General features: G+C 37.7%; 2 protein-coding genes and 2 long non-coding RNA genes across 4 annotated transcripts; 3 read left to right on the forward strand and 1 right to left on the reverse strand.

Moving 5' to 3' along the window:
• The first annotated feature begins 1,714 nt into the window (after positions 1 to 1,714).
• Positions 1,715 to 2,948, forward strand: LOC144997501 (uncharacterized). Its single transcript, XR_013659826.1, has 2 exons — positions 1,715 to 2,029; positions 2,679 to 2,948. It is a non-coding gene; the product is annotated as an uncharacterized LOC144997501 (long non-coding RNA).
• Positions 2,949 to 3,213: 265 nt separating this feature from the next.
• On the forward strand, positions 3,214 to 5,005 carry LOC145047092 (uncharacterized). Its single transcript, XM_078995336.1, has 2 exons — positions 3,214 to 4,071; positions 4,191 to 5,005. The coding sequence occupies exons 1-2, from the start codon at positions 3,463 to 3,465 to the stop codon at positions 4,953 to 4,955; spliced, it is 1,374 nt and encodes a 457-aa protein (XP_078851462.1). The 5' UTR covers positions 3,214 to 3,462; the 3' UTR covers positions 4,956 to 5,005.
• Positions 5,006 to 26,613: 21,608 nt separating this feature from the next.
• Positions 26,614 to 28,351, reverse strand: LOC144998431 (precondylocarpine acetate synthase 2-like). The gene has a single exon (XM_078958201.1). The coding sequence runs from the start codon at positions 28,347 to 28,349 to the stop codon at positions 26,709 to 26,711; it is 1,641 nt and encodes a 546-aa protein (XP_078814327.1). The 5' UTR covers positions 28,350 to 28,351; the 3' UTR covers positions 26,614 to 26,708.
• Positions 28,352 to 34,978: 6,627 nt separating this feature from the next.
• Positions 34,979 to 36,066, forward strand: LOC145048000 (uncharacterized). The gene is made up of 3 exons (XR_013682622.1): positions 34,979 to 35,113; positions 35,213 to 35,312; positions 35,959 to 36,066. It is a non-coding gene; the product is annotated as an uncharacterized LOC145048000 (long non-coding RNA).
• Positions 36,067 to 72,089: the final 36,023 nt, after the last annotated feature.

Consider the following 72,089-nt stretch of genomic DNA (forward strand, 5'->3'; position numbering starts at 1 on the left):
CGATGAAGGCAACCCAAAAGGACCATGCTACTATTGGGTCAAGTACATACCAATTATAGTTATGGGCTTAGACACCTAATCGAACAATATCCCACTTGGATAAGTATAATAACTATAACTGCTAATGTAACTTCAAAATTCGATTAGCAATCATAGCTATCAAAAGCCATTATCGAATTCTAATCTAGTCAATAATGAGCCCATTAGATAATGGATCATATAATCCTTTGTTCTTCAAGATATCATGTAGACAAAGACATGCAATAAAGTCATACTCATTGTCCAACAGTTTGTTTCCTGATTTCTGATTTTTTTTGACATATAACTTAATTGAACACATCAATTGAGTCCTGACTGGTCCTGACACCTAACTTAAAACAAAAGCATCGAGGGGCCCATGATGTCGCTTTTAATCCTTTTAGGATAAAAGGAACATATAAACTTCGACTTATATGTTTGTACTAATTATTAAATTATACACAACAACATGTTTTATAACATCAAGTTACTGATGTGCTTTTGTACTATCAGTGCACACCCAACTCGTAATCAACAACTCATATATCTTGGTTTGAATATTATACGATATTATCGTCTCACAATCACTCTTGATAAATTCCATGAAGTGATTCATGTGAGTATGGGTTTAATCCAATAGTCAAATCTTATTTCAGGAGCACTCATGAATGTTTTAGCAAACTTTTCCTATGTCTACAGGTCCGGATAGACTACAGACCTGGGAGGGCGTACTAGTCAGTCCAAAGGCCCGGCGAGCGGTCCAGATAGGCTATAGGCGCTGCGAGGCGGTCCAGACATGCTGAAGGCTCGAAGAGCGGTCCAAATAGGTTGAAGGCCGTATGAGGCGGTCTAGTCAGGCTGAAGGCTCATTATGCACGTTGTTTGTTTATATGATATGATTATGATTGTATGGCATTGATATCTTGGGGGAACTCACTATGCTTTGGGCTTACATTTGTTGATTTTGTTTTAGGTGCTTCTGATGATTGCGGGAAGGCGAAGGCGTGATCGTACACTTTCTTATGTTTTCATGATTTGATTCTGATATACTCTGACACTAAACTATTTTGAAAACAAGTTTTGTAATAATTGTTGGTTTTTGAATGTTAAAGTTTAAATTTGGCATGATTTTTATGGGTGTTACACATGCCCCCCCCCCCCCCCCCCCCTTAGACCCTCCTTGTTGCCCTTCCTAATTCCTAAGTGTGTTCTTTTCCCGATCAACAAACAGCTACACAGGTTCACGGTATACCATGGAGCCTTACCATGTATTACAAAGCAATAAATATATATATATATATATATATATATATATATATATATATATATATATATATATATATATATATATATATATATATATATATATATATATATATATATATATATATATATATATATATAGAAGTGGACCAAACCAAAAATGGTCGAATGTAAGACTAGATAGGCTACATTCAATGGGCTAAGGAATACTACATGCACATACAAAATTAAAAATGCTACATACAATGGGCTAAGGACACATAAATTTATTTACACTAATAAAAATTGTGTAAACTCAAAAAAAAAATGTTATAATATATGGCAGATTATATGTGATGGGAAGTAGGGTGCATGAATCATTTAAAAGTGGGTCCCACGAGGAATACATATTAAAAAATATTCAGTTTATGGTCCTTACTCAAAATAGATTGGTCCCTACTACCTACTCATCCACACTTCTCTCTCTGTTTTGATTTTCTCTCTCGACTTTTCAATCCTCTTCTTTCTTTTGGGTTTAAACCCAACATACCAAACACAATAACGAGATTTAACAGGCAATAGCCACCAGAATTTAGTACTCCACAGTTGACGACACCATCTACCATCATCGAAACTTATCACAACTGCACAACACCGCTGCAACGCTGAGAACACAGTGACAAACTTTTCTCACTACCAGCTAACCAACTCTATCTGCCGCCACACACATACGGACCACCATCGTCTAAATTTACTCACCAACATCGTTGTAATTTTATTCCCCTAATTTTGTTTGATCCTGTGTTCAATTTTCAGAAATGGGTTTGATATGATGAACTGATTTGAATGATTGTTGAATTCTGATTTGTAAACTGATTTTATTTTGATTTAATACTATCAAAAGATTAATTTTTCTTATGGGCCGATTTGTTAGTTTGGCTTGGTTTGCTTTTGATGGTTATCTAGGAAAGGGGAAACGAATTAAGCTTTAACAGAGAGGGATTTCATGTTAATCCAAGAAGCCAAGACAATAACCAAATATCTCCAATCATTATGATTACAAGGTTTTTTTTTACATGGTTTTGGATATGCAAATCCAAGAGTTCGGTGATCGTTTTAACGAAGTAAATTCCGAATTGCTTATTTGTATGACGGGTTCGAATACACATGATTCATTTTGTGACTTTAACCCATCAAAGTTATGAAAGTTGATCGATTTCTATCCACATGATTTTAGCTTTAAAGATAGGTTGGATATTCTACATGAACTTTCGGTTTACCCCACTCTTATGCAACAAGATGCAAGATTTGTTAATTTGAAGAGCATATACAATCTTGCTAAAGTGATGGTGGAAACCAATATGCATATTTCCTTTCCTTTGGTTTACCTATTTTTAAATTTGTAATTACTCTTGCAGGTTGCAACCGCAAGGATGGATATGTGTTTTTCCACAATGAAGCTTGTAAAGTCAGATTTGCAGAGTCGGATTTCAGATGAACTTTTAAATGATTGTTTAATTTGCGTGCTTCAAAGAGAAATTTTCCAAGGCTCTCAATGAAAACATTATCAAAATTTTATTAGCTATGTCTTCCGGTAGATTTCAACTCTACAATAACAATTAGCCAAAGGTTTTAATGTTATTATTATTATTATTATTATTATTATTATTAATTTAAATAGTCAACCATCAACTATGCACCCACTTAACTTTAGGGTTTGATCCACTACTAAATATATCTATCTCTTGGTATGCCTCTTATGTTGCATCTTGAATGATTATTGTGTTCCGTTTCAGATGTTAATATATATGAGTCTAATCGAAATATTATATAAAAAAAATCCACGAAGACCTAGTAATACGATTATTAGTTTAAGTGATTAATCAAATTATAATAATTTATTTTATACATTTTTAAGCTTCGGAGAAACTTTAATCAACAATCAATCAAATGCAAAATTCAACTTCGCATTTTAATATAATTTGTACAAAGTCGTACGTATAGTTAATTATAGGAGAGATGGGATACTCATGTTTAACGATCAATTTCTCCCTGACAAATCTTTATAATACTATCTTTTAAACAAACACGCAAAAGAATTCGTATACCAAACATCGATCACCATGGCATTAAGCAATTGGGGAGTTGACTTCAAAACTTTTGTTCAATGTTTGGTTATCACATATCGATATTTGTATATAAATGTCGTGTGACTTTCCCAAACATATACACAAGCAAACAATGTACAAAAACCTGTTTGAAGCATCCTTAACAGGAAATGTACAACTCCTTAATGCATTGCTCCAGGAAGACGAGCTCGTTCTTGACAGAATTCCACTTAGCTGCTTCAACGAAACACCCTTGCACATTTCAGCCTCAAGAGGCCACCTCGATTTCGTGAAGATTCTTGTGCGTAAAAAGCCGATACTCGCTATGTCTCTTGATTCGCAAAGAAGAACGGCTCTCCACTTGGCATCTGCTGAGGGCCACGTGGAGATTGTTCGTGAACTCTTGAACGTCATAAGTCCTGAAGGATGGCGTTTCCAAGACGAATATGGAAGAACACCGCTGCACATGGCTGCCATGAATGAACAATTAGAGGTGATAAAAGAACTCATTCAAACAAACCCTGATCTTGGTAAAGAACTACAAGAAAATGGGGAGAACATTTTACATACCTGCATCTCCTGTAATCGTTTTGAGGCCATGAAGTTTTTGTCTCAATTATGGAATGATGAAGAGCTAGCCACACAAACAGATCGCAACGGAAACACCCTCCTTCACCTAGCTGTGATTCAAAAACAGATTCAGGTTTAACTTTTACTTTCCCTTTGACTTAATCATGCCTAATCTTTTTCCTCTCTACTGTTACATTGCTCATGTTTCTGAATATTCAAGAGCTAAACATTCGTGGTTTGTTGTATGCGTAGATCATTAAATATCTTCTTGAGAAATCAAGCATTAGAGCAACTGGAATCATTGTTAATGGACATGGGTTCACAGCACTGGATGTTCTTGATCATTGTCCACAAGATATCAGGGCACTACAAATCCGTAGCTTACTTATGGAAGCGAACTTTCAGAGAGCTAAAGACAATAACCATCACTTTGGATCATTTCAAAGCACAACAGAATCAAAATCCTCACACACTTTTACCAATCTTGAGAACAAGCCAAAAGGATGGATGTCAGACTGGTTGGAGAAACAACGTGGGATTCTGATGCTGGCAGCAATTGTAATGGCAGCAACATCATTCAATTTGGGGCTACACCCTCGAGGAGGAACGTTTACTGGTTCTAATGATGGACCTTTTGGAAACGCAGTTCAAACGAAAGAAGAAATGGGTCATTTCAACTCGTTCTTGATACAAAATACGACAATTATGGTTTTTTCTCTAATGATTTCTCTCCTGTTGCTAAGTGGAATCCCTCTCGGAAACAGGGTCTGCTTATGGGTGCTCAACCTAGCAACTCTTTGCATCGTGTTTCTTACAATAGTTACGTATTTAACGGAGATAGCGTCGATGTCTCCTGATACTTGGGTGAATGCTACAACTCTTTTAATGTGTTTGGCATGGATGTCGTTGTGCTTGTTGTTTGGCTTCATCCACACTTTTTTCTTCGTAATATGGGTGATAAAGAAACTCTTGACAGCTAGATCAAAGATCAGGAGAAACGACTCTATTGTTGTATGATAATCTGTAATACATTGGTTGCGTTTTGATCAAATGTGTTTAATCTTTTATTGTGCCTTGTGTAGTACTTGTTAAGTACTTTTTTTTATCCGTTTATATCTATTAAGTATTTGGGATATATACAGTAAAGTCCCAATATTTTCATCGATTTAACAAGAAAGTCTTAAACTTTATTTTTTTAACAATAAAGTCCAAATTACCGGTAGTTTTTGACACTTTTATCCTTTTTTCCCGGTTAGCCGGTAATTAGGATTTTTTTGTCAAAAAAATAAATTTTAGGAGTTTCTTGTTAAATCGTCAATTAGGATTTTACTGTCAAAAAAATAAAGTTTAGGATTTTTTTGTCAAATCGTTGAAAATATTGGGACTTTAGTGTATATATAATTTTTTTTGTTAGAAATTTAATGGTATGATACTCTTTAAGCATAAGAGTTATTGAAACTTTTACTAATCTGCTAGATCCTATTGAAATCCTTAACGTTTGCTTCTTGTTAAATCGTTTTTTTAATCACAACAAACCGACATTGAAAAAAATTGAGATAATCAAAAAAAAAAAAAAAGAACTAGGGTTGTGTTGGCTTTTTGCAGCCCCAAAAAAGGAGTAATAAGAAACCGAAAAAAACGAAATTGCCCTTCTTTCCCTTCTCCACATTCACACCCTTTTTACTAAGCATGAGTTAAAGCCAGGGCAATTTTGTTTTTTTAGGTTTCTAATTTCTCCATTTTTGAGACTGAAAAAAGTCAACACAACTCTGGTTCTTTCTTTCTTTTTTTTATTATCTCAATTTTTTTCAATGTCGGTTTGTTTTTTATTATCTCAATTTTTTTCAATGTCGGTTTGTTTTTTATTATCTCAATTTTTTTCAATGTCGGTTTGTTGAGATTAAAAAAATGATTTAACAAGAAACAAACGTAAAAGATTTCAATAGGATCTAACTAATTAGAGAATGATTCAATAACTATTATGCTTAAAGAGTATAATACCATTAAATTTCTAACCAAAAAAAGTATACATACACTAAAGTCTCAATATTTTCAACGATTTGACAAAAAAGTCATAAACTTTATTTTTTTGACAGTAAAGTCCTAATTGACGATTTGACAAGAAACTCCTAAAATTTATTTTTTTGACAAAAAAATCCTAATTACCGGCTAACCGGGAAAAAATGGTAAAGGTGTCAAAAACTGCCGGTAATTTGGACTTTATTGTCAAAAAAATAAAGTTTAGGACTTTCGTGTCAAATCGATAAAAATATTGGGACTTTATTGTATATATCCCTATGTATTTTACAAAAGTTTGGGTTTGTTATTAGAATGATACACATGTCCTTTTGTGATAAGCTATCTAATAATGGATTTCGACACACATACAGATAAGCCTTTTGGGATGTTCCTTGATTCATTCCCCTCAATGAAAAGTTAAACACACATAGACACTCACATACTCACACATGGGGTACCTAAAGCAATTAGTATTAAATTTTATGTTCATAATTCTCGTTTTCATCTTTTATATTCTACTACTTTTAGCCATTGAATATTGGCTTTAACATATACGACGTTCTTAGATGAGAGGTACGATACCCGAAGAAAACGTTCCCTTAATTAAGAAAATATTGGGTTTTGTATATACGACGTTCTTGGATAAGATGTACGAAGCCTTAAGCAAATGGCTTAATTAAGAAAGTTAGGCGTTTTAGGCTTAAAGCGTATTTTTGGAAACATACCTTTTTCCGACATTTGTTTGGTAACAATTAAAATTCAGAAACTTCTAAACTCAATTGCTAACAATTAAAACTTTCAAAACAAAATTGATATGAGTAGATATAGATTGTGAATAAGATTTTTAAAAGTATTTTGGTTCCGTTTAGGTTCAATTCTCCCCTTTTCTATGATTGATTTATCAAATACTGCAATGAATTTAACTTTCCTATTTACCGATTCTTAAGTTGATTAGTTCTCCTAATTAGATTAGCGAATCCTTCAATTCTAAAAGATTCTTAAGTACAGTGATCAATTGTATTAATTACCTTTAAAATGGTGCTCAATTTGGAATATGGACTACAAGAAAAAGTCAATAACGCTAGGATAGAATCAGTTCCAAAAAGTTGAAATTCCGTTATAAAAGACAAATCGCTATTGCAACGGCCCATTCCTGTGCTTAAAATCCCTGTAGCAACGGTTTGCAACGGAAACTATAATTCCATTGCAAATGCGACAATAGAATGAAATATGTTGTAGATGGTATTCTGTCGTCTATTACGTAGTAGGATTCCGTTACAGATTCTGTTGTAGTTTGTCCGTTGCGAATTCCATAGTCCACTTTCTGTAGCTAAATCCATTGCGTTTATTTCTATCACAACTTCAGTTGTAGTGCATACATAACAAATTTCGTAGGCATTTTGTTAGCAACATCTATGGTGATGTCTCCCTAACTAAATCCGTGGTCTTGGTTCCATAGCTACATTTGTGGTCTAGATTCTATAGTATATTCCATAGCAAATTACATAAACATGATTTCGTAACAAAGTCCGTTGCCACGTTTACGTAGCAAGATCCATAGATTTTTTTTGTTGAAATATTTTGGTTGCAAAGTTAGATACGGATATAAAAACAAAAATAATCAAATAATCAAATAAGATTTATACACTTAACAAAACAACAAATATCTTTTACAAGGAAATAAAATGTAAACCTAATTTAAAATAATTACTTTGTCAAAAGCAAGCCAACACTTTATGATCCATAACTACTTTTGGAGTTCCTTATAAACATTAATAACCATCATTGTCGATTGTAATTGTCGTTCAAGTTGCTCGCATTTTGTTTTGTGTTGTTCATCTCTGGCCTTCATTACTTCTTTCAGTTCTTCGTTTTGCTTTTTTTGTTTCCTCATAAGCATCAATTCTTCTAATTCATTCTTTTTGTCGTAATTTAAAAGAAACATGCTATATCATATTTGAAGAGTTTAGGCTCATGCAGCTGTAACAAATCAATAATATTATGCACAATCACAAAAAAAAAAAAAAAAAAAAAAAAAAAAAAAAAAAAAAAACAGTATAATAACTCAATAACATTTTACAATGATTTAGTTAATGACCCAAAATGTCAAACTTCTATGTATAATGCTAATATTTAGTTATTTTTTGATGTTTCTAATGTTGTTTCTGATTTTTAAATGACATCATTTTTTATGATAGTATTTGTTGTTTTTTATAACTCGTGTATTTGATGCTGATATTTATTTATTTATTGATGATGTTGATTTGATTTTGAATATGTTACGTAAGGAAAGCAAAAGAAAGGCTCATGTTTTTCTCATGTATTGAAACCATAATCTGAAATTAATTAGACACGAATAGACGATTCTTTATGTATTTTTGTGTGATATTGTACCAAAATTTGGTAGATTTTATGTTAATTTCAGCATTACACGCTTTTTCCTATGGAATTCGACAATTTCATGTTACTTTTTGCTTTAGGAATGGTGTGAAAAACAATAGAAGTTCTTTCTTTTTGGTGGAAAGCCAAAAGCTAGTAAATCCATGAAAGCAAGCAGTGATTGTCATGCGTACTTGAAGAACAGGTACCTTTAGCATTTGAAAATGATTCATTTTATTTTATTTTGTATTTGTTATAATTATTGCTAGTTGTTTTTTTTTTTGCATTATATCATTGTGTTAGATGTTAATAGGTTACAAGAAGAGTGAAAGTTCTTATAAGACCAGTTGAAGAACGATGAACTTTGAAATTGATAAATTGTCATTTGTAGACTCTAAGCTAGATAAGAATGATGGGTTTTGAATGGGTATGATTGGAATATCAAGGATTAAATTGGGTACCATATATTGTTATGAAGACAGTTCCTATTCATAGAATGTGTATTGAAAAGCAAGTTCTTGGAAATGGGTTGAAATTAGAAGTTAAAAAAGATGGTATTCCTGACAGCGATGGTAGTTATGAGTATAGTACATCGAGCATCGAAGAAAAAGAGGAAGAAGAAAATATTGAGTAGCCATTGAATGAAGGTAAACATACCCGGTTTTGATTTTTCTTTGAGTATATTTGTTTGCACGTTTCTTTATTAAGTGAATGGTCTCTTACATGTTCATTTTGTTTATTTTTGCAGATTTGTAGCTAGGGCATTAGATCTGATGGTTTTTTTTGTTGATGGTTACATCGTCTAACTTTTAGTGTTTGCATGTGAATTGGTAAATCTGATATTATGTATTAGTGTCTTGGATAAAATTAAATGTCATTTCATTCCTTACCAATATTCATAATAACAGATCAACGATTAATTTACTCCACAACAAAACAACTACTGAATTGATTTCAATAGCAAATTTCCATAACAACATGACTATGAATTATAATTCCTTACCAACATTGCTACATAACCTATTTAATAACGAAATTCTTTACAAAATAGCAATGTGCATTTACTCCATAGGAAATCATCTACATAATTGATTTGTGTAGCCAATATCTATTCCTAACAAAATTCGTAACAAAACTTGCAACATATGCATAGTCAAACTTCCACGAGTTTTATTTTCATTGCAAATTTCCATAGTTGAATAGCTATAAATTTGAACTCCATAGCAAAATTTCAATGAAATTTAATTTTGTAACGAAATTCCTAACAACTAGAAATGATAAACACTATGCTAGACATGATTATAATAGAAAACCTAAATCAATGTGTTGCTTCACTTGATTGCTTCAGATCTCGCTCCGATGTTGATCTCTCTTTTCTAGGATAGTTTTTAGGTCTCTTTTGTCACAATTCTCCATATTAAATGTCTAGTTTCTTTAAAAAATGGAAGTATTTTTGTAATTATAAGGTTTCCATTTGTTAAGGATTTTCACCGCTAGGACATATTCTTTGTGTTACTGAACCTTATCTTATCATGTGTTCTCCAAGTTTAAATTGGCAAAGGTTATCACTCAGTCATCATTTTAGCAGCACTGAGTCGCCACGGAGTTGATACAATATGTGTGCAATTGGCTGCAGACCATGCAAAGTTGCAAGAAGAGCTATGCTGACTGGCGACATCCAAACGTCTAGTTCCATGTCGGAGATATTGTGCTTCTGAATGTGTCATCCGGTTTCCAAAACATGGAAAGTTGGGCCCAAGATACATTGGCCCCTTCAGGATTATCACCTGGGTGGGCAAGGTTACGCATTGATTAGACCTGCCTGATGAGCTTAATCAGATTCACAACACTTTCCATGTCTCTTACCTATGAAAGTGTTTGGCTGATGATTCTGCAGTGGTTCCTATGGACGACATTCAAGTTAATGAGCACCTGAATTATGTTGAGAGACCAATTATGATTCTTGACAAGAAGATGAAGACCTCATGAAAGAAGGTAGTAGGTTTGGTGAAGTTTCAATGGCGGTATTGGAAAGGTTTTAAGTAGACTTGAAAACCTAAGGAAGAGATGAGGGAGCATTATCCCGATTTTTTTGCGACAACGTACTTCAAGGACAAAATTCGATTCAAGTGGGGGAGATTTGTAACATCCGGATCCTTGAGGTATCAAAATGTGAAGTATAATATGAGTTTTAGGAGAGTCACGGCGTGAGGGAAGCACTGTCATGTCATAACATGGTTGCGTCAATCAGTATGGATCATTTGAGTGTCACGATGTGAAACCTAATCATATGAAAAACCCTAATTTCGAACTTAATCCCTATTTAAAGAAAGTGAGGGACTAGGGTTTCCTTCACCCTCAGCCTACATTGCCTCCACGTGCCCATTTGGCTAAAACCTAGTTCTCTTGAAACTTTTGAGCTCACTTTTGTAAATTTTTTGGTGGTTTTGATGGAAGAAGAAGAAGTTTTGGTGTTTAGTTCTTCTAAGAATACCTTCATCATCCTTGTATGCAGCTTCTAGACTTCTTGTAAGTCCTCAAAATCTCATTTTTTGCATACTTCTTAGATCTAGATGTTATGCCATATTTTACCCTATTTGTGAAGACGAAATGAGTATAAAAGAGATAAAGTTTGCAACATTATGATCTCTCTGGGTCCCCAGACCGTTATATATCATAGATCTACGATGTGGTTGTGATTTAGGGACTTTGAATGGTATTTAGGTTATATTGCATCTTTTGCCCTAGATTTAGGAAATGCCAAGCATGCGGTATGCATGTCCATAAAGTTTGCATTTTTAAGGATTGTTAAGGTCCTTAAAACCCTTTTGGAAGTTTCATATTGAAGACTTTAAGAATTAAGTTCTTAATGGTTGGTTCCATGCATTAAGTTGCAATTAAGGACCTAGGAATTAAGATCTTGGCTTAGTGAAATGTCTTAATGGAAAAAGTTGGAAACTTTATCCATCAAAGCCTTAGGATGAGTTAGATCTAAGATTTGGAGCTCATGAAGTGGACAAAAAATGTAAAACCCCATATTTTTTTCAAACAAAATTTAATGCTCTGTTTTAACCCAAAGGCAAGGTTTAACAAAAGAAAAAAAATATTTAACAAATCATCAGAGTTTAAACAGTTTCAAAAAAATTTCTTGGGTGTTACTAACATTGTATCAAATAAACCATAGTAAGCAAACCAAGATTTACAAGATCAAAGTCAAGTGTAACTTATGCTCCACTAAGTCTCCCATGGACTTCATTACTTCTAGATCACTTCACACCTTTAGCTATCACCTGAGATACATGGCATTTAAAAAGAGATACGTAAGATAAAATGTCTTCTGAGTTATGTGGGTTTTAGACATTAAAACATTTCAAGTATTTTCAAAGAAATTCATTTCTTACATAACATAAATTGTCTTTGATATCATAACATTTACTTCCTTTGTCATTCCCAATGCCAAGGTGGAAAGAACAAATCAATCCACCAAGGTATCATAATAGGACATCTACTTCGCGACGGGGAGGTACCACCCCAGTAGATTCCTCTAGTGCCTCTTATGAGGTATCATGGTCTGGACGGTTTTCATTGCATCGTTACATTCTTTCCTTTTCCATCAGCATATAATCATTAAACATATTCAAAAGAAACACTTAAATTTTCGAAACATTTTACCAGAAGATAGTTTAACATTTAGCCATGCGCCCCAAAGTGGGGAAAAAGTCCACACATACTCACCTAGTTCTCCAATCTAGGTTGCTACTCTCTTTCAAGCTTCTTTCCACAAGTAACACCCCCCTTAAGTACTACCTATTAAATACAAGTAAAGGTCAATTAAAATGACCAAAATACCTGTAACGACCGTAAAATTTAAGCCAAATTAAAACATTTTAATTCACTCAAAAACCATTAAATTCATACATCTTATTTTCAAAATAGTTTAAACATAAGAGCATCCCCCAGAACCATATCACATAAATCATAAAACATTAGGAGCGGTACGATCACGCTTTCTCCTTGTCACGATCTCCTGAAGTACCTGAAACAAAACACTGAACTGTAAGCCCAAAAGCTTAGTGAGTTACCCCCAAAATACCAACCACAGATAAACATACTCATAACATATCGCAAATAGAACAGCCATGCACATCAGTTCTACTGTGGGACTGGTCCACCGCACCGGGCCTTCAGTCCAGCTGGTCCACCCTCCGAGTCCAGCCATGTATATCGAGTCTACAGTGTGATTGGTTCGCCCGCACCAGGTCTTCAATCCACCTGGTCGACACTTTGAGTCTACAGTATGACTGGTCTACCCGTACCGGGCCTTCAGTCGGTCTGGTCCACTCTCCGAGCCACGGCATGTCTGGTCCGCCTTCTTGGGGCCTTCAGCCTATCCATACCACTCGCTGGGCATTCGAAATATCCGGTCCGCCCTAGGTATGTTGGCCTACAGCACAAAGCAGGACCCGCCTCAACCCAAACCCCCATCAAACAACCATGTCCACATAAAACAATTAATCACATAACAAATCCTTAACCAGACAAACGATCTAACAGATCATATAACATATCAACATCCTAACCAGGCTTCCGACCTAACCGGTCACTAGCATAATATTACCCTATATACCAGGTACCGACCTTAACCAAGTCACTAACATAGCATTACCCTAAATACCAAGATGCAGATCTAGCAAAGTAATAACATAACAAGCAATACCCGAACTTCCATCCGATAAAGGGCCAACCTTGGTGCTGTGGACCCTGTCGATATAGTGAGGACTGCAATTAACGACTAAAGAGATAAGACCAAGCAGCTCCGACCACCGACACGAACTTCACCTCAGAACACTACCAAAGAACAAATTCCATAAATACCAGAATTACCAAATTACCCTTGGAAGTCAAACTGGTCAATTGTTGGTCAAAGTCAAAGTCCTCAGACAAAGTCAACCTTCTTGTTTGACTTCTACTCGCCGAGTCAGCCCGTCGACTCGCTGAGTTCCCACACCCAGAAAACTCTCATATCACAACTTAACTTTCCGAGTCTCCCCAAGACTCGCCGAGTCAAACGATCGCTGAGTCCCATCCTGACCAACTCACCGAGTCAACAACCGACTCACTAATCCAAAGCTTTAACCAAAAGAGTTTGGGTTCTGGGACCAAACTCGCCGAGTCTAACAACAGACTTGCCGAATTCCAAGGCAATCTTAAACAGACTCGTCGAATTGTTCTTCCAACTCACTGAGTCCATGCACATGTCCATATAACTCATCGAGTACACCCATGTGACTCGCCGAGTCTCTCCAGTTCTCAACCCATTCAGAAGCTATCCGAGTCATGCAGAGGCTCAAATCCATAGATCCACCCTCCTACAATCTAACCCTCACATAAAGTTGCAAACTTTACGTGAAACCATGGAGATTTAGGCCCAAAACATACTAGGGATTGGGTTTTGGACAAAGGGGCTTCGCCAACAATTCAATGACTGAAACTTTATGACATTATGGACCATCACAAGCCTGGATCTAAAGTAGCAGCCTCAGATCTAAGCCTCTAACTCGAAATAGCTCTTAATCATACCAAAAATGCCCCAAATTTCAAAAGATAATATATATAGATACCAAAGAGCCCAAGCAACAGATTATTACCTCCAATATATGCTCCACTGAAGTAGATCCCAGATCTACACCACTCCTTTGCAGCAAGCTTTTAATTCCTCAAGCTCTTTCTCACCAATTTCCTCTTCCAATCTCCTCATTAATGAAGTCTCAGACTAAGGTTAGGGTTTCTAGAATTCTCACGGGATTAGGAGGCTGGGAGAAGGACATAAAGTCCTTTAAATAGGGGGCAAACCCTAAGATTAGGGTTTTTCTCATTCCAGCACCAACTCGTAGAGTCCAGCTTCTGACTCGGCAAGTTGGTCACTTGATTTGTGATCCAAACCCGCTCCAACTTGACGAGTAAGCATACCTACTCGTCGAGTCCATTCCTTTATTTACACTTAGCAACTTTCACTTATTGTTCCGAACTTGGGATGTTACAATTCTCCCCCGCTTAAATTAGGCTTCGTCCTCGAAGCCTGCGGCAACACAAACTTCCGGGTGATACTCCCACAATGCATCCACTGGTCTCAACCGACCCAGATTCCATGAAACACTGCTATCGAATCCTTAAAATTCATCCCTTCCCTTGCAGGGTCCTGATAATCGCTTCAAGCCGACCACCGGCTTCTCCTTCCTGATAACAACACTCATTGACCAAATGCCACCAGAAGACATTACCTTACTTCCAACTTACGCATTCATTTGCCACCTGCGAAAACTGGATACCATTCTAAACCATCGGGTCTTGTCCCAGTATTAGCTCATTATCTTTCGCCCAACTAGCGCCACCCTTATCAATTTGCAACGATGGAAAATCATCTCGCTTCCTCCTTGGATCAAATCCCCTACCTTGCTGACATGATGAAAGAATTCACAGCTTCCGAGCAACCCTCCTGAACACCTAGCTATAATGTTCATACACATCGTACCTGCTCCAAATAGCCTCGGGCTGAAAAACCAGGCACGCCTACGATGGTCCAGCCATCCCTAGGATGGAACACGACTACGTCCATATCTCCTGACCACAACCATACTCGAAAATAAGGATCTTGTCCTTGCGTCACCCTTGAACCCTTTGGTTCGACACAACGGAGTGCAACCCACTCACACCTCCCTATCACAACCTCTAGGTCCTTGACCTCCGACTGTAATATCCTCATATAGTCCTCAACACCAGTCCAGACTACTCCTGAGTCTGTTAGCCTGCTGCCACACCTTCCTTTGTCCAAACCTCCAATCTGGAACCACTATACTCCTCCTCTTCCAAGTTGATTGAAAACATGCCTGTGCATCATCCAACATTGCTACAACCTCAACGGGCATCCAACCCGTAAATGCTTCCATATATTTGGTACAACCCGAATGCTTACTATCAATAACTGAAGTACTTTTGATCATCGATTCACGCTATTATTTTCCTTTTAGAGGACCCACACTCCTTTTGGAGCTATATACCTTTCCCTTCCAGGAAATCTACTCAAGAAACCTTGCCACACCTGCAAGTGCCACTATGCTAAACTCCACTCTACACTATCCATGTAAAGCAATTGTTATTCTCCAACTCCCATATACTCCGAATCTGATCACATACTAACTAGGCCCACGCATGGCCTCTAGCCAACTCCATCATCATGATCAATACTTGCGGCCAGACCATATTGATTACCATTTATGGCGATATATTCACTTATTCTCCTCATACTGATCCACTAACACATACAGAGTCTTCAGCATGATTGGATCGCCTTTCCAGGCCTTCAGCCAATCTGGACCACTCTCGGAAGCTTCATCATGTCTGGACCGCCCTCCAGGGCCTTCAGCCTGTCTGGACCATTCCCCGAGCCTTAGGCCTGACTGGTATGCCTTCCGGCCTTTAGTCTATCCGGGCCGCTCAAAACTGTCGTACGCCACCCTAAACCATCCTTCCCCGGAATCTCTCCCATGAAATCTGTTCTAGCCCTCTTGGGGCTCCGAACTCCAGTTTCGTTCTCGGAATCCTTTCCAAGGCCTAACCCAGGCCTCACATTGTCTCACCCCAAAACCAGAACGGCGGAAACGTTCTGGGGTGGATGACGTCATGTCAAGTATCACAACATATGCAGTATAGTAATCAAAGTACAACAACCATTGCATTAATAGTAATAGTTTTACATAGTTTACATTACAATACATCAAGGTAATACAGGTAATGATATAAAAGCCACTTGGTACTAAAGTTTCTTCATCAAAAGCTCCGGGGAGGTACCTGTCTAATGCTTACCTAAGAATACAAGTTATTTGAAAAGCGAGTATCAGCATTTTTACAAATGCTGGTGAGTTCATAAGTATTTAGTGTCATTTTATTCAAGTAACTTTAATAAAAGTGGTACTTTTAGGGTATCCATTTCATTAGTGTCTTTTCCAGAAAATCCTATATTTTCTTTAATAAAAGCAGTCTTCTACCAAGACTGGACGGAGTTATGTGGTAAAAAGTAGTTTTCCCTTAATCGCTATCATTATTAAAATACATAATTTGATTATTAAAGAAAGCAAGAGAAATCAGGGAAATAACATATGCCTCAGCAGTGAGGACTGCTGACTAAGGCAAAAGGAATCATAGACTCCAGGAGAGTATTGAACGAACGACACGCCTGTCTCAGTCTAACAAAAGGAGATACAGACCCTAGACGGTACCAAATGAAAGATACAGCTAGTAAGGTCTAAAACAAAGAATACAGACCGCAAACAGTATCAAATGAAAGATACATCTAACAAGGTCTAACACAGAGAATACAGACCGCAGACAGTATCAAATGAAAGATACAGGTTGCAAGGTCTACAAACAGTGTGACTCTGAGAATGGGTTTCCAGCATACAGTGTAAGTTGCTGGTGAAATACCGTTACCTTAAGGCCATGAATTATAAGGCAACCTAGGATACTCGTAACCATACTAACCGACACTAGAGTACCTGACGCCCTACAAGCGTCTATAAAATATGACATTTGTCACCCCTTGGCTTGGTGGGCCGTGGACTGTAGCTAGCAGTCAGGGTGCAGGGGTGTTAATCCCGTATAGATCTATACACAAAATATCCGCTCTCCCTACAGGAGACTCTAGTTACCAACTAGATGACGGAGAAGGCCGTGTCCCGAAGATGCATCCCAAAGAGTGGGTAGTGGGTTTCATATATAAGTGTTGAACTAGAGGTAGAGACTCATAACTGAACTGACTAGAGTAAACCTATATGTCTATGCTCGTATACATAACATACAACTAATGAATCAAATGACCTTCGGACGACCATCCGATCCCACCAGACCACATCTCAATGAAGAAAATGAAATAGGGCGGACAAACCTTCCTAAGTCCTTCAATCATTATTTATATGCACCTATACAAGTATATACATACATCTAACTACGACTGAGTGTGTAACAAGTGGAAACGTATCGTGATGTATAACTGAGTCGTGGTGTGTAAACGTACAGTGTGGAATAACCGAATTGTGATGTATAACGTACAGTGTGGAATAATTGAATCATAAAGTGTGAACGAATAGTGTGGAATAACCGAATTGTGATGTATAACGTACAGTGTGGAATAACTGTATTGTGATGTATAACGTACAGTGTGGAATAACCGAATTGTGATGTATAACGTACAGTGTGGAATAACTGAATCATAAAGTGTCAACGAATAGCGTGGAATAACCAAATCGTAACGTGTAAACAAAACAGTGTGGGATAATCGAATCGTGAAATATAAGCGTTACCAAATATAAGTGTATCACAAAGTGGAAACGTTATCAAGTAGGAGTTTAAATTAAGTAAAAGCAAAGCAGCGGCATCTAACAAGCAAGAGTATATGACATGTAAGAAAACTTTGATGAAAACCTTGGAAAAACCTTTATACTTAAGAAAGTCACAACTTGGTATTCTTTGGTAAAATAAGTTTGAAAACCTTTAGAAATTCTTTGGACACCTTTCATAAACCAGTTTAAAATGAACTTTGATAAAACAGTATAAGTAAGAGTTATGAACAAGTGAAAACATTTTAGAAAACCATTTATAGTATCCTACTCGGTAAAACAGTTTATAGTGTGGTAAATTCTTGTGCATGCGGGTTATCAATCACATGTGATTGATATGATAACTGGCATGTTTAACTTGTATTCCCCCCTATAAAACATGTAAAAAAACGTTTAAAAGGTTCATTCAGGGGTATGAACTCACCTGGCGTAAGTGGATCCGACGAAGGCGCCGGTTGGGTGCTCGGTGTCAAGTAAGGACTTGCACACACTTTGTGACCTATTTAACATATGATAACATATGTTCACATACAATTAGTATATTATATACTAATTAAACAAATATACGCACCCTAAAGAGCGGAAAACACTTTGGTTAAGTGTTTCGGGTGTCCCGGGTAACATCTAAGGGCTTGAATGGCTTAGGAATGGAGTTTACTCTTCAAGAGTAAACTCACCTTATGGTGTTTATGGCCCAGGGGCAACTCCCCATGATTTTATGGCCGTAAACTCATGGTGAGGGGTTCTAGGGTGTTTTAAGGGCTTTATCTTGTTCGTGGAATTTTGCTAGGTCCAAATCTGGAAGGTATGAATGGGTTTAGGGCTTTTAAAGGGACCATATGGGAGTTTACGGCCCATGAACTATCCCTATGGGAGTTCACGGCCATGAACTCCTACACCTTGATTTTATTGAAGTTTTAAGTCCCTATTCCAACCCTAGTAATTTATAATGAGGTATGAGGCCATTCGGGGGGGATTAAAACCATCATTTGGCTTGATTTAGAGGTGTTTAGGGCCCTGGGCATATGTCTGGCTGTAAACTCCTTTTAATCCCTCAACTTCTTGTGTTTGAATGCTTAAAACCCGAAATAGGAAGCCCCTAATTTATGTCTGAAGCCTAAGGGTGGTTTGGGAGTGTTTTTGGGGCATTTATACAATCATAAGAGGTGTTTACGGCCTAAGCATGTGCTTGGGCCGTAAACTCTCTTTTAGGCCCTAAATCATTGTGTTTTCATGTTTAAACACTCCTAGATAAATTCCTTAATTGGTTCCTAGGCTCAACGGGACAAGTTCAGGTCATTTTGGCCACATTTAAGGTGTTTAGGGCCTAAGGAGGATCTTAGGCCGTAAACTCCTCTTTCACAGCTTCTAAGTCCGATTTTTAGGGTATAATCACAAGCCAGGGTGTTTGGAACAAGCTAGGGTAAGTGGACATACGATTTGGAAGCGTTTGGTTGCGGATTCGAGTCGAAAACGAGTCTAGAGAGAGAGTATAAAGAGAGAGAGAGAGGGTGAAAAAGGTTCAAATGGGGTTTACTCCCCCTTATATATGGGTTGGAGTTGGAGTTCAGTGGGGATCTACCCGATACTGACGTTAAACGGGGCTTTTGGTCGCACCCGATTTAGTGGTCGTAATAGAATTTTACCTTTTTTCCAGAATTAATATGGAAATGTAATTTAAGTGTTTTCTTTTACTTTATTACGACTATCCGACATAAAACATAAATAAATAAAACATTTATTTATTTGACGACTTCTTATTAACGGAACTTTTATACAGTGAAATATTCCGTTAACGGTAACAGGGTAATGTAACGGAATAACTTTGGGTTGTCACACACATCAACCAACTATGTTTCCTGAAACCATGGTCTGTTCCCTGCCGACTTGACTATCACTTTCTCCAATCATGCCACACTCTCTCCTAACAACATTAATAAATCCAAACAACTAACCAACCCTGGATGCTTGTTGTTTCACCAGAGAATTTTCCAATTCTCCCCACTTAGTGTACCCACTACTAACTTCCGCTGACAAACCGGCATAACTTGATAAAGTTTCCCCTTCAACTCCAGGAACCAAATCCCTCCGGAGTGAGCAACCTCCACAAGTCACTCTCCCGACACCGTATATCCCGAACTCCAAGGAAATTTGAATCTCAACTGAACACTTCTCGCAACGTTGTTGCTATTCCAAGCAACGAGATCATATACCTTACCTTTCGACTAAGATTCCTTCTGAATGCTAGCCAACTACAACTCCTAACTACTAAGATCCCCAAACATACTATGAATCATGCGCAAAAGGCAAACAGATTTACAATACCACATAATCAACAAGATAACAAGCCATCAAAATGGAAACATACCCGCAGCTGCATCTGGCTCTGCCCTGACCTCCTCTGCTGTAAACTGGAAAACGCATCCCTGAGCCCTCGTAGGCTCCGCTCCACCTTGACCTCCACCCGTAATCCTCAATGTGGCCAGTGCTGGAGCCTGCACCGGTCTTGCAACAAGCTGTGGACAATTGACCCTTAAGTGTCCAACCTGATGACAGTGATAACATATCCTCATATCCTAAGCTGCGACCGGCTGACAACAATCCCTCACATAATGCCCCTCTTTCTCACACTTACGACACTCACCACTGGACCTACAAACCCCGGAATGACCCTTCCCACACTTCTCACAAGTGCGGCTGCTCCGACCTCCAGCCCTAGAGTCAACGATCTTGGATCATTTCGGCACCGGCTGCAACTACACTGGGGCCTTCCTCTGCTCTCGCAACTGCAACTGCATCTCTAACTCCCGCCGCCTGGCGACCTCCTGCAATTCTAACAATATATTACACCTCTGCGTGGATACAAACTGTTGATGTCCCTTTTAATCATACTTAGATATCGGTACATCTGAGCCTGCTCCGAAGCGAAATCCGGGCAAAACATTGCCTTATTAGTGAACATCCTTGTGATCTCCGTCACTGACTCTGAATCCTGCTTCATCTCTAGTAATTCCTGAGCCAACCTCTCTTTATCAACCCGTGGAACATAACGAGTGCTGAACATCTCTCGAAATTGATCCTAAGTAACCGCAGCCCGCTGCGCATGCGAATAAGATCCCGTAGTCAACCTCCACCAATCCTTCGCCCCGATCCTCAAAAGGTTCAGAGCACATCTCACCCTCTGATCCGCAGGGCATGAACATGTGAAGAAATAACCCTCCACGTCTGACAACCACCTCATAGCAATGATCGGATCCTGAACTCCATCGAAAGTAGGGGCTTCGTATTATCGAAGTCCTGATACTGAAAACCTCGATTGGATCCTCCTCCTGCCACTGTTATAGCTGTTGTAACTGCCGCGGCAGCCGCCTCTGCAAGAGTTGCATAACGCTCATCAAAGTACTCAACCATGGCGGTCTTGATCGACCAAAACATCTCCAGAAACTCAGTCGGGACATAGCAGCAACTTCATCATGCACGATCTCACGAATCCTGGAATCCAACTCGTTCGTACCCATCTGACCAATGACGTCAGGTGGTACCGATCCACCCTGATCACCCTCTCCGGATCCCAATCCCAAACCGGATCCTGCCTCGAGACGTCTCGTAATCTCCATAATACAAATACATCACAAGATATTAGGCATTCCTCATAATAACCCCGAGAACCAGCTCCAAAAAAAAACTCTAGGGGTTGTGACTTCCTTGACACGCATATGGGTCCCGTGCTTTCAGTAGTACGGGCCCATACTACCTTCCACACCTACCCATATTTTTATCAAGTATCACCACAACACCCTAACAATAGCATATACATAACGAACACTCATCTCCTAGAGGAGCACCATCATTCCATAACCGACCTACCGGTCTCACGCAACCCTCCTATCCATGAAACTTCCACCAACCCTGTAGCACTAGTGTATGCTAGTCATACACAATGCTAGAACCTAGAGACTTTCGAATATCTGATCCTACCCTAAGCTCCTAATCAAACAAGAACCGAACATAAGGCCAAATCAAACATTCTCAGGCTATAAGATCTTGGTTATATGTAACCGTGATGCATACACTAAGCAACTAGAGTAATGATGTCAATTTCATATAAGGAAACCCTAGGCTAGCAGGCATCATATAATCAGGCAATTTTATCATGCACTTCCTGAAAGTCCCTAACCTAGTACTAGCATGCCGTTCTAACATATCACATAATCAAACAACTTGTATGGTATTTTGGGGTCTACTTACTGGCTCCGGCTGATCGTTCCCTCTGCGTCCTCCTTTACTTATTTGGAAAAATCCTTTTTTAAAACCATTTTGAAAATCCCTCCTTGATTTGAGACTGGATTCACATGAATGTTCGTCCAATTAACTCAAATTAAGGCTCTGATACCATCTTGTAATGACTGTAAAATTTAACCCAAATTAAAACATTTTAATTTATTCAAAAACCATTAAATTCATACAACTTATTTTCAAAATAGTTTAGATATCATAGTATCCCCCAGAACCATATCACATAAATCATAAAACATGAGGAGCAGTACGATCACGCCTTCACCTTGCCACGATCTCCTCAAGTACCTGAAACAAAACACTGAACTGTAAGCCCAAAAGCTTAGTAAGTTACCCCGAAAATACCAACCACACATAAACATACTCATAACATATCACAAATAGAACAGCCATGCACATCGGGTCTACTGTGGGACTGGTCCGTCGCACCGAGCCTTCAGTCCACCTGGTCCACCCTCCAAGTCCAACCATGTATATCGAGTCTACAGTGTGATTGGTCCGCCCACACCGGGCCTTCAAGCCACCTAGTCCACACTTTGAGTCTACATTATGATTGGTCCGCCCGCACCGGGCCTTCAGCCAGTCTAGTCCACTCTCCGAGCCTCGGCACGTCTGGTCCGCCCTCTTGGGGCCTTCAGCCTATCCGGATTGCTCACTGGGCCTTCGTAATATCAGGTCCGCCCTGGGTATGTTATCCTATAGCACAAAGCAGGACCCGCCTTAACCCAAACCCCCGTCAAACAACCATGTGCACATAAAAGAATTAATCACATAACAAATCCTTAACCAGACAAACGGTCTAACAGATCATATAACATATCAACATCCTAACCAGGATTCCGACCTAACCGGTCACTAGCATAACATTACCCTATATACCGGGTACCGACCTTAACCAGGTCACTAACATAACATTACCCTAAATACCAGGATGCAAGTCTAGCAAAGCAATAACATAACAAGCAATACCCGGATTTCCATCCGATAAAGGGCTGACCTTGGTGCCGTAGACCCTGTCGATATAGTGAGGATACCTCACTTGCAATTTCTGACTGAAGAGATAAGACCAAGCTGCTCTGACCACCGACACGAACTTCACCTCAGAACACTACCAAAGAAACAATTCCATAAATACCAGAATTACCAAACTACCCTTGGAAGTCAAACTGGTCAATTCTTGGTGAAAGTGAAAGTCCTCAGACAAAGCCAACCTTCCTGGTTGACTTCTACTCGCCGAGTCACCCCGTCGACTCGCCGAGTTCCCACACCCAGAAAACTTTCATATCACAACTTAACTCGCCGAGTTCCCCCCAAGACTTGTAGAGTCCAACGATCTCTGAGTCCCATCCTAACCAACTCACCGTGTCGCCAACCGACTCACTAATCCAAAGCTTTAACCCAAAAGAGATTAGCTTTGGGGACCAGACTCGCCGAGTCTAAGAACAGACTCACCGAGTTCCAAGGCAATCTTCAACAGACTCGCTGACTATGTTGGGCCATATGTTGGGCTTTGGCCCATTATTTGACTTTTGACCTTTACAAATTATGGCCTCATGTCAACTTCTTCCAACTTCGATCTAGTCGACTCCTTAGCCTATAACATGTAACTTATAAACTTAATTTCAGAGTTGTTTGGCAGGATCTGAACTTTAAAGATCTTATTAATATGTCTAAATTTTTAAGATCCATTATTTTAAGAGGATAGAAATGAAAGTAAGACGAGAAATTAAAAGGCTTTTAAACAGACCCTTAGCCTAATAGTAAAATATTACACATACAATTTTACCTACAACATATAAAATGTAGTTTACATTCAAATTTTAAATGATTAATATGAAAGTTGAGATTTAAAAAACCTGATACTATAAACTTTGAATAATTTAGTTGGTGAGTCAAGTAGTGATGTCGTTTCCTTTAAAGTATGGTTGTATACCTACTATAGTTGATGTCATGGTGAATTTATGCGACCATTTTTGGTTGGATAGTTGTAAAGGTGGTTGCTTTTCACTTTAGTCATTATATTTATTTCTTCATTTCCATAACAGATGTTGCTCAAATGAAAATCATCATAAACTTTGTTGTTATAATTCGTCTTTATTTGTGGTTGCCAATATGCCTCTATAATGTTCGGTGTTATATTTGCTTGGTATTTTCTATATGGAAGGGATAATACTTGTGTTCATGTAGCTATTTCTATGATGATTGTTGTAGTATGTATATTTTCTTTGTTTTTGATGTTTGTGACATCCTATCTATTTCTTTTAACGATGTATTTGCTAGCTTCCTGCTTCATGCTTTTTATTTTAATGCATGTCCGCCATTCTACAAAATAGCTAATATAATCAATGTTCTAATATAATCAATAGTTAAGTGAAAACTATTATTTACACAATTTCATTAAATACTATTCGGGTTGCCAAAAACACTTATATACTTTTAGGAAAAATCTATTATAATAAATGAAGGTTTTTTTGCCACATGTCCTTTTCTCATTAATTTGTACATATGATATTTTTTAGAATTTTTAAATTTTCTATTTTTCACTTGTCATTTTGTTGTATTTTTCATTTTATAAATTTAAAATTTCACATTTAATATGTAAAGTATTTATTAGAAATGGTTTATATATGTAATGTATTCAATACATTAAAGTCTCATTAATTTTAATAATTCAAAAAATTTCTTATTTTTCTTATAAATTCAAACTATTTAAATTATTAAAATTTCATATTTATTTTTTTTAATTAAACTCATGTAATACATGAGTCTCACACCTAGTGATTTATAAAGGTAACGAACTTTCAGTTTCGTTAACATTTAATCACTTTTCTCTTTTTCTATATCCCTTAATTACCCGAAAACTCATTTTTTTTTTTGCCAGAAATATCATTATGATTGGATATTGTAAATCATACAAGTATTTTTGAACAAAAAAAAATAAGTTCACTGGTAAATTATGTATACATAAAAAGGAATGTGACTATATGTGAGAAAAATATAATTTTGTTACATGATAATTCGTTACTTCTTAATCTTTCGTTTTAACTTTATTAAAAAAATCTACTAATTTGTAAGATCTTCATTTTTATAAAATCTTATTATATAAATCTATTTCTTATATTGATAAAAAAAATAATTAACAATTAAAATACGACTTACTAACCACTGTAATTATAATAAACGGAAATTACCTGACTATCATTTAAACATTATTTTCACTTGCACCTTCAATCAATTTCAAGTTTTCACAAACCATAATTTCAATTTAATAGGAATATTACAAAAACATTTCAATGATGCGTAAAAGTTTAAAACAATAATTTGTCTCTAAGAACATAAAACACAAGCCCTTTGTTAAAATCTCAAAAGTTTAAGAGAATTTTTTTTTCCCTTTTTGAACTTTGCGCCTTACAAAAATGGTGGTGCAAGTGCTTATATTTGTATTCACTTGACATTCTTTGTTATGAACACATGAAGATGATTGAAATTTCTAAGAAAACTAAAGACCACGCTTAATAGTTTAATTGCTTTTGATCAGTATAAAAAGCGGATTATTAAGAATGGACTTACAAAATAAATTTTTAATATCAGAAAGTTCTAAGAGAAAAAAAAATATATTTATAAATTTAAATCCTTTTAAAATTCTTATTAGTTTATAATAATAATAATAATAATAATAATAATAATAATCAATTGTCAGTTCAATACATATCGATTGAAGACAAACGGACAACAACCTGCGCCGCTAGCCTAAATGTATGTATCTTTTAAATATTTGTCTAAACGTTTATACATATTTATTTTTATAAAAAGATTTTTGTGTATCTTTTAAATATTTGGGTAAACGTCTGATGATTCTGTCACCTTGACATTCTTGTATGCGAAAACTTAAAAGGGATTGAAGTGCCTGTTTGAATTATCATCATAATAATTTTCACTTATATTAATTATGGTGGTTGGTAAGTTATGTTTTAATGCTTTTATATATATATATATATATATATATATATATATATATATATATATATATATATATATATATATATATATATATATATATATATATATATATATATATATATATATAGAAAGATATTTAAAAAATATTTAAAAAAAAATTTAAAAATATATTTGAATAGATTTTTTAATACAATTAAATGAAATATTAAAAATAGATAATGAATTAATGAATTAGGAGGTAACAAAATTGTATTTATATTTATATTTTGGGTATTTAAGAAAAGACTCATAAATCATCAATGACATTTTCTAAATATAAAAAAAGACTTAAAATGAATGAAAAAAAAAAATTTCTTTAGTCAGATAAGTCGTTATCATGAAATACAATGAAGTAGCTACGACCAAAAAAAAAAAAACGTATGCACAAACAGAACTATCCGTGTACGTTCATTTATAGTGGTATTTATGGATGATGGTGGTAAGTCATACAAATTGATGCTTACATAGGGAAATTTATTGAAGTAGGTGCTTTCTTTGACGAAATTCAAGTAGTTGGTAGGTCATCTAAAATGATGTTTATATATGTAAAATAATTAGCATGAAAGTTATCAAAATGAGAAATAAACATATGAACTAATAATAAAGTTATCATTAATTATAAATATATTTTTATTTCAACAAGCATATATAGTTGTATTATATTCATCCATCTTAATCTAGTCAACTAAGATGATGAATGAACTAAGACGAGAGGTGGGATGCTTTGTTCATGACAGAAGAAATTAGTTGGATCAACTTCACCTTTCACCATTGACAACCTCTTGAAATTTCCTTTAAAATACTTTCTTCCCCATTTAGATGCTTGCAAATAACTTGTACGACATCCACAACCATTTGAACCAAGATCCAAGTCCCTAAAGTTCACGTAAGCCTCCCTAGGGTTCTTGGACACAAATGGTGTCATGTTCTCATAAACTTTCCTTATCGAAGCAACACGATTTTCGGATTCATTGAACCCTGCATCTGTCCATTGCACGACGTATTGTATGATGTACAAATTCCCTTTCCTATGCGGGTATGGCGTCTCGTTTTCTCCTATCTGGCTCATCCTTCCGCCATGTGGCTCTATCGCTAGAATCAGATTCTCTTCCAAACACCATTTCCAAATCTCTTCAAGTGCGTCTTCTGAGATGGGTTTCTTCACATAGTCTGACTTAAACTTGTTATAACTTTTAGGCCACGGTCTCCTTTCTACGAGAGCATGGATGCTTTCACCTCGTAGATAAACCGAAAAGTAAACTACCGATTCTATCCAACTCATCTCAATGCAATCCTTTTCCTGTAATCCAAGTTCAGGAAATGTTTCATTTACTATTGCCATGAGCTCATCAGCCGTTCCCAGAAATAGCGAGTTGAATGTTACTTGCATTGTTGTATTTCCTTCTTGATCGGGCAAAGGAACCGGACGTACTACGAGGTTAATGAACAAATCTTCGGTGATATCGTGCGCAATATACTGCCATTTGTTAACAACACGAGTAGCACCTTCGTCTAGTAGTTTAGAAAGAGTGAAAACTGTAACTACTGGTGGAACATAAACAAGATTGATCTTCCAAGATAATACAACACCAAAACTACCTCCCCCACCACCTCTAATTGCCCAAAACAAATCTTCACCCATTGAGTTTCTATCCAAGATCCGCCCATTAACATCAACAATATATGCGTCTATTACATTATCAGCAGATAACCCGTATTTTCTTGCCATGGTGCCGAATCCTCCCCCACTTATTTGCCCACCAACGCCTACGGATGTGCACTCCCCAGTTGGGAATCCAAGAAGATTACTTTTTTGAGACACCCAATACGATAGTTCGCCAAGAGTCGCACCAGATTCGACCCACGCAGTTTTATCATCCAAATTGACAGTGACTGACCGGAGTTTGTTGATATCGAGAAGGATGAAAGGGGTCTGATCATGCGAGGTGTAGGAAAGGCCTTCGTAGTCGTGACCCCCACTTCGGATTCGGATTTGGAGTCCGTAATCCACGCAGCAGATGACTGTGGATTGGACATGGGAATATGAAGAGGGTGTGATTATTGATAACGGTTTTGGGGATGTTGGGGTGGAGAATCTAAGGTTTTGGAGGGTAGAATCAAGAACAGTGGAGTATGAAGTGTCGTTAGGGGTCAAAAGAATGTCGGATAATGTGAAATTTGGTGAAATTTTATGAGAGATGCAATCAAGAAAGCCAGCGGAGGTTATTGATGAGAAAAAAGCAAGGGAAAGACATATGAAAATTGATATGAGTTTACAGGTAAAGAACATCAACTCCATTTTTTCTTGTGGTTTTCGATTTGTCATATCCTCCTCCTTTGTATATAACATGTCTAATCAACGCAAAAATGATTGAATAAGACCGATGACAAAGACTTTTTCGCGTCTCAACAACTAATAAAAAGTAATAGCAGCACGTCAGTCAATGAGCTAAACAATACTAAAATAGTATTAGATACATCAACATATGCTCGCTTGTTAGCTCATTTTGGGTAATTTTTTAACTTTTATGGTAGTTCAAATAACAAATTCAAAAGAAATACCTGGAAACAAGTGGTGTGATATGAATGCATCCTCTGTAATACATTATTTTACTAGAAAAACGTACGTTGACTACTATCGTAACTTGTAAATAAGGAAATATGGAGTGGGCCTTCTCGCATTGGCATGTCAAGAAGTTAGAGGTTAAAAAAGAATAAGTTTTGTATTTTGAATCGTGTTTAGGATGCTGTCATATACGATGGAGATATTGGCTGGATAGAAATCGAATCGGTTCTAAACCAAGCTGGCAATTAATATATATATATATATATATATATATATATATATATATATATATATATATATATATATATATATATATATATATATATATATATATATATATATATATATATATATATATATATATATATATATATATATATATATATATATATATAGGGTTAGGTTCATGTGAGACGATCTAATTTTGTGAGACCGTGAGACGCATTTTTTTATTTTTTTAAAATTTTTTTTTAGTTAATTCAAGTTTCGAAAATAATATTTAAATTTTTTTTTTGATTTTTCCATTTATTTTGCATTTTAAAATTATTTTTAGAATATGTACCGTGTAATATTCTATTTAGAATATTTCACGTATTTTTCAAAAAAAAATAATTTTTTTTTTATTTTTTTTAGTTAATTCAAGTTCCGAAAATAATATTTAAAAAAAGAATTTTTTTGATTTTTCCATTTATTTTCCATTTTAAAATTATTTTTTTGAATTTGTCAGTGTAATATTCTATTTAGAATATTTCACGTATTTAAAAAAAAAAAAAACGGAATTTTTTTTATTTTTTTATTTTATTTTTTATTTTTTTTAGTTAATTTCACTACAAGAAGACTGGGCAACAGCGGTGACATGTCGCCGCTAAAGGGTGGGCGTGTCGCCACTAATACCTTTAGCGGGGACATGTCGCTGCAAATGGGTCGCCAGTATTGTTTTGTCGCTAATACGCTAAATGTCGCCGCTAATACTCGTTGTCGCCGCTAATACCTAGCGTCGCCGCTAATACTTATGGTCGCTGCTAATAGGGTGTCGCCGCTAATAACATAGTGTCGCCACAAAAACTGTCGCCGCTAATACTCTTTTGATTTTTTTTTTTAAATTTATTTAACATTAAATTTATAATCAATCCAACTATTAATCCATATAACATTTGAGAAATCTGATATTTTTTTATAGAAATATTAATAAATATTATACAATCAATCCAAACTATTAATCTATACCACATTAAGTATTCTTCCAAATTACAAAACGTTTTATAAAATCCTAAAATAACTACTCGTCCTCCTCATCATCTCCTTCATTATTTTGTGGCGGCAATGAGCGAAACCACTCTTCCAATGCTGCAGAACAGGCCGGGTCCTGTAGTATTGTTTGGAGCATTTGCAACTATAAAGAAAACAAAATATATTAACAAAATATTAGAATAACATTATAATTAATTATACCATTCTATAAAATATCAACATATCAAATACACTTAAACATACATCTACTTTCCATTATAGCATTGTACTTTCAAAAAATTCTCAAACTACAAAATATCAACATATCTAACCATAACCAACATATCATTATACCATTCTACTTTCCATTATAACATTGTACTTTCCAAAAATTACCAAACTACAAAATATTAATATATCAAACCATAACCAACATATCATTATACCATTCTACTTTCCATTATACCATTCCTTATTTGACGCCGAACGCCTTAAAAATTCTGGCATTTGAAAATGTTCGACTGCCTTCGCCCAATTTTCATGTGACATTCCGTTAGGAGGGTTGTTTAATGCGGCTTGGATATCTGCAGGCCCCCCGATTTCCTTAAAATAAGCATGAGCTTTACTTTTTCAGCCTCTGTAAACTTTTGCGAGACTCGAATCAATGCTCCGCAACAATTGAGCACGCTCCGGATCCATGTTAACCTTATCCAAATCAAATTTATTCTGCAAAACACAAAAATTTTAGTTAATTAAATAACAATCACAACTAAACTTAAAATTGTATCCAAGTTACCTTTAGATGAACAACTGCTGCGTTCCTTAAAGCGGGGGAAACATTGTCCCAACCAGATACGTTGCAAGGGACATTGTTCCACAAATACCTCCCAATTTCATGGGTGAACCAATTACCACGCTTCCCGACAGGGGAATATGTGATCTCCCTGTCGAAATTCAAATCAATAGGCTTTCCCTTATTTGCCCTTATCAACTTTCCCAACTCAATATTTTTTGACATGCCCCTCCTTTTCTTTGGAAGCTCGGTTGAAAAAATACAATTAAACCTATTAGTCACGATAACTTATTATAAAATAATAAAAATAGTTAATAAATATATCATAATAAAACTCACCATCTTGTTCGTGCTGACCACGAACAAAGCCTCCTGGAGGTGGTGGATCCCCGGCTCCATCACCTCCATGTCTAAGCCCCATAACATCGGCCATCATGGCCAAGAGTATTGCCCAAGTAAACCACATCTGCAATATGAATAAAAGTTAGTTACCCTGCGAAATTGTAAGATATACAATATAGACAAACAACATAAATAAAAGTTAGACAAACAATATGAATTAAAGGTACGTTTCAAATAAAGTTTCTATTACCAACGATTATCACATTTCTCACACGGACATCTGCTTCACCTTTACAATCTAGGTGTAACATGGATCTTTCGACAAAAGTGTCGAGTCCTAGCTGGAACTCGGGAGATTGACGATGTCGATTAGTCGTCCAGCTTTTATCAATAGACATGATACAACTAAAACATAATTTAGTGTTTAAGGTTTACTTTACGGGAAACAAAAATCAAGTAGAGTATTCATAAAGTTGACGATTCAAAAATTATTCCAACACGGGATAACCTAATTAAAGCTAAATTTAAAGTTTTAATGACCAACATTAAGTCACTAAAAGTATGTTGCTATTAAGTTGGTTTTATAATTGATTTAATTTGATTTTATAAAGGTAACTTAATTTGATTCTAAAAGTAAATTAATTAGATTTTATAATTAATTTAATATTTTCTTTTTTATTATTAGTTTAATTTATTAAACAAACTTTATTTTAATTTTAATTTATTAAACTAACTTTATTTTATTTTAATTTTAACATTAACTTTATTTTAATTTTAATGTATTAAACTAACTTTATTTTAATTTTAATTTATTAAACTAACTTTATTTTATTTTATTTTATTTTAATGTTAACATTAATTTGATTTTAAAACTACTTTAAGTTGATTTTACAATTAATTAAAAAAGTGATTTTATTTTATTTTAATATTAACATTAATTTGATTCTAAAGGTAAATTAATTTTATTTTCTAATTAATTTATTATTTTATTTTTTGTTATTAGTTTATTTTTTTAAAGTAATTTTATTTTATTTTAATATTAACATTAATTTGATTTTAAAACTAATTTAAGTTGATTTTACAATTAATTAAAAAAGTAATTTTATTTTATTTTAATATTAACATTAATTTGATTTTAAAGGTAAATTAATTTTATTTTCTAATTAATTTAATATTTTATTTTTTGTTATTAGTTTTTTTTTAAAGTAATTTTATTTTATTTTAATATTAACATTAATTTGATTTTAAAACTACGTTAAGTTGATTTTACAATTAATTAAAAAAGTAATTTTATTTTACTTTAATATTAACATTAATTTGATTCTAAAGGTAAATTAATTTTATTTTCTAATTAATTTAATATTTTATTTTTTGTTATTAGTTTATTTTTTAAAGTAATTTTATTTTATTTTAATATTAACATTAATTTGATTTTAAAACTAATTTAAGTTGATTTTACAATTAATTAAAAAAGTAATTTTATTTTATTTTAATATTAACATTAATTTGATTCTAAAGGTAAATTAATTTTATTTTCTAATTAATTTAATATTTTATTTTTTGTTATTAGTTTATTTTTTTAAAGTAATTTTATTTTATTTTAATATTAACATTAACTAGAAAATGCATACAATCCAACAAAATAATCCACAAAATTTATACATCTTAATTTATACATCTAAATTTCATACAAATTTATACACCTAAATTTCATTCAACAAATTTATACATCTAAATTTCATCCAACACACAATCCAACAAAATGCATACAATCCAACAAAATAATCCAACAAAATGTACAACTTCATATCTCAAAATAATAACATATCACTCAACAAAATTGAAAATTATTCACAAGTTATCATTTAAATGAACACAAAAACATAAAAATCATAAAAAAAAAGAGGAGAAATTTGACCTTTGATTGGGGGTAATTTCGGAATTTAGCTAAATATCGTCGGATTTTGGGGCTCTGGCGGCATTGTGGTGGTCTTGGGGGAAGGATGGGCTAGCACCGGTCCAACAAGCAACTTCTACTCCACCAAATTGGAAATGACACGCGAATTTGAAGAATGCCCGAGAGGAAAACGAGAGCAAGAACAAAATGCAGAAAAAAATGGCAGAAAGGGAGTCTGGAAAGGGATATCTGCGTAAAGCATTAGCGTCGACGGGCAATAGCAGCGACGCTAGGGTATCAGCGGCGACACAAGGGCAATAGCCGCGACAAGTGGAGGGAAAAGTCAGCGCGTCTTTTGGCTTTCCTCTACAACCGTTGGATTGAAATAAAATCGGACGGTTGGGGTTAAATCGACGCGGATCGCTGTAACAAGGCATTAGCGGCGACGCCTTTAGCGACGGCACATAGCAATAGCGGCGATATGTAACGCGTCAATTACATGTCGCCGCTATTGCTAGGTGTCGCCGCTAAAGGCGTCGCCAGTAATGCCAATATTTCTTGTAGTGTAATTCAAGTTCCGAAAATAATATTTAAAAAAAGAATTTTTGTATTTTTCCATTTATTTTGCATTTTAAAATTATTTTTAGATTTAGTCTCATGGTCTCATAAAATTAGAATGGTCTCAAATGATTCTGAACTTATATATATATATATATATATATATATATATATATATATATATATATATATATATATATATATATATATATATATATATATATATATATATAGGAAAAAGTGAATATACCCTTAAGGGTATATAAGCTTAGATACCCAAACTAATAATAATACGTCGTTTTGTTTGATATATTGATTATAATATTGTTAAACTTCAATCCTTAACTTGATTTATATTCAATATTTTTAAATTTTTACTATTATCTTCCTCTTACATTACATCTTTTTTTCGATCACTTTCTAGGCTATAGATATTATTGTTGAAAATGACAATTATGTAAGAGGAAGATAAATATGAAATTTATAAAAATCTTTGAAGTAGTTCAAGTTAGAAGTTGAATTATTAGAACATTAGACAATTACAATATCTATATATGATACAAAACGATGTAGTATTGTGAGTTTGGGTACCTAGCTTATATACCCTTAAGGGTATATTCACTTTTCTCATATATATATATATATATATATATATATATATATATATATATATATATATATATATATATATATATATATATATATATATATATATATTACCCGTGGAAACCACGGTAGGTATGTTAAAGTTTTTTATTATATAAGCAAATATAAGATTAAATGTCAACATAGTAAAAAGCAATGTATTTAAGATTGTAAGTAAAATCCGATAAATTTGATAAATAAAAAAGAAAATCTTTTAAATTACATTTTGAAACACTTCTTGGTATATATCATTTAACCTTTCATTTGTTAAATTACAATTTTTCTCTAAAATCAATAACTTAAATCATTATATATATATATATTCATTTTTCTAGATAAAACAATATATGATTAACCATATGAGAAAACTGATTCTTGTAAAAAAATCAACATTTGACATTGATTGACATTGACTTTTATATATGGTCATAACAAAATAAAGAAAATTGTCTCATTTTCAATTTGAATGAAAATTTGACGTTTTAATATGTATTATATAAAAGTGTATAGATAAACATATGATAAAATCATTGTCATTGTATATTATTACTAAGCATTTTGTATGTTTAATTTTTTTTAAAAATTAAACGTTAATGATGAAACATTAATTTTATAAACTAAAATTTAACAATAATCATTTATTGTGTTAAAAAAAATTGTAAATATATTTGTGATTGAAAGCAAACTAGATAATTATTTAAAGATAAAAAAGTAATTAAATAGGTAACACTACAAGAAATCAAAGCATTAGCGGCGACGCCTTTAGCGGCGACACATAGTAATAGCGGCGACATGTAAATGACGCGTTACATGTCGCCACTATTGCTATGCGTCGCCGCTAAAGGCGTCGCCGCTAATGCTTTGATTTAGCGATCCGCGTCATTTTCACCCCATCCGTCCGATTTTCTTTTGATCTAACAGCTGTTGAGGAAAGCGGAAATGCGCGTTACCTTTTCCCTCCACTTGTCGCAGCTAATGCCCTACTTTCGCCGCTATTGCCCTTGCGTCGCCCCTAAAACCCGTCGCCGCTAATACTAAATGCAGATTACCCCTTCACAGGTTACCTTTCTGCCATTTTCTTCTTTACCTTCCACCTTCTCTTGTTTTCCTCTCTTTCTTTCTTCAATATCACGATTTTTTGACAACTTTGTGGAGTAGGAATTGCTTCTTGGACCGGTGCTTGCCCCTCCTTCCCCCAAGATAGCCATAAACTGGAGATATTTTGGCAAATTCCGAAATAGCCCCTCCTTCCCCCAAGGTCAAAATTTTCATCTTTTTTTATGATTTTTCTGTTTTTGTGTTAATTATGATGATAAAATGGGAGCATTTTTCAATTTTATTGAGTGATTATGTTTGTATTTTGAGATATGAAGTGATTATTTTTTTATTTTTTTATTTATTTATTTTTTTTTTCAGATTTGTGGGAATTTAATTATGCATTTTGTGTATATTTTGATATTTATGTTTAGATTACATTAATGTATAAAAAAATGATATGAATATATACATTTGTTGGATTGAAATTTATGTTTATACCACATTGCCTTAAAATGAAATTTAGATGTATATATTTATATGAAATTGGATGAAATTGAAATATGCAAATTAGATGTATACATTTGACTTAAGTGTATGAAATTGGAATATACAAATTGGATTAAATTGGAATATTCAAATTGTATGAAATTGGATATATATACATTTGGCTTAATTGTATGAAATTTGATGAAATTGAAATATGCAAATTAGATGTATACATATGGCTTAATTAGGTTATTAATAGAAACTTACGTCTAGTAATGTATTGTATATGGTTTCAAAGTGCTTAATTTTGTTAGTGACTTAATGTTTGGCCAACTTAATAACAACATACTTTTAGTGACTAAATGTTGTTTTCTTTATAGTTGCAAATGCTCCAAACAATACTACAGGACCCGACCTGTTCTGCAGCATTGGAAGAATGGTTTCGCTCATTGCCGCCACCAAATAATGAAGGAGATGATGATGATGACGAGTAGTTATTTTAGGATTTTATGAAACGTTTTGTAATTTGGAAAAATACTTAATGTGGTATGGATTAATAGTATTGATTGATTGTATAATATGTATTAATGTTTCTATAAAAACATATCAGATTTCTCAAATGCTATATGGATTAATAGTTGGATTGATTATAAATTTAATGTTAAATAAATTTAAAAAAAAATCAAAATAGTATTAGCGGCGACAGTATTAGTGGCGACATTGTGTTATTAGCGGCGACGGATAGTATTAGCAGCGACGCCTTGTATTAGCGCCGACCATGAGTATTAACGGCGACATTCAGCGTATTAGCGACGAAACAATACCGGTGACGCATTTGCAGCTTCATGTCGCCGCTAAAGGTATTAGCGGCGACAAGCATACCCTTTAGCGGCGACACGTATTGCCGTTGTTGCCCAATCTTATTGTAGTGTAAAAAGTTATTGGAAAAAAATTACACAAACTTATGCTTGTACACTAACAAAGTATAGGTACTAAATTTAAACTTTAAATAAAATGCATGAAATAAAATACAGGAAGTATAAAATTTGTAAATGAAATAAAATACAAGAAGTATAAAATTTGTAAATTAAATATAGTTTACAAAAAAGAAAAATTGAAAATTTTTATTAAATACTTCTTAATTTTTAGAATATTTATGTTATTAGGATATGATGTTTTTTTAAATTTTAAATGGAATTTTTTTACAATTATCAAAAAAATTGGAAACTTGAATTTTGAATTTTGAATTTCTTATAAATACTTTCCGGAAAAATAAGGAAATACCAAAAAAAAAAAAAATTAAAAATTAGAAATTTCTTAAAAATTGTCACGTGTCAATTAGCCTATTTAAAAATGAGATATGTGGCATTTAAAGGTTTGTTTATTAGATGAGGTGTGTGTGTGTATATATATATATATATATATATATATATATATATATATATATATATATATATATATATATATATATATATATATATATATATATATATATATACACACACACTAACCGTTTACCCGCCCTAAACGACAACTGTGAATCATTTCACAGAATTAGTTTCTAGAGACGATTATATTTGTTGCGTAAATAGTTTACTACATCTAAACATCAACATATATTTTTAGATTCCTAAATGGTGCAATATTTATTTTCTTTTCTTCTAATATGCAAATTGTATAATTAATTTGGAATGTCCAATTTTGGGATGAATATGGAATGTCTAAGAGTTATTACATGTCCAAAACTTTGGATGTTTTATAAAAAATACGATGAATTTAAAGAATTAAATTAATATAGAAGTGGATCTTTAGTTATTATCATATGTATCATTTACATATTTAGTGACAAATAAATATTTCCTCTTTATTAAAGATATTCATTTTATATTAATAAACATTACACATATACAAAAAAAAATAGAAGAAACATATCTTTTCTCATGTGTTTGTTTTTTTGACAAATGATAATTGAGGATGGGAAAAATCATCTTGAGCACTCACAACCCATTATCTTGAACCGGAACAAATTTGGTGTCTACTAATTATAAAATATGAATGACAAAACAAAACCAAGTGATTGGAAAAGCACCAAAAGGAACACCAAAGAACACCATGGCAATTGAAGAAGTATAAGTAAAGAAATATCAAAAACACCACTAGGTAAATTGTAACGCCCCGATTCTCAAGTATTGTTAATATGAGTTTTTGGATTAGGCCCTACTCGACGAGTTGGTTACCTACTCGTCGAGTAGCAGTAATAAGGATCGCGGGTTAAGTGACCTACTCGGCGAGTCCATATTAGGACTTGGCGAGTAGGAGCTGGAAAGTGAAACCCTAATTCCCGGAGTTTGCACCCCTATTTAAACGGACCTTAGCCTCCCTTGGACCTCCTTACAGTTCCAAAGAACCCTTGAGAGCCTTATTCGTGTGTGTGTGCCTTGTGTGTGTGTGTGTGTTTGAAGCTTGAAAGAGAGTCCTTGGAGGGAGAAGACTTGGAGGAGAAGAAGATTAAAGCAATTGGAGTGTGGGAATCAACACTCATCTCAGATATCAACTTCAAAAGGTACCCAAACAGTTATTCTCCTTATAAATCTTCTTTACTGGGTGAGTTTAGGGTTTTTCATTGAATATCAAGTTGGTATGATGAGCTATGGGCTAGATCTAAAGTTGTAACTTCAGATCTGGACTCTCTTTGGATTTTAGAAGCATAAAGTTGCAGCTTTAGTCGTGATTGAGGTCCCCTTTATGCATAAAGACCCATCAATAGCTTAGATTTGCCATTTTGAGCCTTTAAATCCATGCATACACGTAAAGTTTGTAACTTTACGTGATAAGCAGGGCCGGCCCAGGTACTGGGCGGCTTGGGCAATGGCCCAGGGCATCAGGTTATTGGGGGCATAAGTATGAGCCCGTATAGGTATATCAGTGTATATGGAGAAATTCTGGCCCATTTTCTTCAATCAGATCTGTATCACCCTATTCAGCTAGAGAGGAGTTATGATGGCAAAATAAAATAAAAATTATAATAATAATAATTGGGCGCGTGCGGTAGAACAGAAGTCGAAGAGGCAAGTCAAAAATTTTAACACATGTAATCATTATACAACCTTCTTAACGCCATTATTTACGCCATTAGTGAGTAGTCGACGGTTGGAGATTTCATAGATGCAACAGACGTGATTTCTGATTTTTCTTTAGCAAATATAAATCGAAATTGACATCTCTAATCTCCACTTCCGTAATCATCTGTGATTTGTTATGCTCTAATCTTCGTTTAAGCTTTAGTCTGTCACTTGCGGAGTCACAATATCAATTCTATTCTCGCTGCTCGTGTTTTTTGTCTACAGGTTGTTGTTATAATGAAGATTTTAGAGTTAAGTTAGAGGTTATCTTCCTATCTTCAGTTATTATGGGATTGGGCAAAACTAAGTTCAAATTTGTATTCGGACTTTTAGAGACAATGGTTACTTTTTATCGCAAAAACACATTTGGATTCGAGTGAAAATATTTGATGCCCTGTTTGAATACATTAGCTTGGCTGTAGCACAAAAAGTTAAATTTATTTTTGTTTAGTCACATTTACAGTTTGAGTTTTCAATTGTTTATCTTTAGTATGCTCTTCTTTTGACTTTGCCGTAGAATACTTGAATGTTTAGTTACCTTCAAGGTTTTAACCCTTTGATTGCTTAACACTAATTTGTAATTGTTTAGTTATTAATCTGTTTTAAGCATTTAAATTATAATTGTTTAGTTATTGTTAGAATTGTTCATATAGACTTCAAGGATGTACATAGATGATTTGAAGCTCTATACAAACCAACAATAACTGTTCACTGTGCGAGATTATACACATCATAAATTCTCCATATAGGTTTTCATATTATATATTTGAGGCAGGAAACAAAGTTTAAAAGTTCAAAAGTAAAAACTCAAAAGTTTAATGCTAATGTTAGTCTCAGTTCCAAATTACATTGCTTTTGTGTGCATTGGTGAAGATGTTTCTCTCACCCAATGATTCAATCTGTTTTAGAGTCTGAATTGAAGGTTGTGTGTTTCCATGAGTTTGATGTGTTTTTTGACACAAATTCATGGTATAATGAAATTTTGTTTTGAACGATAGCTTGTGATGTAAATTAGAAAGCTTGAATGTGAATTTGTGTTTTAATAACCTCTGGCAGGATAAAAAAGAGTTGGCATTATGTTGCAAATAGTAAAAATTAATAACATATATGGTTGTCTTTGTTAAATCTATTTCTGTCAAAGTTTCTTTAAATGATAATTCTTATTTGAAGCTTGGAACAATTTGTTTAAAACTTAGTTATTTAAGTGTAATTTATGGAACAAGTCATTTTAAACATTGTTTTTAAGTGATTTTAGTAGGGTTTTTTGTTTAAATTAGTACATTTAATACAAAATATATTGCAATTTTGTATTATAAATTATGTTGTAACGGTTCAAACATAAGGGCATTATTAACTTATTTCGCCCTGGGTAGTAAAAACTAATGGACCGGCCCTGGTGATAAGCATGCCCTAGAAGCTTGGATCTGTGATTTGGAGTCGTTGCATGGCTCAAAATGGATCTGTATAGGAAGAGGACTGAATGGACTCGGCGAGTCGCATGAAGATGGCCATTGAACTCGATGAATTGGTTGAACAACTCGTCGAGTCCGATGAAGATTGTCATAAGACTTGACGAGTTGAAGAACTAATCGGCGAGTCAGAGGAGTTTTAGCCAAGAATATGTTCACGAGTATATCCGTCGAGTCGCAGGGAGGGAACTCGACGGGTGGCCTTAAGGTCTGATCGGGATTCGAAGGAACTCGACGAGTCACCTCGATGACTCGGCGAGTAGCTGGGTGTACTCGGCGAGTTGAGGTCAACATGGACTGTTGACATTGACAGAGGACTTTGACCTTGAAAAGGGGTGACTATTGGGTTATGGAGTACCTTACAAGGATAAAGACTGATGCGTATATTGAACTATGGTTATAGGTGCTAGGGTCGGTGTCCAGTCATCTGAGAGTTGGAGTTTACCTTCTGAGTCGACATCTGTGAGGTGAGCTATCCTCACTATATCGATAGGGTCTACGGCACCAAGGTTGGCCCTTTAGTTGTTATTGTTATGGTATGTTACATGTGGTTATGATCTGTTAGACCGGAATCGGGGTAGATGGTATGTTATGCTCGTATGATCCATAGGGATTGGTTTGTCAATGACCTGCTAGGTCGGTACTCTAGTTACAGGAGAATTCTATGATTATGATTAGTGTGACAAATATGTTTAATGTTTATATATGCATGTATATGATAGAATGCGCATATGGTTATTTGCTTGTGGCTGGGTTGAGGCGGTCCTGCTTTGTGCTGAAGGTCAATATACCCTATGAGTGGTCTGGGGAGACTGTAGGACCACGTGGCGGACCAGTCATGCTGAAGGCTCAGGATAGATTCAGATAGATTGTAGGCCCGGTAGGGCAGTCCAGTCAGGCCGATGGTCCAGTATGCATGTTGATTGATTGATTGATTATTACTGTTGTGGTATCGTCAGTATGGTATTGGTATTTTGGGGATAGCTCACTAAGCCCTCGAGCTTACAGTTTTCAGTTTACTGTTTCAGGTACTTCATGAGATCATGGAAAGGCGAAGGTGTGACCATATTGTAACATCCTGATTTCCCAGATATATTATTTTATTTAATTATTTTGGAGTTTGAGGAGGAACTCGGTGAGTTGAAGCCAAGACTCGCTGAGTAGGGTCGCGGATGTTCATCCGGGTTCACGTCCGAACTCGGCGAGTCCATTAGTGGACTCGGCGAGTCCACGCTGTTTAATGAAACCCAAATCCCCGGGTTTGGAGCCTATTTAAGGGCACTTATAGCCTCCCATTGCGGCTACCAGTCCCTTGAGAGAGCCCTAAGTGAGCCAAATCGTTGTGAGGGAAAAGAAGTTACTTTATGATCCTTGAACCCTTGGTTTAGCAAGAAGAATGTGACAAGAGCAAAGAGGAGGTGCGATTCAAGCAGTTCCAGAGTTTAGAGACATCATTTTGATGTAATGGTTCGAACCTCCTTCAGTTTTGGTGTTGATCATTAGATTTAGGGTTTTCTAACCCCTTTGGAGAGTGATTATGTGGAGCAAATGGTCCCTCTTCAAGTTTGTGCCTTGGATCTGGACTCAAAGAGGTCTAGAGACCTTGACCCTTGGAGCTTTATGGACCATTTTGGGGTTATTGTCCTTAGGTTGCTATTTTTGGGACTAAATCTCCTTTTGATGCCTTGTTGTGGTTATACAAGCATCAAGTTTCGAACTTTACGTGACATTCATGCTTGGGGAGGCCATATCTATGGTTTGGGGAAACAGATCTGACCTCAGGAGGTCAGTAGAGTTTGTGCATGGCATGAACTCGCCGAGTTGTTCTTGAGACTCGACGAGTAGGGTTAGGGTTTCACGTAAATTTCTCAGTGGATAGACTTGCCGAATTGGGGGATGACTCAGTGAGTCAGGAGGGGGTTAGAGGACTAGAGTTCAAGGCGGTACTCGCCGAGTTGTTTTGTAATTTGATTACGAATGCGATTTTAAGAAACGTGTTTTTAAGAATTAAACAATTATATTTAAATGAAAAATTATTTTGAAATTTACGGTGTTACAAGTTGGTATCAGAGCCTTGGTTTGAGGGATTCGGATGCACCTTCGGGTAAATCTGGACTCAAACTGAGGAAGTAAGAAAGTTTTCAAAGAAATAATTTTCTAAGCGAATAAGAGTTCAAAGAGAAAGCGAGAAAGAGCAGTGTGTACAATTAGCCAGAGCCCAAACGGTGATTTCCCAAAATACCATTATTTTTGTGTTATGAGATATTTATGATGCACTTTATGAGATATTGTTGCATGCTAGAGACAGGGTAGGTATTTCATATCTTAGGTTGAGAGCCTTTCAGAGTATTTTTGGTAACGAGTCAGAGGAAGGGAGAATTTCGGTATGAGTTGAGCAATCAGTCGATAGAGGAGATGTCACCTTTTATGACCTGGGTGGTGCTATTTATGTTCGTATGCGAAACATGAGAGGCATGATGTTTAAGTTTTGGGTTTGGGGGTAAACCCTGCAGGTTGTCATTGAGGATGATTTTCCATTAGAGTATCAAGTAGCATGTGTTCCGCGAGGCAGTAATTTACCATGAGCAGATAGTCAGTTGGGACTGAGATAGTCGAGGACCACGTTACACCTATTTGAGTATAGTATGGCGTATTGTAGAGGTATCATTGGAGAGTCCAGTCGAGTTTATCAGTGCAATGGTTTTTCTATCTATGTTGGGTATTGAATATGGGAGTGGGTCCCTGTTCTTGGGATGATCCATGTGATGGAACATCGGTTGATGAGTCGAGGTGGGCGAGTATGATGATTTTCTGGTCCAGTCTATGAGTCAGTGATGTTATTGGACAGTTGAGTGGTTTGGTATTGGATTGGTACGCAACATGGAACGACTAGAGGCAGTCATGACGAGAAGTTCTTGAGGATTTCATCTGAGGTTCATAGTATATGAGATCGATTGATTTCCTTAAAGGGGATTATCAGGCGTTGCGTAGCACTTTGTAGGGGCAGGTGCGTTATTGCTGGTGAAAATAGTTTGTGAGATTGTTGATGTGTCAGATAGTGATGGTTCGAACCCTAAGTGGGGAAGAACTGGGTGGTTTATTGAGAGAACTAGAGATTTGTGCAAGAGGCATTAGGCGTTGGATACAGAAACCTGCGACTTGAATTCATGAGATCAGGGTCATTGGTGATCAAGGAAAGGTGCAGGGCGAGATAATGCATGTGGTATATGTCTGAGAGAAGGATGGGTGTATCCACGGTGGGTGGTCAATGGTCAGGAATCTGGTGGTGGTCATAGTCGTTTCAAGTGGAAGACTCGTAATGATGGTATGGGCAGTTGAGAAATTCTGGGTTGAAATATGGGTAGAAGATTGTCGAGTAGCCAACTCCCAGGCTGGGATGTGTATTATTGCTTGGATTTTGAGCAGTAGTGGAAAGGGTTTCGGAGGATCATCAGTGTGTTCTGAAGAGTTAGCGCCTTCCTTGTATTCCAATTGAGTGTTTGGATGCACTGAAGTTGCGTATTGAGTGAAATAGAAAATTATTATGGGATTCAGAGGAAACGTATTGATGTATGTGTATGGTGCTGGGAGTAAGGGAATCAGTGGTAGAGGCAGGACATTGTGATGCTCTGTAGGGTCGCGGATGTTCATCCGGGTTCAGGTTCGGACTCGGCGACTCCATTAGTGGACTCGGCGAGTCCATGCTGTTTAATGAAACCCTAATCCCCCGGGTTTGGAGTCCATTTAAGGGAACTTATAGCCTCCCATTGCGGCTACCAGTCCCTTGAGAGAACCCTAAGAGAGCCAAATCGTTGTGAGGGAGAAGAAGTCACTTTTTGATCCTTGAACCCTTGGTTTAGCAAGAAGAAGGTGACAAGAGCAAAGAGGAGGTATGATTCAAGCACTTCAAGAGTTCAGAGACATCATTTTGAGGTAATGGTTCGAACCTCCTTCAGTTTTGGTGTTGATCATTATATTTTGGGTTTTCTAACTCCTTTGGAGAGTGATTATGTGGAGCAAATGGTCCCTCTTTGAGTTTGTGCCTTGGATCTGGACTCAAAGAGGTCCCGAGACCTTGACCCTTGGAGCTTTATGGACCAATTTGGGGTTATTGGCCTTAGGTTGCCATTTTTGGGACTAAATCTCCTTTTGATGCCTTGTTGTGGTTATACAAGCATCAAGTTTCGAACTTTACGTGACATTCATGCTTGGGCAGGCCATATCTATGGTTTGGGGAAACAGATCTGACCTCAGGAGGTCAGTAGAGTTTGTGCATGGCATGAACTCGTCGAGTTGTTCTTGAGACTTGGCGAGTAGGGTTAGGGTTTCACAGAAATTGCTTAATGGATAGACTTGTCGAGTTGGGGGATGACTCAGTGAGTCAGGAGGGGGTTCGAGGACTGGAGTTCAAGGTGGTACTAGCCGAGTTGTTCTTGAGACTCGGCGAGTTGTGTCGGGGTGGCCCCACGATTCCTGTCTACTATGACTCGTCGAGCATAGGGAGGGACTCTACGTACCAAGCGGGAAAAAGAGTTAGTGGATGTGTGTGTACTTGCCGAGTCACCGGAGTGCACTCAGCGAGTTGGGTCAAAGTTTGATCGATGACTTTTGTTGACTTTTAGGGTTTGGTCTGCAATGTGGCCTTTAGGCCAAGAAGGGGGTAAAATGGTCTTTTACCCTTAAGATGGTGCCAAGAGGGGAGTGAGTCTAGTCTCGAGAGTTATGTTCCAAAGAGCATTTGCCTTATGTGATAGATGGTGGTGAGTTCGAGATGCAAGCGTGAGGATATCTACTTCCTGCTTGCCAGATGAGTCTTCTCACTATACTTTACCTTGAGTAGGTAACCAGAGTTATGTGACAGAGTATTTGTATGCTATGTATGTTATGTGTTGTACTACATTAATTCTATGTGATTTATGTTGTGCATGTTTATAGTGTTAGAACCGGAAGGTTCCCAGAGTTAGAACCGGAGGGTTCACAGAGTTTGAACTGAAAGGTTCACAGAGTAGGGTCCACGGACCCACAGAGTTATAGCCTCGAGTGGCTAATATGTGTTATGTGTGGTATTTTGGGGAACTCACTAAGCTTCATGCTTACAGTGTTTTGTGTTATGTGTTTCAGGTTTCTCTCAGGATCATGGGACGGCATCGGCTTGATTGTACACACCAGAGAAAGAGTCATGTTTTGAGGATCCTGGTTTATTATGCAAGTGAAAATGGAGTTATGTTTGGTAATTTGATTATGAATGAGATTTTAAGAAAAGTTTTTTTAAGAATTAAACCATTATATTTAAATGAAAATTTGTTTTGAAATTTACAGTGTTACACATATCGCTCCTCATCCTTATGTTATGATTTTTGGGACACTCTGATGGAAAAATGATTTGAAAATATTTTGTAAACAATGCTATGTGGTTTTTATTATGATTGAAAAAGTTTAAAATTAGTGTGAATTTTATGGATGTTACAAGTTCGTATCAGAGCCTTGGTTTGAGTGAATTGGAGGAACACTTGTGTGAATATAATCTCAAATCAAGGAGATTTTTAGAAAATAAGTTATAAAATGGTTTTCAAAATAAAGGATGGAGGATGCAGAGGGTACGATCAGCCGGAGCCTGTAAGTAAACCCCAAAATACCATGTAGTTATTTGATATTCTGATATGTTAGAACAACATGCTAGTGCTAGGCTAGGGATCTTCATGAATCACATGATAGATTTTCCTGATTGCATGATGCCTATTAGCCTAGGGTTTCATGTATGTGGAATTGACATCATGAATGTGGATGTTTAGTGTATGCATCACGGTTGTGCATAATAAAGACCTTGTAGCCTGAGAATGTCGATTCGGCCTTCGGGTAGGATTGGATATTCGAAAGTCTATTGGGTCCAGCGTTATGTGCAGCTAGCATGCTCTAGCGCTGCAGAGGATGATGGAAGTTTCACGAATGTATGGGTTATGAGAAGTGGGGAGATTAGATGCGAGATAGTTGATATTCCTCTAGAAGTGAGGGTTGGGCGCATTTTTATATTAATGATATTGTTAGGGCGTTTGTGGTGATACTTGAGACAAATATGGGTAGGTGTGGAAGGTAGTATGGGCCCGTACTACTGAAAGCACAGGACCCATACGTGTAGCAAGGAAATCACAACCCCTAGGGTTTTGGGTTTTGGTCTCCCGACATTATGTTATTTATATGGATTATATGTATATTTTTCAGTATAGTGGTGACGAGACGTGTTGCTTCGGGATCCGGATCGGGATCAGGATCGGGATCGGGGTCAGGAGGCGGATGGGTTGGAGGTGCCGGTAGCACCTGAGCCCGTAGTTCAGATAGGGATAGAGGAGTTTGATGCCAGGATCCGGGAGATTATGCACGATGAGATTGTTGCTGCGTTCTGAGTGCAGCTGCCAGAGATGTTTGGGTCGATTAAGACTGCGATGGTTGAGTATTTTGATGAGCGATATGCAGCTCTAGTAGAGACAGATGTCTCTGCAACCACTTCGGTTGTAACTACGGCAGGGGTGGGAGGAGGAGTCGGTAGGGCTTTCCATTACCGGGACTTCGATAATACGAAGCCCCAGACGTTTGATGGTACACAGGATGCGATAAGGGCTATGAGGTGGCTGTTTGATGTGGACGGCTGTTTCTTCATGTGCTCATGTCCTGCTGACCAAAAGGTCAGGTGTGCCATGAACCTGCTGAGGCTTGGGGAAAAGGACTGGTGGAGGCTGACGACTGGATCATATACTGATGATCAGCGGGCTACTGTTACTTGGGAGCAGTTCAGAGATATGTTCCGCACCCGCTACGTTCCATGCGTTGAGCGGGAGCGGCTTGCGTAGGAGTTTCTGACCTTGAGACAGGATGAGGAGTCTGTGATGGAGATTACCCGTATGTTCACGGAGAGGGCTATGTTTTCCCGTAGTTCGCTTCAGAGCAGTCTCAGATGACTCGTAATCTGAGTATGCTCAAGACTGACATTCGACAGTTCGTGTCTACTCAGCGATGTAATACCCTCCTAGACCTTCAGGAAGCTGCGAGGCAACATGAGTTGGAGATAGAGTTGCAGCTGAAGGAGCAGCGTCAGGCACCGACACAGTCTCAGCCGGCGCCTAAGCGGTATAAGACCGCTGATACACGGTTTAGGGGTCAGCAAAGCTGCACTTGTGGAAAGTGTGAAAGGGTTAATTCGGGAGTTTGTAGAGCAGGAGGTGGGTGCCACAAATGTGGCAAGGAGGGGCACCATGCCAGGGACTGCCGCCAGTCTGCCCCTCCCACTGATATGAGGATTTGTTACCATTATCATCAGGTTGTTCATGTGAAGACCAACTGTCCGCAGCTCGCCGACAAGTCGGCGCAGGGTTCCGAGCCAGCTGCTGCGAGGATTGGAGATGGGAGGTCAGTTAAGGTGGAGCCTCCGAAGGCTCAGGTTCGCGCTTTCCAGCTCACAATCGAGGAGGCCAAGTCAGCACCAGATGTGGTTGCTGGAATGTTTATATTCTCTGTCTCAGTTATTGCATTGTGCTATGCTTATTGATTGTACCTGTGATTAGGTACGTTTTTAGTAAATTCTTTGCCCGCTTTGGTATTATTTGACTCGGGGGTGAGTCGGTCATTTGTATCTCAGTCCTTCTCTAGAGGGTTTAGTATGTCGGCAGATGATCTTAAGTATCTGTTGCGAGTTTTGATTGCCAACGAGCATGGGGTTTTGGCTTCTTCGGTCTACCAGGGATGCGAGTTAGAGATTTTTGGGGTGTCCTTCCCGATAGATTTGGTTCCCATCCCCATGGGGGATGTATGCATGATTATAGGGATGGATTGGCTTAGCCGTTTTGGCGCCATGATCGACTGTGAGGGACAGCGGGTGGTGGTTCGAAACCCAAGTGGGGGAGAACTTGTAGTGTATGGTGAGGGCACTAGGATGGGATCAGGGTTTTGTTCAGCAGCTAGGGCTCGACAGTATATTCAGCACTGGTGTGTCGGTTATTTGGTGTATGTGGTAGATATGCAGGTTAGAGAGCAGCTCTCAGTTTCTGAGGTCCCAGTGGTGAGGGAATTTGCTGATGTGTTCCCAGAGGAGTTACCCGGATTGCCTTCAGAGAGGCAGGTTGAGTTCAGGATCGACTTAGTGCCAGGTGTGGCCCCTATCACCAAGGCACCGTACCGACTGGCACCGCCTGAGATGCAGGAGCTATCATCTCAGTTGCAGGAGTTGCTGGGCAAGCAGTTTATTCATCCGAGTAGCTCACCGTGGGAAGCACAGATCCTTTTCGTGAGGAAGAAGGACGGTTCGTATAGGATGTGTATTGACTATAGGGAGCTAAACAAGTTAACGGTGAAGAACCGTTATTCACTCCCGATGATAGATGATCTTTTTGATCAGCTGCAAGGTGCATCTTGGTTTTCCAAGATTGACTTGAGATTAGGATATCACCAGGTCAGGGTGAGGGAGGAGGACGTGGAAAAGACCGCGTTTCGGACTCGTTATGGTCATTACGAGTTCATTGTGATTCCGTTTTGGCTCACCAACGCGCCAGCGGTGTTCATGGATATGATGAACCGAGTTTGCAGACTGATGCTCGATCACCTGGTCATTGTGTTCATAGATGATATCTTGGTGTATTCCAAGACTAGAGAGTAGCATGAGGAGCATCTTAGGGAGATACTAGGGGTTCTGATCCGAGAACGGCTTTATGCCAAGTTCTCGAAATGCGAGTTTTGGTTACGAGAGGTCTAGTTCCTCGGACATCTCGTTAACCAGGAGGGGATTTTGGTCGATCCGGCCAAGGTGGAGGCAGTAATGCAGTAGGAGACTCTGAAATCTCCCTCAGATATTAGGAGTGTATTGGGTTTAGTAGGGTATTATCGGAGATTCATTCATGATTTCTCCAAGATTTCCGTGCATCTCACTCGTCTAACGAGGAAGGGGTGGATTTCAGGTGGGGCCCTGAGCAGCAGAGGGCGTTTGAGACCCTCCGACAGTGTTTATGCGAGGCGCTGGTGTTGACACTCCCCGAGGGAGTGGAGGATTTCGTAGTATTTTGTAATACATCCATCACAGGCTTGGGGGCAGTCCTCATGTAGAGGGGACGAGTGGTAACCTGTGCACCGCGATAGCTGAAGCCGCATGAGATGAGATACCTTACTCTCGATATTGAGTTGGGAGTGGTGGTTTTCGCTCTTAAGATTTGGAGGCACTATCTTTACGGGGTTTGTTGTACTATATACACGTATCACAAGAGTTTGAGGCACATCATGGATCAGCCGAACCTGAACATGAGGCAGCGCAGGTGGCTGGATGTGGCCAAGGACTATGATTGCGAGATCTTTTACCATCCGGGTAAAGCGAATGTGGTTGCGGATGCTCTGAGCCACAAGTCATATGGGTCCTCAACCCCAGCCAGTTGTGTGAGGATAGTAGTGGATTCCCCACTGATGGGTTTGATCAGAGAGGCCCAAATTGAGGGCATGAGGCCAGAGAACTGGAACTTGGAGAGCATTAAGGTTGAAAGTGCCCGGTTTGTTCAGGATAGTCGCGGATTGTTGACCCGTTACGGTCGGTTTTGGGTTCCGATGTTCGGAGGGGTCCGGCAGATAGTGATGGAGGAAGCTCATAAGTCTCGTTTTTCGATTCACCCGGGGGCCACAAAGATGTACCGTGATTTGAGTTCGAATTATTGGTGGCCTGGTATGAAGCGAGATATATCGCTTGGTTTGTTCAGAGGTGCTTGACCTGTAGGATGGTCAAGGTCAAGCATTAGAGGCCGCATGGTAAGTTACAACTTCTGGAGATCCCCATGTGGAAATGGGAAAGGATCGCAATGGATTTCATCACAAAGTTGCTGAAGACGACAAGGGGGTTCGATGTTATATGGGTCATCGTGGATCGATTGACCAAGAGTGCCAATTTCCTAGCCATACCAGAGAGTTCATCGACAGAGAAGTTGGCCGACCTGTATGTCAAAGAGATTGTCTCTCGCTATGGGGTTCCAGTTTCTATTGTTTCCGACCGAGATGTCAGGTTTACTTCCCGTGTTTGGCAAAAGTTCCATGAGGAACTGGGTACAAGACTGCATTTTAGCATAGTGTTCCATCCGCAGACTGATGGGTAGAGTGAGCGGACCATTCAGACCCTCGAGGATATGTTGAGGGAATGCATTATTGACTTCGGTAGAAGTTGGGATTCCCACCTACCGCTTGCAGAGTTCACCTACAACAACAGCTACCATTCCAGTATTGGCGCCCCGCCTTTCGAGCTGTTGTATGGGCGGAAGTGTAGGACCCCATTCTGTTGGGGCGAGGTTGGGCACAGAGTGATGGGTTGGACAGAGGTAGTTCTGCAAACTACCAAAATGATACATAAGATTAAACAGCGAGTGCAGACCGCTTAGATCCGGCAGAAAAGTTATGCCGACCGACACCGATCTGAGCTGGAATTTCAGGCAGGTGACATGGTTCTTCTAAAAGTTTCACCCTGGAAGGGTGTGATCCGCTTCAGGAAGAGGGGAAAATTGGGTCCCCGTTACATTGGACCGTTCAGGATTATTTCCAAGGTTGGCAAGGTTGCTTATAAGCTAGAGCTCCCGGAGGAGCTTAGCCGGATCCACAACACATTTCATGTTTCGCAAATGCGAAAATGCATTATGGACCAGGAGGAAGTGGTATCGTTGGATGACATTCAGGTCGATGAGCGCCTGAACTATGTGGAGAGGCTTGTGGCTATTTTGGAAAGAAAGAAGAAGATTCTGCGGAACAAGGAAATACCCTTAGTAAAGGTACAGTGGGAACATCGGAAGGGATTCGAGTGGAAATGGGAGCCGGAGGTAGAGATGCGTGAGCATTACCTGACATTGTTTATTCCAGCGGACTTCGAGGGCGAAGTGTAGTTCAAGTGGGTGAGATTTGTAACGCCTCGATTCTCGGGTATTGTTAATATGATTTTTTGGATTATACCATACTCGACGAGTTGGTTTACCTACTCGTCGAGTAGCAGTAAGAAGGATCACGGGTTAAGTGACCTACTCAGCGAGTCCATATTGGGACTCGACGAGTAGGATCTGGCAAGTGAAACCCTGATTCCCGGAGTTTGCACCAATATTTAAAGGGACCTTAGCCTTCCTTGGACCTCCTTACAGTTCCAAAGAACCCTTGAGAGCCTTATTCGTGTGTGTATCCCTTGTGTGTGTGTTTGAAGCTTGAAAGAGAGTCCTTGGAGGGAGAAGACTTGGTGGAGAAGAAGATTGAAGCAATTGGAGTGTGGGAATCAACACTCATCTTCGATATCAACTTCAAAAGGTACCCAAACCATTATTCTCCTTATAAATCTTCTTTTATTGGGTGAGTTTAGGGTTTTTCATTGAATATCAAGTTGTTATGATGAGCCATGGGCTAGATCTGAAGTTGTAACTTCAGATCGGGACTCTCTTTGGATTCTAGAAGCATAAAGTTGCAGGTTTAGTCGTGATTGAGGTCCCCTTGGTGCATAAAGACCCATCAATAGATTAGATTTACCATTTTGAGCCTTTAAAGCCATGCATTCACGTAAAGTTTGCAACTTTACATGATAAGCATGCCCTAGAAGCTGGGATCTGTGATTTGGAGCTGCTGCATGGCTCAAAATGGATCTGTATGGGAAGAGGACTGAATAGACTCGGCGAGTCGCATGGTCGACTCAGCGAGTCGCATGAAGATGGCCATTGAACTTGAAGATTTGGTTGAACAACTCAGCGAGTCCGATGAAGATTGTCATAAGACTCGACGAGTTGAAGAACAACTTGGCGAGTCGGAGGAGTTTTAGCCAAGAATATGTTTACGAGTATATCCATCAAGTCGCATGGAGGGAACTCGACGGGTGGCCTTAAGGTCTGATCAGGATTCGAAGGAACTAGACGAGTCACCTCGATGACTCAGCGAGTTAGATTGTGCTTCAAGGGACTCGACGAGTAGCTGGGTGTACTCGGTGAGTTGAGGTCAACATGGACTGTTGACCTTGACTGAGGACTTTGACCTTGATCAGGGGTTGACTATTGGGTTATGGAGTACCTTATAAGGATAAAGACTGATGCGTATATTGAACTATGGTTATAGGTGGTGGGGTCGGTGTCCAGTGATCAGAGAGGTTGAGTTTACCTTCTGAGTCGACATCTGCGAGGTGAGCTATCCTCACTATATCGATAGGGTCTACGGCACCAAGGCCGACCCTTTAGTTGTTATTGTTATGGTATGTTACATGTGGTTATGATCTGTTAGATCGGAATTGGGGTAGACGGTATGTTATGCTCTTATGATCCATAGGGATTGGTATGTCAGTGACCTGCTAGGTCGGTACTCTAGTTATAGGAGAATTCTATGATTATGATTAGTGTGACAGATATGTTTAATGTTTATATATGCCTATATATGATAGAATGCGCACATGGTTATTTGCTTGTGGCTGGGTTGAGGTGGTCCTGCTTTGTGCTGAAGGCCAACATACCCTATGAGTGGTCTAGGGAGACTGTAGGCCCACGTGGTGGACCAGTCATGCTCAGTCAGGCCGATGGCCCAGTATGCATGTTGATTGATTGATTATTATTGTTGTGGTATTGTTAGTATGGTATTGGTATTTTGGGGATAGCTCACTAAGCCCTCGAGCTTACAGTTTTCAGTTTACTGTTTCAGGTACTTTAGGAGATCATGGAAAGGCGAAGGTATGACCGTATCGCTCCTCATCCTTATGTTATGATTTTTGGGACACTCTGATGGAAAAATGATTTGAAAATATTTTGTAAACAATGCTATGTGGTTTTTATTATGTTTGAAAAAGTTTAAAATTGGTGTGAATTTTATGGATGTTACATAAATCAAGATCAATCTAATTAGAGTGAGACATACTTTAGCACTTGGCAAAAACAAATTATAGAACTAGTATCCAAGAGAGATGAGTTCAAACGCCAACAATTCTTGATAACATACACCGACCATGTCTAAAAACTCCACCAAAACTCAACTTTTGGTACCAAAAAAGAATTGCTTTGCACTTTTCATCTTTATTAGAGATTTTGAAAATGTTTTTGATCATTGTTCAGTTGCTTTTTAACCCTTTATTTGTTTAATTTTTTATGATTTTTCATTGTTTCTTTAATTAAAATTTAACATTATCATGTGAGATAAAGCCTACCATTACCACTATTCAAAAAATAACATTTAAAAATAGTCGATTACAAGCAAAATACAACATTAAAAAGTAGAATGAAAGTAAGGAAAGTGATGCTAATTATATTATTTGTTTTTCACCAACAAAATGCCTAGAAAGGAAAACCAATCAAAGTACATTGATAATTCTTGGAATTAGCACCTATTTAGGCTAAATACAAAACAAATCCAATTTGCCACTTGCTCCATCTAAATCTTGTATCATATTTACTTTATAGGTGGTGAATGTACAATGTTTTAATAGAGGTCTAAAGCAGATTGGTTAAGTATATGTCAACAAATGATAAAAAACCATATCTTGAAATAAACTATAAGTCAAAAAAGTGACAAAAGATTAAAATAATAACTAAAAATATCATAAATTTAATTAAACTGAAAATAAACCCATGAAGCCTCAAAATATGAGCAACATTGTATAAAGATGTATGCATTAAGCTATCATGGGTGATGTAAGATCTAATCTGGACCATCCTTGGGGTTTATGGATGCATGGCTGCTGTTTTGGCAAGTTTCAAATATGTGGACCATTTTACCCCCAGTTTGTTGCTCCTAGTGTGGTGTTGGTGCTTTTAAATGGCTTAAATTTATTAAAGCATTGAAACTTGAAAAAAAATTAATATATGCACGGTCGCTTGCTGCAGCACATAATGGTGTAAACATTAAGAAATCATAGAACTATTTAAAACTTCACATCTCATTTTGAAGGTTATAATAAAGAATTATTTGTCAAATGTCTAAATTAACCTAAAACATGGTATACATAACTCTTTTTGAGACCCAATATACTTAATATTAAAATTACTTTCCCTTACCTTATAAACCAAACAAAACAGCTAGTCAATGGTGCTGATACAATCATGCAAAACACCAAGTGATCAAACCGCTTGAAGTCACCTCATAATGGTTTGAATATCTATTAGATCGAAGAAAATTTTCCTATTATCTTATTTTTCTTCCAGTAAAGAAAGAATGAGAATAAAAAGAAAAAAACCACCTGAAATTAATGGAGACCCTAAAACACCTAGGGCTTGGAGGCAGAGAACAATCCATGAATAATCATATATCTAAAACACAAAGTAGATCAAGAAAACCAATCAAAACAAAACAACAAAAAATACCTAAAATAAGGATCTCATTTGAGGGTACAATCTTGGATCGTATTTATTACTCCATGCTCCTCCATGAAAATCAATGAGAGATAAAGAAGTATAATATAGGGATCAACCATGCTCATATCTTCATCTTTTGTTTGTGTGTCTGCAGGAGAGGGGAAATAAAATAAGTGAAGGAAGAGTTGGAAAGAGGTTGTTGGTTGTGGTGGTCGTAGATCTAGGGTTTTTTAGATGTATCGGTTGTGTGATTTTGTGTTGGCGTTGGGTTTTTAGAGAGTGACATGATTGGTGCGATGGTGGTGTCAGGGAAGTGAGAGTAAAGCTGAAGAGAGAAAAGTGATATAAAATTATGTGGCCTCAGATACCATGTTCATATGAAGAGGATGTATGAACGAACTTCCTGTAGTTGCTCATGGGGGAGATGGCAGTTGCTCATGGAGGAGATGGTTTTGCAGCTTTTAACTATGGCTGTTGGAGGTATTGAAGGTGGTGGCAGGAGGCGGTGTTGATGGTGATGGTGGGTATCTAGGGTTTAACTGAAGAAAAAGAGGATGAATGCTCAGGGTGTCGGCTTTTGTGAGAGGAGAGTGGTTGTGTGAGAGCATATAAACTAAAATAAAATCAAATTTTTATTTATTTATAAAATGCTGAAAAACTTTACCCTTACAATGCAACTTTAAAACAAAACTATGCTATTACATATTTCCTACGTAGTAATCTATCATAATTCCTACGTAGTAGCTCAAGAATCCGATCTTTGAACAATGCGATTAAAATCCATCTTCGTGATCAGATTCAACATACTCATCTTTTAAGCTTCCTTTCCTTTGCTTAATCCTGTCACATCATGTACCAAGAATCAACACTTAGGAACTTAATAGAGTTAGATAGCGGATTACCTGAAGTCGAGTCAAACTTTTTGACTTGACCTTTTCTCAGATCTTTTAGGTAGTTAGGGCAGCTTCACCCCATCATTTTGGAAATAAAAACATATGGACTCTTTGGTAATGGTACATGGATAATCTTATACTTAGCCTTTCTCTTTAGCATTTGGTCAACCGAGTTGACAATGGACGATCCCTTTCCATTGGGAAGCGAAAGCTTTTATGGATTTCCAATGTCACCATTGCAAATGTCCATGGAAGTTTGGAAAGTTGATCTTCTAATCAAATTTGCTTTACTAGTCCTCCAAATCATTTATGATTCTGAAGCACAACTCAAATAGATAAGACCATTAAGGGTCATGTTATTATCTGTTCCATAGTAGTCCAAAATGAACTCACTATGTGACATAGAAAGTGATTGAACATCCAGCTTTCTCAAGACATTGACACCAAACTTTCCCGGCTTGTCAATATGTGACTTCATCTCCAAGATGTGATCACACATAGACCTTGCTTTCCAATAGGGCTTGAGTGACCTTGAACTATTTAAGAACTTGTGGGTTAGGAGAATAATTGGAGGAAGAAGAGAAATATGATTTCCATGATCCAACCATGAAACATCATCTTCATTAGGAAAGCTTGTTCCAAGGCATTTGGGATGATCATAATATGGGAGATATTCAAGTTAGTTGATTTAAAGTCCTCAATATAACACCTAATATGAAATATTAAGACTAGGACCCAACACAATATTTTATAACTTTGAAGAGAGATGCCGTAATCCAAGCTATAGAATATTTGAAGGTAGGCGAATGATGATTCACCAATTTCCACTATGAAAAACGAAATAATTTATAAGGTTTTAATTGGATTGGAAACTCCTAGATCTTTTGAGATTCATTGAAATTTTCAATGGCATGTTTCAATCTCGATTGTGCCCTCTCAAGTTTTGTCATTGGGATGCCGAGGATCACAAAACAAGTTGTGAATAATCATGCAAATATACTTGGTACCCTTAATATTTACCCATCAATCAATGTTCCGGTTAACCACACGCGCTCCACCGATACTATGATAAACATTAAGTTACCTTTTGCCTACCTTGTTAAATCAAGCTAGTGTGCCAGTTAACCACAAACGCTCCACTAACCAACTTAAGCAAAGTGTAAAGTGTAATTTTATGGGTTAGCACCAAATTCACATTTTCCTAAGTAACTAAGATTGGGTATTAATAAGAGTTTAGTTACTTAGTATTTATCATTAATACTTTTAATGAAGGGAGAATTATAGTCCTTGTCCTACCCGTTCAGCTAACGACCCTCCACCAGTCAAAGAAGCGGTGGGTTAGAGTGAACACCCATTAAACTTCCATTTTATAGGCAGTAACCTTATACCAACTTATAGACCGGCTTCGTGAATGAGATGTACTAACGGTAATACTGAGTTGCTCTTATAAATATATATTATTAACTTATAATACTATAAATTATAAGGGTTTAATTTTAACTTTTAAAATTCTAAGGGCTTAACTTGGAATTAAAGTACTCATGAGGGGAAACTTTACACATTCCAAAACTTGTGGGCAAGTTTTGAACAATTCAAAAACTTTTTAATTCCAAAACTTTACACATTCCAAAAACTTTACGGAAGACTTTAAAACATTTAAAATGAGACTCTCCATTTTTTCATAACTTATGGAAATCTTATGAGTTTTATGAATATTAAATGTGAATTTTCATATAACTTGAGGACAAGTTACAAAAACACATTTTAGAATCAACTCTTACATTAATTTGGATTGAAAAACCATTATCACATAACTTTCTATTAATCTAAGCAACTCAGAGGAACAAGATAATTCAAATCAAACTTTTTCATGAAATTAGCCAAACCATTAAACTAACACAAAACATGAATCTATTGACAATTATCTTTGAAATTGGATTAGCATGAACATTCCCACATCAAAAACAGGTTTATAAGTTCAAAAACGGCTTAAGGTAATGTTCCTAGTCCAATTCCAGCCAAAACAAGCGAAGATATGTTGTCTGGGGGTCCAACTCGTCGAGTGCATGAACCAAATCGACGAGTTGGATGATTTTACTCTTGGACTCATCGAGTCCCTTCATGGACTCGGTGAGTCTCCTATTCAGACAACAACAAACTTCGTTTTTTCAGCAATTTAAGCAAGTATAACAAGAAAACAAGCCTACGCTCTGATAGCATTGTTGGCTTTTGAGCATTCTAACACTCCTAAGGCGTACATGCAACCATTGATACCTTGGATCTATGTTTTATTTATTATACATGCAAATATCAATTTTCCAAGGTGTTATCCTAACTAGCATATTATGAAGTACAAGTAATATAAAATCTAGTAGAATAATATACCTCTTTTATTGTAGCTTTATTCCTTGGAGATTAAGAGCCTAGTGCCTCAAATGTGACACCTCAAATGGTTCACACAACATCACCAACATCTTGGAATAACTTGAGAGAAAAGGTTCTTATGCTCACATTGGCTAGCCCTCATGTGTACCCACATTAGTGTCGATTTCTTGAGCCATGGGGTCCTTATATATGGTGGCTATTAGGGTTACACCATGTAACTCATGTCTTTACATATTCTTCATGCTCCATGTGTTAAAACCTCCATGGAGTATCCATGGGTTACTCCATGGGTATAGCCCAACATGAAGAACTATGGATCATAAGCCTACATATATAAGAATGAATGACTTACACAATTTATCCTCATATATTTAATTAGTCTCCTTTTGACCACAATATTAATTCCAAATTAATTCTTGATCAATACTAATTAAATAATATGATTTCATATTAATATATTAGAACTTATAATATATTAATATAAATTACTAGTATCCTTTTTCTCACAAAAGTCTATCCAAATTATTCCGATTCAATGCAAACCAAATGGACCATGCCAATCGGGTCAAGTACATACCAATTATAGTTATGGACTTAGACACTAATCCAACACAAACAACCTTAGGTTAAACATAGAATTCCACAATCTAAAAGGAACCAACAAATTTTTTCATATGACATTATTAAAAACCCTATGAAACTATAAAACCAATTAAAGTTTTTTTTTAATGATTGTAAACATTACCTAAGAAAAATTATAAGGACACGGAAAATGACAGGTCGAAAGCAACTTACACTAACACGGAGGACGACATATGATCTAGGTATGAGCAAGGAGGAACGGAGCAGAGAAAATTCGAAGAGTGTTGAATGGATGGGGAGGAATAAGGCAAAGTGGCGGTATGCAGAGTAGGGCAGTCGATCCAGGTCGAACAATTGAGCGATTGAGCATGGCGATCCAGAGCATGTGTGTAGGGAACCATGAAGGATACTCGTTCAGTCGTTCCCACTTCTAAATCGATGAGCTCCTAAAGCTGGATATTGTGATACAATTTTTTGTTTTCCCGCTAAGTAGGAAGGAGGAGGCGACAATGAAAGTTTTACTTGGTGGGGGGTTTACGAAGTGTTTTGTTTTTCCTACTATATAAAATATATGGTGTCAGTGGCATGGTAATTTATTAGGACTAACAATTAGTGTCATATATTATATAAAATATCATTATATCTTTTAAAACTTATAGTTTCACAACCACAAATCCTACTAAAAGTAGGTTATTGTATTTGTTAAAACTTATAGTGGCACAAATAAAAGTGCCACTAAAAGTAGGCTATAGTGGCACAAAAGTAAAATGCCACTTAAATTTTGTGTCACTAAATGTAATTTTATTTGTACTTTGGGTTGACCCAATTGACTTATGGATTTTGACCAGTTTGACTTTGAATTTGACCAAGTTTGACCAAAGGGTATTTTGGGTATTTTCATTGGTGTTTGAGAACTGGTCATTTGGATGAATAGGTGATGGTTAGAGCTGACATTTAGAGTCAGGACCTTATCAGCTATTGTTCAGACTTTGAGGTGAGTTTTTGTGACAACCCGATATTTTTCCAAAAGCAGTGTAACGCTCAAAAGTCAAATACAACGAAAACTATTTGGAATCAATTAAATTAACCTCAAAAATAAAGTGTTCAAATATCTAAGTTGGGATACATCAAATGTTAGATATCGTGCCAAGGTTTCCAAAAACATAAAGAGCGTTAAAAATCGGGTTATATTGAAGAAATTATAACCACTCGTATATTTACGACACACCGTTAAAACGCTATTTAACGTAAAAAGTGAAATTTCAATAAAATGCATTTTAGCCTTAAGTATCTAAACAAAAGATGTAGAGTTCATTAGACTGTAAACATACATAAAAAGATCGCCCAAATTGGACCTCGTATGAAGAAGTTACGGATTTCCTAAGTTTCGTAACAGTAGTAGAGGGCTAAAAACTCGAATTGAAGATCGAGTGTTATTTAGCTATTGCCACCTAAAAAAAAGTTGAAGGCCTCCACAATAGGAGTAAAATGATAAAAAGACAAACGAAAACCGACGTCGAATAAAGAAACTATAAATTTTTAACGGACTTTAGCAGTCCCGACCTATTAAAAATATATCATTAAAAATAAAATCAAAACTAGCCGACGGAGTCTAAATGAAAGTTGTAGAGCATAATCTCACCTACGCGTGAATATAAAGAACGCGAAAAACGGAGCCCGTACGCGAAAGTTACGGAATTTAGAAGATGGGAGACTGGATTACGCCCAGTGTAATCCAAGATTACGCCCAGTGTACTAGACCCAGTGTCAAGTCCCATCGGCTCGAGTGCTCTACGCTAGCTAGACCTGAGTCGTAAGCCGTGACGCATTTTTACGCCCCGCGTAACGCGTACGCCCAGCGTACTCCGGTGGTACGCCCCGTGTACGCGATCCTCCGGCACTATAAATAGAGGGTTTGAGCTACGGGTTTTTGCACACTTTCTCAAACTCCCAATCACCTTCTCATACTTTCAAGCTCCAGAGACCATCCCGACGCCCTTGGTTTCCATACCCGAGTCCCCGACAAAAGATCTACGCTTCCGAGATCCCCGAAGAGCCCGAAGACACACCTTTCCGCGTCGAAGTTCTGCTCAACTCTAGCCTCTCTCTCTTCGAACCAAACGAGTGAGTTCCTACCCCTACCTTTCAATTATTTTCATATTTTAGGGGTGAAATACGAGTACATTACACGTTAAAGTATCATTTTATAAACATAAATGTAATATCTATCTTATAGAATATCGATACAAACATCTTTATGTATAAAGGGCTAGTACATCACCAAATTATTTTCACCAGATAGAACATACTTTCTGAAAAACTATAATGGGTATAGTTAGTAGGTCAATCGTACATTTTTACATATACATCTTGATAAACGAAATACTTTCAAAAGAAGTAAAGTCAAGTCTTATTGTAAATCTATTTATACTAAGCAATGTGAGATATTCAGACTTCGACGTACTCTTATGTATGCATTTCAAGCCCTGTATTATATACTATAATCTCTTGGAGGGAGAGCGTGATACTTGTGTATAGATCTATACGGGATTGACAACCTCGCACCTAAACTGTTAGCTACAGTTAGACCGGCAGGTCTGGGGTGACAAATGTCATAACACTACAACACCTGAAGAATGTTGTTACAGGCATTCAGTGCCAATAGCATGGTTATAAAACTCACATGAAAGTATAAAAACAAGATTGATTTACGAGATTCATATATGCATTCATTTTTCTACATTATTTTGAGCACAAAGATTACCTTTATCATTCAAGAATGAAAAATACTAACGCACTCAACTTTGAAAACTTATCAAACTATTTATAGAAAATATTGGATTTTCTGAAAACTTCGTTCATTGATTTGCTACCAAAAGGTCATACTTTTTCCATACAAAATACTCATGAACTCACCAACTTAATTGTTGACACTTTTTCGAAACCACTTGTATTTCTCAGGGAATCAGTAATACAGGTAACCACCAACTTTTGAAGAAGGAACACTAAGGGCGTTTATTATTAAACATTTACATCATCATATTGTAATATTATTTTGGAAATATGTATAACGCAACAATATACGTTTTTATTATATATATGATGGTTGTGTACTTTCTTTACGATATTCAATTGTTATGGTACTACGTGAAGTCATCCACCCCCGAATGTTTCCGCCATTCTGGTTTGCGGGTGTGACAAATTGGTATCAGAGCATTGTTTATAGTGAACTAACTATATCGAACCACATAAGATATACAAACTATAAATGCAAGGGGAACCAAAAACCCTCTGACAAAACATTTTCATAAAAATATATTTTCTTTTAAAAATATACATTTTTACTCAGTTTTCTAAAAAAATATGAAGGCAAGTTGCGACGCCACGATTGGGCCTCGGGGTATGTAATCAAATCAAGAATAAATATAGCCTGATCAACTATATTTATCCTGGATTTGACCAATGTACGTCAAGGAATGGTCGTAGTGGACAACAAGCCAAAAACTTATAAAACTATTTTAGATTCGCTAATTTGAAATACTAAAGGACTATTGTTATGAATAATAGTACAATGAAAAAACTTGCACTCCGTAAGATATAGTTAAACGTAGGATGTCGTTAAATAGAAATTTCTTTTCTTATAAAATCCTCATACCTCTATCCCAGTACAGAAAAATGGCTGGACTCCTTTTACCAGGAGACCCCTACTACCCAAACCAAGGTAACGGCAGCTGGATAGAAGAAGACCCAGAGGAAGACCCGGATGAAATCGAGGAGGAATTCAAAGTCGAAGAGGAATTCGAAGTCGAAGAGGAGGTCGAGGAAATTACTAGTGGAACAGACTCCGAACCGGAAGTGATCGACCCTCCTGCTCCTCATCCTCCCGAAGTCAGACCATATCACCCAGGACCCATCCCCATCTGGGGAAGCCATCTCTACTACTGGAGCCGCCAACTAGGTGTACGCCCTCCTTTCGGCATGTGTCGAGATTTTTACAATGTCAGTGGGGGAGGCTCAACTGATCGAGCACTTCCTGTTATTGTGGGCACTATCGCTACCCAGAACTACCATGCGGACCAGCAAGCAGCCAGAGTTCGCGAGATCAATGCTGCTACTCAGGGTAACACCGCAGACATCCGTCGTCTGGAAGGACTACACGAAAATACCCAAATCTACACAGGGACGCTTCAGAATCAAATGGTGAATGCACTAGCAGAAATAAGAGAGATGAAGGAACAACAAGCAGATCTTGAAAGGCGCCTGATGGGAGTCAAGCAGTAGGATGCCGAATATAGCTCCAAACATGTAACACACCGCAAGTAGAACTTGCTCAGCTTCAACAATTTTGATATAGAATAGGACATCGGATAAAGTTTTTCCCTTATTTCCTTTGTATCTGTAAACGGAGACCTCTAGATAGGTCAAATTTTCCAAAAATTAGAAGCATAATGTAACACACCTTAGGTGTGACATATATATCAATATTAAGTACTTCTTTATATACCTCTTGAAACCTATTGAATTAACTAAATTGTTGTACCTACTTTGAAACCAAAAACTAAAGTCAACACAAATTACAAGATACAACTAACCCTCTAGTACACGATTGTCAAAACATTAGAAACTTATAGTATTCGTTCTTATTTTCTCTACCAGAACATGCCTCCTCGTAGATCAACACGCAGAAACTCAACTCCAGCACCACCTCCACCACCCCCTCCAACTATGGATGCAGCTATGTTCCAAACTGTTGTAATAGCCGCTGTAACCACGACGATGGCTCAAATGAGCAACAATGGGTCAGGAAGAGGAATAAACAGCTTTACAAGTGGCCCAAGCCAAGGCCGTTCTGAGGTATGCACTTACAAAGACTTCACCAACTGAAAACCTATTCCCTTTTATGGGACTGGGGGAGTATTGGCTCTATCGCAATGGATAGAGAAAACGGAAGCTGTATTCGAAATTTGCGCATGCCCTGAAGAAAGCAAAGTAAAATTTACTGCTTTTACTTTCGCTGAACGCACACTAACGTGGTGGAATGGCCACGTCAAGACAATAACCCTAGTGGTGGCTAACTCCATGGGTTGGCAAAACCTGAAACGAATGCTTCTACGAGAATACTGCCGAAGAGGCGAGATTCAGAAGCTTGAATAGGAACTGTGGGGCCTCTCGATGGTAGGCTCGGACATCGCAGGCTACACCAACAGGTTCATTGAATTGATAACGCTTTGTCCAGGGATGTTGATTCTGGAAAGCTAAAAAGTGGAGAGGTACATCTGGGGACTATCACCCCAACTTTGAGGAAGTGTGTTAGCTTCCAAGCCCATGACCTTCGACAGCGCCAAGGAACTGGCGCAATCTCTCGTTGATCATAGCGTCTGCCAAGGAGTCACGGCTATCGTAGCTGAACCAACCAAAGGGAACAACAACAACGATAACAATGCCAACAACAACAGCAAGAAGAAATTCTGGAACAAGAGAAAGGGGCAAACCTCACAAGAACCTTCGAAGAAACAAATGGTAGTGGTTCATGCTGCTACTGCTCCCGCCACAACTCCTGCTACCCCGGCACCAACAAAACAATATGCAAGGAACCTGACCAAGTGCAGCAAATGCAACTACCATCACCACGGTAATTGCCGCGAGATGCACTGTAAGAACTGCGACAGGAAAGGGCACACTGCCCGTTTCTGTAAAGCACCAGCGCAACCAGACACTCAAGTTCCTGGTACTGGGATAAGCCAAGCATGTTATGTGTGACAACCCGAAATTTCCATTTGTACGAACATTATCTATTCAATAGAAGCTAGTCCAGTTTCAGTGAGTTTCAGACTTTTCCGTATAAGTTGCGTACATTAGGGTTTACGTTTAAGGAGATATCAGGAGAGTGGATACTCCTGGGTTTGTGAAATTTGAACATTCCAAGTTTCATAATGTTATAATCCAACTTCCATAATAAAAATATTTTCTATCAAAATATTTCAGGACTATAAATAGGTTTCTGAATTTAATTAATTCATTATTCTCAATTCCAACTAGAGAAAAACCATTTTCTCTCTCACGGATCTTCGGGTTTTCATCCCAGATTGTGAGTCTACTTTCCTAGATGTGTTTTAATACTTGTTATATGCTTTATAACATTGTTTACATGCCTAAAATGCAAGATCCGGGAGCTTACGGCCCAAGAACGTTCTTGGGGTGTAAACTCCAAAACATGGCCTAAAAGCTTCCTAGTCCCGATTCCTTGTTAGACAACTAGTTTAGGACTTATTGTAGGATCTTTTGAGGCTAGAAATCATCCAAGATCATAAGGCTTTTGGAGTTTACGGCCCAAGAGTTCTTGGACCGTAAACACCATTTCCAAGGGCCAAAGTGAGCCCTAAATCACCCCTAAGGCTTAAGGCATTTACCCTCTAATGCTTGTAGCTAATTTGGACACCAAAACACTTCAAAATCATAAAGTTTTAGGAGTTTACTGCCAAGAAATGCTATTGGGCCGTAAACCCCTTTTTCAAGGGCTAAGAGTACCCTAAACACCCTTAAGACTTTAAGACAATTACCCTTTAATACTTAGGACTTGAATGGGGAGTAAATTACATCAAAATCATCCCTTAAAGGGAGTTTACGGCCAAGGAACATCACTTGGGCCGTAAACTCCAAGTAAAGGCACAAATGTGTGCCTAATGTCCCCTTTAGCCTAAATCAAAAACATAGAAGCTATCCTACATGTGCAAGTGACTTAAAAGAATTAAAACCAACACCCCATAGGAGTTTACGACCGTAAACTCTAGGGGATATGGTCCTTTGGCCGTAAACTCCCCAAAGGAGCATTCTAGGGCCTTAAACTACTTCAAGGATTATTCCAACAAAGCTAGGCTTATTCTAGGATCAATATAGCACTTCAAAACACCCAAAACCACCAAGTGAGGAGTTCACGGCCGTAAACTCATGGGTTCACGGCCGTAAACTCCAAAGGTAGGGTTTGTTGGGTGGTGAACTCTTATACAAGGTCTTCTGAAGCTTCAAACCCTTTTGCCTTGTCCCGTATCAATTTAGATGCAACCATTAGGACCTATAACACTTATACAAAGTGTTTACATGTTCCTAAGTGTCTCAACTTATTTTGTTAAGTTATTATTTGGCTAAGTAGTTATATATATGCTTATTATATGATAACTAGGCTCGTGCGTGTGAATAAGTCTCTGTTTGCCACCTAGCACGGTACCCGATACATCAATCCAATCTACTCACCACAAGTGAGTCCATACCCCTTTAATTAACTTTTGAAATGCTTTTAAATGTTTTAAATACTTTATGGGGGGGATACAAGTTAAATACTTATAGTTATTACATCAATCACATGTGATTACATTAATCACATGCGATTAATAACTAGAAAACCAATGATTTTATCACTATTCAAACTGTTTTACAAACTCTTTTACGTATCAAATGCTTTTATTAAACTTTGTTTTACTTATTATAAATTGCATGCCCATATATGTATAGATATATAAGTAATGTTTAAAGGGCTTAGGAAGGCCATCCGCCCTATTTCCTTTTCCTCGATTTGGATGTGGTCTGGTGGGATTTCGGGTGACCATCCGAGGGTCGTTTCAATATTAGTTATATATCATATATACATGTATAGACATAAAAGTACTTCCATATTCATACTTATCAGTACATCAATAGCTAGATACCATCGGGGTAACACAGAACATATACAACTATACTAGAAACAGAACATATAAAACTATACTAGAAACAGAACATATATAACTATACTAGAAACAGAACATATACAACTATACTAGAACAGAACATATACAACTATACTAGAACGAGAAACATTACAGATACATGAACACGTTAACAATTGTGATCCACTGTGTCGGAGCATGCCTTAATTATCATGGCCCGAGTTGTAGCCAGAATTCTCTTGGAGGGAGAGCGTGAGTTTGCGTATAGATCTATACTGGATTGACTATCCTACACCTTGCTGCTAGCTACAGCCGGACCTGCAGGTCTGCGGGTGCCAAACATCATTCCGTTATTACGACCATTCATTATGTTGTTGTTACCAGTCGATAGCATGGTGCAATTTATCACAATATACCTTAATATAAATCCGGTTTAAGGTAGTTAGTACAACAGTAGTTCCTATAATACAAAACCCCGCTACCTTTGATAGTGCCAAGCGATTAGCACAACGACTCATTGACCATGGAGTCAAAACCCCTGCAACCACAACAACCCTAGCCATCCCGGAACCCTCCAAACCCGCTAACACCAAGCGGAAGTTCTGGGATGACAAGAAGAAGCAGCGAGCTGCCAAAAAGCAGCAAATTGTGGCAGTGCATGCTGCGGTAACCCCTACTGCTGCTACTGCTCCGATGAAGCAGTATGCTGGAAGTTTGCCAAAGTGCAACAAATGCAACTTCCACCACAACGGCCCCTGCCGTGAAATGCAGTGTTCTAACTGCAACAGGAAAGGACACACCATCCGTTTCTGTAAGTTCCCGGCACAACCGATCACACAAGTCCCTGGCTCCGGCGCGAGCCCAACTTGCTATGGATGTGGCGAAACAGGCCACTATGAGAGGGACTGCCCCAAAGCGAGAAATGTTGGAGGAGCTGGGAGGGTAATAGCTATAGGCTACGGGGAAGCAGTTGCTGACCCGACAGTGGTGACCGGTACGTTCCTCCTCGATAACTCCTATGCATGCATTCTGTTCGATAGTGGAGCGGAGCGAAGCTTCGTGAACCATAAATTCGCTCGCATGCTTAAACAACAACCACACGCACTTAAAGAACAATTCATAGTAGAAATGGCTAATGGAAAAAACAGAAAACACAAGTAACATATACTTAGGATGTACCCTAACTCTAGATAACCATTCATTCCCAATTGACCTCATGCCGGTCTCAATAAAAAGCTTCGACGTTATCATCGGCATGGATTGGTTGAGCCTTCATCGCGCCGACATCATGTGCTTCGAGAAAGCAGTCCGTTTAAACCTCCCATCTAACGAAACTCTTATCGTCTACGGTGACAAACCCGGTGCGAGTCTTCGTATTATATAAAGTATTCAAGCACAGAAATATCTGCGCAAAGAATACCACGCATTCCTTGCTCACGTCGTCGACACGAGCCTCGAAACGAAAGAACTAAAGAACATTCCAGTAGTGAGCAACTTCCCCGACATTTTCCCAGAAGAACTACCTGGATTACCTCCGCAACGACAGGTCGAGTTCAGAATCGACTTAGTCCCAGGAGCTACCCCAGTAGCCAAGTCGCCCTACCGCTTAGCACCAGCAGAGATGCAGGAATTATCTGGTCAACTTAACGAACTGCTCAGCAAGGGCTTCATAAGACCAAGCTTCTCACCTTGGGGAGCACCGGTCTTGTTCGTTAAGAAGAAAGACGGATCATTCCGTATGTGTATCGACTACAGAGAACTCAACAAACGGACGGTCAAAAGTCGTTACCCTCTGCCTCGCATAGACGATCTATTTGACCAACTGCAAGGGGCGAACTATTTTTCTAAAATTGATCTGAGATCCGGATATCACCAGTTACGAGTACAAGAGGAGGATGTTCCAAAGACAGCCTTCCAAACTCGTTACGGACACTACGAGTTCGTGGTGATGCCATTCGGATTGACCAACGCGCCCACAGTTTTCATGGACCTCATGAACAGAGTATGTCGACCTTACTTGGATCAGTTTGTCATTGTTTTCATTGACGACATCCTGATCTACTCCCGAAGTAAGGAAGAGCATGATGATCACCTGCGATAAGTTTTAGGAACTTTACGAACGGATAAACTTTATGCGAAGTTCTCGAAATGTGAATTTTGGATCCGAAGAGTCGAATTCTTAGGACACGTGGTAAGCGAAGAGGGAATCCACGTGGACCCATCCAAAATTAAAGCCATTGAGAACTGTTCAGCACCCAAGACACCGACATAAATTCGTCAATTTCTAGGTCTTGCTGGCTACTATCGCAGATTTATTCAGAACTTCTCCCGAATAGCGAAACCCCTTATAACCCTGACCCAGAAAGGCATTACCTTTGACTGGGAAGAGAAACAAGAGAGAGCGTTCCAAACACTCAAGAGAGCCTTGTGCACCGTGCCAATACTATCCTTTCCCGAAGGAATAGAAGACTTCGTAGTCTATTGCGATGCATCGAACCAAGGGCTCGGGTGTGTTCTGATGCAGCGAGGTAAGGTCATCGCCTACGCCTCGAGACAGTTGAAGACACACAAGGTTAACTACACGACCCACGATCTTGAACTGGGAGTAGTGGTGTTTGCTCTGAAGATCTGGAGACATTACTTGTATGGAACGAAAAGCACTATCTTTACCGACCACAAGAGTTTACAACACATATTCGATCAGAAGGAGCTCAACATGAGACAACGACGGTGGGTCGAGCTACTTAGTGATTATGAATGCGATATTCGTTATCATCCAGGTAAAGCCAATGTAGTAGCAGACGCCCTAAGTCGGAAGGAATATTCTGGTCGCAGGGTCAAGTCATTGTCAATAACCATCCATTCACAATTGTCTAATCAAATTCAGGCGGCCCAACTTGAAGCCATGAAACCTGAAAATGTGACGAGTGAATCCCTCAGAGGAATGGACAAGAATTTAGAAGCCAAGGGTGACGGATCCTTATATTTCATGGACCGGATCTGGACATCGAAACACGGTGGTTTCCGAGACTTGGTCATGACCGAGGCGCACAACACTCGGTATTCCGTCCACCCAGGTTCAGATAAGATGTATCTGGATCTTAAAAAGCTATACTGGTGGCCTAATATGAAAGCAGAGATTGCTACCTTCGTAAGTAAATGCCTTACTTACGCAAAGGTTAAGGTCGAGTACCAGAAGCCCTCCGGTTTACTGCAACAACCAGAGATTCCAGAATGGAAGTGGGAGTGGATCACTATGGATTTCATAACCAAGTTGCCCAAGACAACGGGTGGACTTGATACCATATGGGTCATCATTGATAGATTGACCAAGTCTGCACACTTCCTGCCTATCAAAGAAACCGATAAGATGGAGAAACCTACGAGAACATACATTAGGGAAATCGTACGGCTACATGGTGTGCCTATATACATTATCTCCGATAGAGATAGTAGGTTCACCTCAAGATTCTGGCAATCATTGCAACATTCCCTAGGAACAAGGCTGGACATGAGCACAGCCTACCATCCACAGACCGACGGACAGAGTGAGAGGACCATCCAAACACTGGAAGATATGTTGCGAGCCTGTGTGATTGATTTCGGGAAAGCATGGGATACTCATTTACCCCTTGTCGAATTTTCCTACAACAACAGTTATCACACGAGCATAAAGGCAGCACCATTTGAAGCCCTCTACGGCCGAAAGTGCAGATCCCCTCTATGTTGGGCTGAAGTGGGTGATACCCAATTAGCCAGGGGGCAAGCTTCCGACAGTACTCTCACCGGTCCGGAAATCATTCAGGAAACGACAGAGAAGATCGTTCAGATCCGTGAACGATTGAAAGCCTCTAGAGACCGACAGAAGAGCTACACGGATAAACGAAGAAAACCTTTGGAATTCCAAGTGGGAGACCGTGTCCTTCTCAAAGTCTCACCCTGGAAAGGCTTGATACGCTTCGGCAAGCATGGGAAGCTTAACCCGAGGTACATAGGGCCTTTCGAGATTCTTGCAAGAGTCGGCCCCGTAGCTTACAAACTCGATCTACCCGACACACTTCGTAACGTACATTCTACATTCCACGTATCTAACTTGAAAAAGTGTCTGTCTGATGAGACTCTTGTAATCCCACTCGACGAGATCGAGATCAACGAGAGCCTCAACTTCGTGGAAGAACCTGTAGATATCATGGACCGTGAGGTCAAGCAGACAAAAGAAATCCGTATCCCTATCGTGAAGGTTAGCTGGAACGCCAAGCGAGGACCGGAATTCACTTGGGAACGCGAAGATCAAATGAAACTGAAATACTCTCATCTTTTCGCTTAGTTATTTGTAACTTCTTATTTGCTTAAATTCTAATTTCGGGATGAAATTCCTTCTAACGAGGGGATGATGTGACAACCTAAAATTTCCATTTGTACGAACATTATCTATTCAATAGAAGCCAGTCCAAAGAAACAAATGGTAGCGGTTCATGCTGCTACTGCTCCCGCCACAACTCCTGCTACCCCGGCACCAACAAAACAATATGCAGGGAACTTGACAAAGTGCAGCAAATGCAACTACCATCACCACGGTAATTGCCGCGAGATGCACTGTAAGAACTGCGACAGGAAAGGGCACACTGCCCATTTTTGTAAAGCACCAGCACAACCAGACACTCAAGTTCCTGGTACTGGGATAAGCCAAGCATGTTATGTGTGACAACCCGAAATTTCCATTTGTACGAACATTATCTATTCAATAGAAGCTAGTCCAGTTTCAGTGAGTTTCAGACTTTTCCGTATAAGTTGCGTACATTAGGGTTTACGTTTAAGGAGATATCAGGAGAGTGGATATTCCTGGGTTTGTGAAATTTGAACATTCCAAGTTTCATAATGTTATAGTCCAACTTCCGGAATAAAAATATTTTCTATCAAAATATTTCAGGACTATAAATAGATTTATGAATTTAATTAATTCATTATTCACAATTCCAACTAGAGAAAAGCCATTTTCTCTCTCACAGATGTTCGGGTTTTCATCCCAGATTGTGAGTCTACTTTCCTAGATGTGTTTTAATACTTGTTATATGCTTTATAACATTGTTTACATGCCTAAAATGCAAGATCCGGGAGCTTACGGCCCAAGAACGTTCTTGGGGTGTAAACTCCAAAACATGGCCTAAAAGCTTCCTAGTCCCGATTCCTTGTTAGACAACTAGTTTAGGACTTATTATAGGATCTTTTGAGGCTAGAAATCATCCAAGATCATAAGGCTTTTGGAGTTTACGGCCCAAGAGTTCTTGGACCGTAAACACCATTTCCAAGGGCCAAAGTGAGCCCTAAATCACCCCTAAGGCTTAAGGCATTTACCCTCTAATGCTTGTAGCTAATTTGGACACCAAAACACTTCAAAATCATAAAGTTTTAGGAGTTTACTGCCAAGAAATGCTATTGGGCCGTAAACCCCTTTTTCAAGGGCTAAGAGTACCCTAAACACCCTTAAGACTTTAAGACAATTACCCTTTAATACTTAGGACTTGAATGGGGAGTAAATTACATCAAAATCATCCCTTAAAGGGAGTTTACGGCCAAGGAACATCACTTGGGCCGTAAACTCCAAGTAAAGGCACAAATGTGTGCCTAATGTCCCCTTTAGCCTAAATCAAAAACATAGAAGCTATCCTACATGTGCAAGTGACTTAAAAGAATTAAAACCAACACCCCATAGGAGTTTACGGCCGTAAACTCTAGGGGATATGGTCCTTTGGCCGTAAACTCCCCAAAGGAGCATTCTAGGGCCTTAAACTACTTCAAGGATTATTCCAACAAAGCTAGGCTTATTCTAGGATCAATATAGCACTTCAAAACACCCAAAACCACCAAGTGAGGAGTTCACGGCCGTAAACTCATGGGTTCACGGCCGTAAACTCCAAAGGTAGGGTTTGTTGGGTGGTGAACTCTTATACAAGGTCTTCTGAAGCTTCAAACCCTTTTGCCTTGTCCCGTATCAATTTAGATGCAACCATTAGGACCTATAACACTTATACAAAGTGTTTACATGTTTCT

This window comes from Lactuca saligna, chromosome 5, assembly GCF_052625555.1.
Source record: "Lactuca saligna cultivar CGN05327 chromosome 5, ASM5262555v1, whole genome shotgun sequence".
NCBI classification, from domain to species: Eukaryota; Viridiplantae; Streptophyta; class Magnoliopsida; order Asterales; family Asteraceae; genus Lactuca; species Lactuca saligna.

Bases quoted from the DNA above. Each gene is read 5' to 3' on its own strand.
- LOC145047092 (XM_078995336.1), top strand. From the start codon at position 3,463: ATGTCGTGTGACTTTCCCAAACATATACACAAGCAAACAATGTACAAA. The intron at 4,072-4,190 runs GTTTAACTTTTA...TTGTATGCGTAG, and splicing joins TGATTCAAAAACAGATTCAG to ATCATTAAATATCTTCTTGA.
- LOC144998431 (XM_078958201.1), bottom strand. From the start codon at position 28,349: ATGACAAATCGAAAACCACAAGAAAAAATGGAGTTGATGTTCTTTACC.